We start from the raw sequence: 72,089 nt of genomic DNA, 5'->3' as shown, positions 1-72,089 counted from the left end.
AGAGAAGCAATGTATGCCAGTGTGAGCTCCTTGCAAGCAAGATGACGTGATGGCTTTAGTTTATGGCAGCGCCAAGTTATTTGGACCAGCCAATTTTTAGTAAATCAAATGGGGCAGAGTTAGGGTTGTCTAGATGTTCAGTGGAGTCACTCTCCACTTAAAAATAACAGTATGATATTCAGTCCACTTGGGCTGGATAGGAATGAAGGGAATAGCCTTGCAGTGGGGGCTTGTTATATTTGCTCTCTGGCTTTGTAATAAAAACTAAAAAAGAAAGGGTGAGTGTGCACTCCAGTGCTTGAGAACTAGTGTGGGAAATTATTTTTAAAATAAAAATACAGTAAAGTGTTCATGAAATTGTAGAGCATTGCTGTATAGGTGGGGCACAGCATTTCTGGTGCTTACATACACATACTTCCACATAAAATTAGCATTCCATTCTGGGATGATATTGCATACAATATTTAGAAATGGTTGATACTAACTGAAAAAGAAGACAACTATCCCAGACCATGGAGCTCAGGGCCAAGCTACAAGCGATGAATGACACTTGAACAGCAAGTGAACAGTATTCCTCTCTGTTCACTTGTGCTCCACTTGTGCTCCACTTGATCACTCTTTGCAAATGGAGTGCAAGTGAACAGGGAGGAATACACGAGAGTCTGTTCACTTGCCGTTCAAGTGTCATTTGTCACATAGCTTGGCTCTCAGAGTCAGTTATGTTGGTCATCACGAGTAGGGGTGTGCAAAGGCACAGTGGTTCGGCTTTCCCAATTCGGGTATACCCAAATCGAGTATAGCGATTCGGGGATCGATTCGGCTTGATTCGGGGGTTCGGGTAAGCTTTTCAATGGGAAAAAGCCTCCCGCAGGCTCCTCTGAAGCCTGGGGGAGGGATTTTCTCACCGAATCAAGCCAAAATTGGTGGGAGCCTTCCTCTAACTCCCCTCTAACAACCCCTGCCCAAGTTTCAGACCGATTGGACTTTGGGGGGCCATGTTATGGCTCCCCAAACCAGGTCCCCCTATCCTCGCCTAAAAAAGAGCAGAGCTTTAGCTTGCTGATGATGATCTCCTAGCTCCTACGGAGTGCTTGCTGCTGATCTTCATTATTTCCTACGGGGGGAAAATGAAGATGCAGCCATGCAGGCTTGTCTTGCTAGGGGTGGCATTTTGCATGCAAAACGCCCCCCAACCCCCAGGAGCCCTTCTCCCACCTTTCCTCCCACCCCCCACCAAGGCTCAGCCTGCTCCCACTTGGGGGGGGGATTTCATGGCCTCCCCAAGTCGGTGACCTTTTGTCCACTACTGACAGCTGGGGGAGGCTTGTCTTGGCAGGGGTGGCATTTTGCATCCCAAATGCCCCCCCAACCCTCAGGGGCCCTTCTCCCACCTCTACTCCCACCCCCCACCAAGGCTCAGCCTGCTCCCACTTGGGGGGGGCATTTCATGTCCTCCCCAAGTAAGTGCTCTCAGCCCCCAAAGTCCACCCCTACTGCCCCACACAAACCCAATTCCCCCCCAGCTGCCACACACAAATCCCCAAATTAGCCCCTCACAGACCCAAATCCACCCCCAGCAGCCCCACACCTGCCATAACCCCAGGAACAGGCTGGTCAGCCCTCCCCCTTTGGAAACTTCTAAACTCTCTTTCCCCGGGCAATTCCGCACAGCCCAGGGGTGCCACAATGGTGGGCAAACTTCTAAGTGCCAACTTGTCCCTGGGAAAGAGCACCTGACCTGACACACAGACAACCACCCCCTGACACCCCCACCACCTACAGAGAAGGCTGGCCAGATTCTTTGATGTGTAGTGAATTGTGTAGTCCTTTTGTGTGGGGGACAATTAGTGTGATTTGATGTGATTTGTTGACCTGTTGTACTTTAAAAGTGAGAAAATAAAGTTTTTTTAAACTTGAGTCATTGTGTGTGTCCTTCCTTCTTTGATGTGAGGTTGGTTCAGCTCAGCATTGGGAACAATGGGGCAGGCTGGCCAGCCTTCTCTGTAGGTGGTGGGGGGTGTCAGGGGGTGGTTGTCTGGAAACCCGAATCAAGCCGAATCAGGGTTGATTTGGGTTTTATTCGGGTTTCATTAACCCGAACTGCACATCCCTAATCACGAGTCATGCTATGGGTAGCATCTAATAGCTGCCTATGATGTTCATCCATCCATTATTCACTTGCCAGGTGTATTAAGGTTATGAGCTACGAGGTGGGGCCTGGAGGTTTCCTGGAATTACCATTTTTCTCCAGACTACAGACAGCAGTTCCTCTGGAGGACATGGAAGCATTTAAGGATGGCCTGTATGGCATCACATCACTGCTGAGCTCCCTCCCCTCTGCAAAATTCACCCTCCCCAGACACTGCCTTCAAGTCTCCATGAATTTCCCAAGCTGGAGCTGGCAGCTCTAAAGTGCAATAGTAATTAATACTCGAGCTGCAGAAAAAAATTGTATGTCCTCTCATACAAAATACTGAGCATCATCGTCTCAACCCCTCCCTGCCCTCCCAGTACCTCATACGCTGGCCTATTACATTGGCTGACAGGACTTTATATCTTATCCAAGATTAGGGTTGCCCACATCCAAGTGGGGCCTGGAGATATTCCATGATTACAACTGAGTTCCAGGCAGCAGAGATCAATTCCTCTGAAGTAAACTGCAGCTTTGGTGGATAGACTCCTTGGGATTATACCCTGCTGGGGTCCCTCTAGGGTTGCCAACCTCCGGATGCGGACTGGAGATCTCCTGGAACAAAAATTAATCTCAGGAGTACAGAGATCAGCTCCCCTGGAGAAAATGGCTGCCTTGGAGAGTAGACTCTATGGCATTATACCCCACAGAGGTCCCTCACCCCCCCAATCCCCAACCCTTTCCAGGTTCCACCCCAGGGTTAGCAGGTTCCCTTACCCTCCTGGTGGGAGGGGGGAAACCAGTGCTTACCTTTTTGTCACTCCTATTATGCTCTTTGAGTTTGTGCAAAGCACACATGCGCCCTGTGCCTGTGCGATGACATCACTTCCATGACATCACCTCCAGGTGACATCATCATGAAGGTGCAGGAGCATGCCTGCGCTTCCCAGTGGGCTGATTTGGGCCCCAAATGGGCGCAAATCGACTTGCTGTGAAGCACAGGAGCACTCTCGGGATAGTGCGATGACATCACTCCTGGGAAGTGATGTCGTTGTGCCACCCTGGGAGCAACCCCTGGGAACCCTATTCCACCCTCAAATCTCCAGGAATTTCCAAACTCAGCAATACTGTAAATATGGAGAAAATGTATAGGTCTGAAGCCCCTTACATTTATATGTCATTTCCACTATAATTCAGGAATTACAATCAAGGAACTTCGCTCCAAGTATGTTTCTTTCTTTTTTTGTTTAAAAGACAGAATGGTAACAAGGGAACAGTTTAATGATTTATTGAGCTGTCTGGACATTCTGTCTTATGTTTTATACAATTTTATCTCTCCCCTCCCCCTCACTCAAACACATATTTTGTTTTCATTTGCTTTCTTTAAGATCGCAGATTATTTTCCCCACAACTGTTTTCCAATCACTGCTGTTACTATTTACTTTAGCAGGCAGCCAAATGGTTAGAATTGCTTCTAAGTTTTTTGGAGCTGAATACGAGAGTTAGCTGGTGCCTGCAGAAAATAGCTGGCTATTTTAACTACTGGAACTGTATATTCCATTGAAGAAAGCTACGGGCCATGGAATGTGATAAGACTACCTAACAGATGTATATAATATTCACACACATCGTGTTTTGCAGGCAAGACCAAATTCCTTTCTTGGTATCCAGAGAAATGATTTTTCACATTTAGGTCAGGCACATGTGTCAAACAGCTTATTTAAAGTGGGCCATGAAAATTGATCAGTGATCTGAGAATCAGCACTTGGCATTTTTCTTCCATATATGACAAAACATTCACAGTCCATTCAGGAACATAGCCATTCCTCAGCCTCATTTTCTGATCTATACATTAAAACAATTATGCATTTAAAAGCCAATGTTCTGAACAGACTTCCTTGAATAAATTGCATTGTAAAGCGCAGTCCTACAAGAACTAAGGAAAGTTGCTTTTCTGATGCTTATCTGAGTCCTGGTAAAATTTCTGGATGTATCCTTAAGTATTCCTGGAGATCTGCATCCCACTGAGGCCACTAGTTGTTATGTGCAATGCTTGACCACAATTAGACTACAGCCCTATGCGTATTTAACTAGGAGTAAGCCCTCTTGCTAGGGATGCCAACTGTCTGGCTTTGAACTGGACAGCCTGATATTTGTGCTTGCTGTCCAGGAAATAAATTGAAAAGAAAGCAGACATATGAATGTCTGGTGTGTTCCAATTAAGGGTTCCAAGAAAGAGGCAGTTCCAAAGGGACAGAGCTGGGGTGTGGGGAGCACAAGGGTTAAAAAAGAAATAAAATGGAAAAATAAAAGAGCAAAACAAAATATTAACGGAATGGAAAAAAGGAGCTGAATGTACACATAGAAATTGCTGGTTCAGCTTGTTAAATCAGCTTCGCGAATGCTGAGCCAAATCTAGGAAACAAAATTGTAAGGATTTCCTCCTGCTCAAAAGTGTATTTGTTTCATTTTGTTTCGTACCTTCCAGCAGCAGGCAAGCAACTTTCTTTCCTGAACAGTGCCAATCAGATCCCAAGGGGAGAAAGACTGTAGGTTATTAATTAACAGTGTTGGCAGGAAGAGGGAATGAGACCAATGCGCATGAGTGCATCTCTCCATCCCCCACTTCTACCCTGGAAATAGATCCAGAGGAGTTAGCCATGTTAGTCTGCAGTAGCAAAATAGCAAAGAGTCCAGTTGCACCTTTAAGACTAACCAACTTTATTGTAGCATAAGCTTTCAAGAGCCACAGCTGAGTTGCATCTGACAAAGAGGGCTGTGGCTCTCGAAAGCTTATGCTACAACAAAGTTGGTTAGTCTTAAAGGTGCTACTGGACTCATTGCTATTTTACCCTGGAAATGGCATTCTCTCCCTCCCTCCCAATCCAGTCCTCGCAAGAGGAGACCCCTCCCCTGCTATCAGCTTTGGAAACTTTTGGAAGGGAGACTTCAATCATGGGCTGCAATTCTAAAGACACTTCCCTGGGAGTTAGCACTACTGAATAACATGGGACTTACATCTGAATAGACCTGTTTAGGATTGCTTCCATAGTCTTTCAGGGCTGTCTCTTTTTCTGAGTCATATGCCAAATGTGTACCAACTGCCCCCTTCAAAAAACAATCTTGCCTGCCCCCACAGTAGAACATCTGTTGGGACAGGGGACAGGATTCAGCCAATCATTCTGCCCGCCTGCCTGCCTACCCGCTCTTGGGCAATGGAGATGATTGGCAGCAAGAATGCATCATTTTGCAGTGGAATGTTGAGCATGAAAAGAAAGGGCTGGAATTCACCCTCATTGTAGGAAGCAGAAGGAAACATGAAACCAATAGGCAACAGCAGAATACAAAGATAATAAGGTATTGACACTACAGAAAAAGGAAAAAGTGAACATGAAGCAGGCTTGTTTTTAATGTTGCTGGACTGCATTTGTTGGAGCACTATCCTACTTGGGGACACCCCACTACTCCACCTGCCAGCAGATGCCTTCTACAGATCTGTTGCTATGTGTGCGTGTTATTGTGCTTAAGGAGAAACTCAGAGGATCAATGGTTTAGACTAGGAGGGGGACTAATAGTTGGCACTGGTTTTTGTAAAGCATGAAAACAGCTAGCCCAGAGCTTCATTTCACCACCCCCTTGAAAAAAACAGTGTGCATCTGTGCATGTGTGGCCAATGTGAATGCAAGAGACTGAAAACAAAAGGATCCGTTCTGATGTGGCACCGGCTGACTCGAAACAAACTAGTAATGGAACAAAACTGAAATGGAAACTTTCTTGGTGCACACTCCTACAAGAAATTAGACCCTGAGGCTTGGCTGTGGGAAGTGGGCTGGTGGAAGGCAAACTGTAGCTGGTGCTAGCAGCTGGTACTAAGACAGACAGGCATGCACGCCTCCACGCCCCTCCACAATGACAGGAGTGCACTCACACTTTGCACCAGGGACAACTCCTTAAGAATTGGCCCAAAATATAGCTTCTCTGGTGCAAAGTGTGCACATGCTCCCACCCACACACATGATGATGTCACTTCTTGAAGTGATGTCATTGTGGTGGGGCATGGAGATGTGCACATGTGAAAGTAGACCTGCCATGTCCTCCACCCTCCCGCTTTCCTGACAGTTGCCAAGGCAAGCTAGCAGCCCTACTGGCTGAACAGATGGGGGGCATTTTCCCCGAGAGAACTAGTCTTGATTTTCCCATTGTGCCTTTGCCTTCCCCCTTTCCTTGGCAATCAGCGGCAGCAGCTTTTCTCTTGAAGCCACCAATGCCCTGACTCCAGAGGTAAGAGGGTGAGATAGAGGTGGGGTTGCTTTGGCTTTGATGGTGTAAATATTTATTTACTTCATTTACACTCCAGCATTCTCACTAATGAGGACTTAAAGTTGCTTACAAAATCAATTTTATCTTCACAATAACTTTATGGGGTAGGTTAAAATCAGCGATTTCAGAGGGAGTAAAAGGATTGTTGCAGACCCATCCTTGACTTTTGTCCAGGGCCCCAGAATCACTAGACTCCCTCTGCCTGCTGAGGGATCTGCCTACTAGCACTGGTGTGACATGAAGTGCCCACAGCACTGCCTCTGTCTCTGCTTCCAGCTTCGCAGACTGCCTTGACAATTCCTGCCGTCCCCACAAGATCGACAAATTTTTATCAAGCACTTCCAGTATTTTTGTTGAGCCCATCTGGCAACTCTTTTGACGCAGTTGAACTCGTATCTGTGTAGATATGCTCTGAACTGGGCTGCTAGAATTGAACTGGGACTCTTGTTACTATTTACTTAGTCTCGTTGTTGATGGAACATTTCTAATTTTAGTTCTTAGTGATATTTACATTTTTATGTTCTACCATATCCAGCATAATTTTTTTAAATTTTTTTTTATTTTTAATTTCTAACATAAAAACTACAAAAAACTACAGAAATATAAAGGGAAAAAAGGGGCCTGGGGAAAAGGGGAGAGCAGCATATAAACAGAAAACACACACTACGTCTACATGTCTTGTATTCCCTTCATGTTGCAATTTTTCTTTAAAGTTAACTTTCTAACATGCTATCAGATTGGTAGATCTTATAAAATACAGACTACGTTCAGGATCAGGTCTCCCCCCCCCCCCCCCGTGTCTCGGTCTCAGTTCTCTCTGCGCAGCTACAATAGCTGCGCTCGTTCCCTCCTCCCCCCCACTCTCGCCTTCAGACTTTGGACTTTCTTCTTGCTGAAACTCCTGATGGTTAAACAAAAAGTCTCTCAGCTGTACTTCCGATATTATCTTGTAGGTTTGTTCCTTGTATCTGAACCAGATGCCTTCCGGAAACAACCATTTGTATTTTACATCACATTTCCTCAGGAAAGCCGCAAGTCTTTTATACTTAAATCTTCTTTTACGAGCCAAAAATGGAACATCCTTCAATATCTTAACCTTATTGCCCAGATAGTCCAAGTCCACATTATACGAATTATATAAGATGGTGTCCCGAGTCTTCTTAGATGAAAAGTCAATAATAATCTCGCAAGGCAGCTGACGCTTCATTGCATATTTTGAAGATGTCCGACGGACTTCCAAAATATCGCTTTTTAACTCTTCTTTAGTTGCCTTTGCGAATGACGCCAAAAGTTCCGACACCAAATCTTTTAGATTTTCACTTTGCTCCTCTTTTACATTCTGGAGACGCAGTACCGTTTGGGCACGGTCCACTTGTAATCCTATTATTTGATTCTCCAAGAGCTTCACTTCTTTACTTGTTGCTTTCATGAGTACTGCGTTTTCGCGTGCAGACTGCTCTGCTCCAGACACTGTTTCTTTAATGGTTTTCACTTCACTTTCCACTGATCAACCTTTTGCCCCATTTCCTTTAGCTTCGCTACAAAAGGCTGCATAGCTTCAAAGACCGTTCATCTGACCATCTCTTCCAGGGTTTCCCCCTTCCCCTGTAACATCGCCATCACCGATTTACTCATCGCAAGGCTCTGCTTTTTCGTCGCCATCTTAGGGGGGGGCAGCTAAGTTCCGAAACTCCGTGAAGGGGAAGAAATCCGCGCCTTCTTAGCTTCAACTCCCACCAATCCTTCGCATACACTTAGAAATCAGAAGGGATTCGCTTACTTACAGGTTTTCACCTTAAATCTGCTTATTGCTGTTCTCCATGGCCCGGCAGCACGCAAAGTGCTGCGCAAGTCTGCCGGCCTCCGTTGGAGCAAACGGGCAATTTACCCCCTGCATTGCTTTCAGGGAGTTCTTCCCGCCGCGCTCCGGACCCTGCCTCCCTCACTGGGAGTCCTGGGGGTTAACCCTCGCAGGTCAACTGCCCGGTCAGGCTGCTCGGATGTTTCCTCCCAGACCTGCAGAGAGGAGCGTCCGACATGGCTGGGAAAACGAAACCGAATCTCCATATCCAGCATAATTTAAAGTGGCTAAAAGAAATTAAAAGTCTAATAAACACAACTGAAAATCAACACAGATGCAGAGACACATGCACAAAAATGTTACACAGCAGCAGGAAGATTAACTAATATATCTGTCCCCCCCAAATCCCACAAACTTTAACACCCATTAAAGTCTGCTAAAAGAGGTGATACTTTTCTTTTCCTAAACCTGGGTGTGTTTGTGTGTGGAAATAATTTATGAACACTTATGCTGGAATGAATTTTGGGCTCCTGTTTTATTTTGCTGCTACCAACACAACTGCCCATCTGGAATTTTCAGTTCACCAGGAATCAAACTCCAGATCCTTCAGAGAACTTTGTAGGGGGAAAAAACTTTTTTGTTCAGATCATAATCCTTATTTCTCTTCCAATGGGACTTGAAAGTAAACCTTTCCTCTACCCCTCCCCTAATTCTTTCTCCCCAACATTTCTCTCACAACAAACCATGTGAAGTAGGCTACATGAGAGGGAGGGTTTTTTTGGTGACTGGCTTAAGATTAGGGATGCCCACTCCCGTCTGCCAGCTGATAGTTTAAAGGGACCTGCCACTTGCAAGGCAGGAAAGGGCCCTTTAAACTGTCTAATGCCCCATTCCCTGCCTCTGCTAAGCGGCAAGAAAGGGGCATTTAAACTCCATGAACCACGAACTGGTTCATAAACTTGCCCCAGTTTGTGCCAGTTCATGGTTCCTGGTTCATGAAAACCCATGAACCATGAACCTCATGGTTCGGGTTTTTTGTGGTTCATGCCCATTTCTACTCCAAATCATCCAGTGAACTTCCACAGCAGAGTGGGGAATCAAACCTGAGTCACCCAGATCCTAGTCCTTCACTCTAGACACTACTCAACATTGATTCTCCAATCTTAATGAGCAGAGCAATAGTCTGGCACTTTCAGCCAGCTGAGGATGCTCCCCAAACCCCATTAGAATGGGTTTAGGAGCTGCAGATGCCCTAATTAACTTAATAAAACTCTCAAACTGTCTTCAAGAACAGGCCCCTCTAAAGAGCAGTGCAAGGACATGGAGGACAGGGGCAATATCCCAGGCTTTTGCAAGGAAGGGTGCAGCTGGTAGATCAAGGGTAAGTAACCAAAGGCTCTCCTCCTGACAGTAACTGTCACCTGTGAAAGTAAGACAAAAGTGGTAAAGTACATGGCAAACCGAGGTGGCCATCCAGAGATTCTCTTCACCATGTTGTGATGCACTTTTTTTTTGCTTAAAAATCTCGCACAAGAAACAATATGCATCTGTTCCATGCGTAAGAGACCATTCTATGCTACGAATGGCTTGTGCGCCCACATGCAGAAGTACACAAGCAGTATTCTTTCCCCTTGTGCTTGTAACCCTCTGGGTTAATTGCTAAACACCTGCTAATAATAATTTATTTAAAAATTGCAGTACTATTTATTTTTTGCTGGAATCCATATTCTGTATCAGATTTGATCCTGTGTTTTATTTCAGTCTGAAACTAGTTTTTATTATGAGTCTCTTTCTTGAAGAATTCAGTACAACCTTGCCAGGAGGCAGAAATACTAGCATTACCACTTTATTTCTTGGCCGTCACAGTTATGAAGTGAAAATATTTTTTGTTTATATATTTTTCCAAAACATGCATACCTGTTGTCAGTGTATTTTATATCTTTTGTCCTTCAAATGCATTTATGAACTTCTGTTTCCAAGCACCTCTGGGTTCTCTAAAAAAACTGGAACTGATATAAGAAATCATATGGTGTATATGATTGTAACAACAATGTGCTGAATTCCTGAATAAAAAATCTTTTATGAGGCATTATTTGTCCCCATGCTAGTAACATGACCTCATGCAGCTCAATCCATCTATTAACCAGACCATGTGAAGACGATTCCTATGCACATATCCTTAACTGAATAGTTTTCTGATCTCGCAGTTGGAATTGTGCAAGTGTTCTCCCAATTAAGTATTCTCAGTACTGCTAGACAGAAATAAGGAGCGAGAGGTGGTTGTAGTCTCCCCCTTTTCTCCTTTCAACTGAACTGGCACTATTACAAATTTAAAACTGCTACCATGCTTGGATCAGTGGACTATTTGACTCACCAAATGATACCTTACTTAGCAGAATCCCTAGTTATTCCTAACCATTTGACAAATCTATTATACATCACTTGTCAGAGATAAAAGAAGGATCTATTTCATGAATATATATCCAAGATGGAAGAAAAATGTGAAACTGGAATTTGGTTTTGAATAAGCATTTCTTTTAAGAATCTGAGTAATCAGTTGCACTCAGTCTTTCCTATGTTTAGAAAAACGAAACATCTACATGATATCACTTTATTAGTTTTGGGCAAGAATCACACTAACCCAAAATTAAAATTAGAAAATGTTTGAAAAACACTTCAAAATATCATCTACATTTCAAAGCATGTGGCCTTGGTGTTCAATCCTGATATTTGAGGTTCCTCTAACTGAAAGTCTAATATGTAGTGTTCATTTAAGTACTAATCTCTCTCTCTCTCTCTCTCTCTCTCTCTCTCTCTCTCACACACACACACACACACACACACACACACACATACAGTCTTTCTCACACGTCTCTCACACATACACACATATATAGTATATTATAGAATAATATATTGTCTAAATGGATGCTTACAGTAATGGTGGCATTTTAGCCTTTCATTCCAAACTAATCAGGGATGCCTCCATGTGCTTATTTTAAATTATGATACCTGCAGTGCAATCTTGAGACCTTCTGTGCTGCCAATGACCACGCACTAGCATATCTGTGGTGACACTCATCTGCTCCCTGAGGACTTTCATGGAAGAGCTATGCTGGTGTCCGAGCCCAGCAAAGTGTGGCGAGGCTGCAGCTAGGAGAGTACACCCTGCTGTTCCCCTTACAACATGGCAGCACCCACCAATGGCTGCACCGCACTCATAACAAGCATGTGAGCAGCAAGCAATGGAGCAGCCGATGTGCGGGCCATGATCCCCACTGCCCATTGACACCTCTTCCCTCCATCAGAGAGCAGGCAGTGGGAAACCACATGCCCCCGAGGTCATGGCACCTGCATGGAGACACAAGATAGAGTGGAAGCAGTCCATGAGAAGGGCCCAACTCTAGGGTGGTGAGCCCTGCAACTGTCCAGTTAGGTCACAGCCCTGCAGCCCTCCAGCTCTGCCAGGGCCACCTAGCTGCCCCATGCTGGGAGACCATGTTCTAGTCACATCACCTGCTGTGCCCCCCCCCCGCACTGGTGAGCATCAACCATAGAGGCCAGTGTTGGGGGGCATGGGTGAGGGGAGAGGGGAGGCCAGTGTGAACAGGCAAGGTGGAGCAGCCACTTCCCAAGCTCCCTCTTAGCTGTTGGTGCACCCTTGCCCCTCCCTGAGTCAGGAGGCCTGACTCAGGAGGCAGGCACCTGCAAGGGAACTTGGGTGGTAGTTGTTGGTTAGACATTCTGGACATGGGTCTCCTGCCACATGTGCGTGTGAAGTGCACCCCAAATCCTGTTATGTTTCTCCTGCTAAGTCTTGCTCCACAGTGGCAGCACAGTGTGGAGGCGGGGGATGCCCTGCCCTCAGTGGGGGGGGGGGCTGGCAACCGTAGATGAGGACTGTGATTTATACCATTGGCTTCATAGAAGTGGTTTTTGAGAAACTGTTGGAAAGAAGATTTTTGCTGATAAAGATTAGGCCAACTCTGTTCTGCCTCCCCTTCCTGGAATCCCACTATTCTAGCCTTTTTATATGATAAATCTATTGCTAAAGCAGAGAAGCTCGTCATCTATAGTATTCTCTGTATTATCTGAAAAGTAAAGGGATTGTTTTGAAGTTTGCTTGGAGCATCATTCAAATAACTTCAATAGTCTATATTGATTTCATTGGATTAAAATGGCTCCAACTAGGCTATTTTGTGGATTAGATTGTAAAGATTAGTTTGAGTATTTCTTTTCAGTGCACCAAATACTTGTGATAGGGTCAGAAACTAGTCAGAATTCCTGAATGCCAATTAGGGTCTCAGCTAGAAGGTGTTGTTTCCTTTGCTAAACCATGTTTCCAAACACCTGAGCAATATATATGAGAAACATGGTGAAGCGCCCAAGATTATATACAAATTATTCCAGTTATGGATGTTATCATAGTTTTTAAGCTTTATTTTAAAAAATACATTCTGTCTTTCTCTTGTGGATCAAGAAAGCTTACAATTCTGACAATTAAAAACATACAAAATATGGTAACCCCCCCCCCATTTACTACCCTCCCCAAGAAAATACATGCAGTTTAAACAAAGTGCTTTTACAGAGCCTTCTAAAAACAGTGCCACTCACCTCCACAGGGAGCCCACTCCAAACAGGAGAACCACTTTAGAAAAGGAACAGGTTCTTCTAGCTGACCAAGTGGGTCCACTCCTTAGGCAGTGTAACAACTAGAATGTGGCAACCAAAAGCACATGGGAACAAATGCTGGGTTATGTTCTACACCTGTCTTAAAGGAATGTGTCCAGTCTAGCACAGAACAAAAGTGGCAATCAAGAAATCTAAACTGACAAGGCATGAATTCGTAAGAAATATTGGACCTTCTGTATAGCGAAAAATGGGCAGCTGGACACACTATTCACAGAAACAAGCAGACACAAAATGGATATATTTGATCATTCCTAATTCTGTAATATATATATAAAGAAAAGGAAATGATGTATTTTCATTGATCAAGAATATGTTTTATATCATTTTCTGCCAATGGAAGTATATGTCTAGTGGTTTGGAGGAGGGAACTCTTTTGGCCAATCATCCCCCTCCCCTTACAGACTCCCAAACTTTGCCCAGCACAGCATTTCAGGGGTATGGAGAACTATACTGGGAGGGGTGAGAGATGGGAAAGTCTTCTTCCATCATCTTCTCTCTGCTCATAGTTCTCAATCAATATAATCCTATGAAAAGAAAAGGGAAGCCAAAATAAACTAAATTTCCAGGGTTGCAGTACTCGGGTTATAGAAGCTCCAATGTCCACACAACTTAATATGGAGCAGTTCCCATGATTCAAATGATACTCGTATTTCAAGCTTAATTCTCTATTCTTTCTCTTCTTTAAAACTCTGCTCTAATAAAACTGAGTTATTTGTATTCAATTGAAGTTCTTCTAAATGTAGCACTGTGTTAATCATTTTCTACAGGTACACATGTAGAAAATGAAGCTCTGGACACAAAGGCTTAGCATACTCCTACAAAGCATGAAAACTCATTTCCTTGTAGCTGAAAAACTGAGTGACAGATCCTTGGATAGGCTGCATAAAAAGATTATACTAATGGATGTTCTTTGGTACATAAATCTTGTTTATATCTAAGCTTTCTTACTAAATCTTCAATATCCTAACAGATTTTTTTACATGGACGTAGAGAAGCGGGAAAGCTATATGACAGGCAGAAACAAAAAAAAAACCCCATAAACTGATCGTGTGGTCATATTCAAAGATCTGGTCACAAAGTTAGGCGAGTATTTGAATTAAGAAAGGTACAGCTGCAGATGATTCCGATTTTAGTGGCATAAAATTTCAAAACTAACAGTACTTCACCTCATAGAGTTCAGTTCCAAGTCTGAAAGTCAAGCAGTGTTCAAACTAATCAGCCTTGTTTGGCAAATGAATGTTGGGAAAGATACATTTTCCTGTTAATGTTTCCCATGATTTGGAGTATATATTGAACTTTCATGGCATAGATTGGTCCTTCCTCTCCTGCAGTCCTGGAGGCAGCCAAAAGGGCTTGCACCACATCATTCAAGCTACCCTAGATAAAACAGTTTCTAGACTGTAGACATGAGATATGGGTGAGTTGGAGGGATTAAAAAAATATTATTTTTCATCTCAAGGTGGCTTCAATTCCATCCAGATATGGAATTTGGTAAGTAAGTTTAACAGCATTAGATATGTTCACCTATATTTTTCAGTGCAGGAGACTAGTCCTGGAGTCAGGGAAGTATAGGGATGCTAGCTAGTTCCTGATAGAAATGTAATGCATTTAAAAGTTTAATGGAGATGAAATTCTGATCTGGGAAAAACATGCCTTTGGCTTATGATTTTGGCAATGAAATTTTATGAGGACAGTGTGTTTTTTCAGGATTCTGATCTGGCTTAGAATATAGTGAAAATTGGCTCTCCTGAGACATTAGATCTTCTGGTTTTCAGTTATATTTTCCATTACATTTGGTAAACAGCAGGCCTAAAAGCCTTCATGGATCCATTGGTGTGGTAAACTGAGAGACTAACACAGAGTTAGGGGAAATCTGTACATAAAACTTATTCATCAGAACTGGTCCATCTCCGCTGTTACACTCAGACATGGAAGGACATGATTGGTTCCTTGATATGCTTCCTCCACTATTACGCTCTTGCTTCATTTTCCTTCCTCTTCAGGAATCAGCTAGAAGCTAATCCTGTGGCCTTTGGGGACCCAGGATGAATACAGCAGCAAGCAGAGAGGGGAGGGTATGCATTGTGGCTGCCATTCGATTTTGAAGACAAATTTTCAAAGCAAATTTTGACTAAAGGGAACTTTGGAGGATTCTGCTCAAGTGAAATATATAAGGAATAGCAAAGGAGAGTTTCAGTCAGACTACAGATGCTGTGTATTTCAGCTTTGGACTGGTAGAACGCATCAGTGTAGATTGTTACTGTGCATTGTCTGAAGAGCTGAGTATCCTGCCTTTGTTATTTTTGAAAAGAGCCCAGTAGCACCTTTAAGACTAACCAACTTTACTGTAGCATAAGCTTTTGAGAATCACAGTGCTCTTTGTCAGATGCTGCATCTGACGAAGAGAACTGTGATTCTCAAAAGCTTATGCTACAGTGAAGTTGGTTAGTCTTAAAAGGTGCTACTGGACTCTTTTCTATTTTGCTACTACAGACTAACATGGCTAACTCCTCTGGATCTTTGTCATTTTTGTATGTCTGTATACTCTTACACACTCTGTACCACTGAAAATCATATAATCTAAATAGATCAATACTTTCTAGGATTGACTGTTTATGAGATATTCTAAGACAATTTTTTGTTTCCCTGTGTTTTGTAAATTATGAGTGCAATCTTAGCAGGACTACTCAGAATTTGAAATAAGTCTCATTTTGTTCCTGACTGAGCTTACTCCCACATAAGTGTTTTGGGGATTCCAGCCTGTATCTTGGTTAACTTTTCTTTTTAAATGAAGCAGTAATTGGTATTTATTTTAGTAAAACTATTGGATTTATATCCACATTTATTTAGCATATACCCCATAGTACTTGGATACCCCCCTCATTTCTGGTCTCTGGAAGTGTGTTCAATATTTTTTTCACATATTCTACAATTTATTCAGCATTTGGCTTATGATGTGACATGAAATAGAGTTAGTTCCACTTATAATGATGGGTTTTTGGCATGTGGACTTCTGCTTGCAAGGAACTGAACTTGCAACTCAGTTCACTATGACAACCAAACATCTGTAAAAGGCAATAACATCTTTCAATCATCAGCAAGACAAGCCAGACTTGCATTCGTGATCATGAGCTGAAATGCTCTGACTCCATTACCAATTTTCTGGAATTCTTCTGTGTCCTGATCCATTTGGAACTAAAAGGTTCTTAATATTTTCTCCCTGGCAAAGAATTTTAGAATGGAATTAATTAATACATTCCAATAAATGTTGCTTTTGTGTGATCCAGTGTGAATGTGTCACCTCTGGACTTTTGAGAAATTAATTGAAACCTGATGATGCAGAAGGATTTTTGGACTGGAACCTAGTGATCCCAGCAGAATCTATAGCAGAATTTCTCATCAAAGTCAATGAGTTCTGACTGTCTAATAGTAAGACAGAAAATGGCTTCTTCCTATTTCAGGCCAGTTTTCTAGTTTTGGAGATCCTGGTCTTGGCTGCTTGGTAGTCACAGAAACCCCTCCTCTGAACATTCCATGGTATTTTAAAATTTTGAGTGATTTTCAGCTGTGCCACCTAATCACAGCTTCATGTAGGTGCTTCTTGGTTTTCACTTTTTAAAAAAAAATCCCCAGGCAGCAAGCTGCATTTATTCCTTCCAATGTGATGATAGAAAAAAAAGTTGGTCCCTCCTTGAAATGTTTTTACACATAGAAAGTACCTCCTCAGCAAAGGATCATGTTATGCACATGACTATAAATTAGACCTCAACAACAAAATAGTAAACATAAAACAGGATTCTGAATGTCACTGGCTAGCACAAGGCAGTGATGCTGCTCTTCTGCTTTGGCACCAGCCTGCTGCTAACAGTCAGTGAAGCCTGCACTAATGCCAATACTTGCCTACTTTGAGGTACTTTGAGGTACTTTTTGTTTGTGTGCACTGGAAACTTGGTGAGTTGATGATTCAGAGGGAGGACTGTATTCTGTGCAATTCTGATGCTGTTGAGTGCAAAAAAAGATGCCCCAGAGCCTCCAGTTGGTTCCCCTTTCCCCTTCCCCATTGAAAAGAACAGTCACAAAAACCATGAGAATAAAAGAAAACTAATGAATTTGGAGCCCAACCCAGCAGCACCCCAGTGGAAAACTACTCAACCACCATTAACATTTAATTTGACAGCCACTGATACAAAAATGGAATGGTAATTTTCAGAATACACACCCATAATAATAATAATAATAATAATAATAATAATAATAATAATAATAATAATAATAATAATAATAATAATAATATGAATGGCGTATAAAAAATAAAGCACAGGGTTCTAAAATATTAGAAAAATTGCTGAAGAAATGCAGCCTGGAGTCTTTGAAAGCTCTCGAGCTATTTACTGCAACAGCTATGATTTTGCTGAATTTAAGAAAGCCTCTCCTAGCCATTGGCTCAGCTGCCATGGTGTTCTGAAATGTTCACAGATGAAATGTGCAAAAAAGTGGTCCATAAGTTAGTAGGATGAAGCTGCAACCAGAAGCCAGTTCTACTAATAAAGGCCACTATGTATATCTAGCTGTCTAGATATGTCTGCCACATTTTTATCCTGCTCTTCCTTCAAAGACTCCACTTTAGATGGTTTTCCTACCCTTCATTTTATGACAGCCCTGGAAGGGAAGTTAGACTGAGGGCGTATGACTGCTCCAGGGTCACCCAGTGAGCTTTATGGCAAAGTCATAAAGGGTGTCTCAGGTCAGCAAAACTAGACATTATAGCATCCACAGATCCAACCCATGGATACTGTAATCATTTTACTACTGAACTTGGGCCATTTAAAAATGCCACAGAGGGCTGTTTTGGCACTTGAAAGGGTGTAGGGGGAAACAAGAGCACCTGGTCCCACCATGCTGTGAGTGCTGTCCACAAGTCAGACTCATGGATGCTGTAATGTCTGGTTGCGCCCTTAGACTACATTATCCTATCTCTCCTCAAGAAGAATGGATTTTCCAGACTCAAGCAGTTACACATGGTGCCACTCTGAAGGCAAGGATCTGCCAGCCTGCTAAATTGCTAAAAATCTTTCTATTCCCCTCAGATAGTTTTAAAATGGCATACAAATATAGAATATCTAGGAACATATTGCATGGCACCCTTTCAAATCTAGAATGTTGCCAGGCAGTATGTTTTAGAATTACCAACCTCCAGGGGATGGCTAGAAATTTCCCAGAATTACAACAGTCTTCCAGGTCATAGCGATCAATCATCCTGGAGGGTGGACTCCATGGAATTATACCCTATTGAGGTCCCTTTCCCCCCAAACCCTACCTTCTCCAGGCTCCACCCCCCAAATCTCCAAGAATTTCCTAACCCTAGCTATGTTCCCATATGTATTGTTCTGGGCAAACTTTGGCAATTTTATAGAGAAATTATCTGAAATCCATCCAATTTAAAATGCCATCTCCCTGCTCTCCCTGCAGCTGCCACAGAACCCCCACTTTCCACTATTTTTCACCTTGTGCACAATATACATATTGAAAATCACAAATAATAACAACTACAAATCCTTGGGTGAATGAAGTAAATAGTTTCCTATGAGTCACCACCAGTTATCTAACAGAAGTACTATTAAATGATAACAATGCACTCTTAAGAGTCTTGTTCAACTGCAGCAAAAATATTTACCAAACACACCTCTGAAATACTTAATTTCCTTTTCAGGATGGCTGTGGCAAGCACATTTGATTCTTCTAAGTCCTTAGTGTAGGATCTTCACTGAGAATAGAGATTTGTTCTTGGGGAGAGATGCCCACAAGCGTATCTGCCTTAGCATGGCTCTAGATTTCCATCATCCCTTTCTCTTCATTTTCCTCCTTGTAAGAAGTTCCTTTTCTATCATTTGCTTGCATGGCTTTTGTGAAACAAAAAAGAAAGCCTTAGAAGATCATGACATGGTATAAAATATATGCAGCGCTGAATTTACAGGAATCTAGAAACGCAGAGCCAGATTGAGGGGGGGGCAGGGGGGTAGTCTGCCCCCGGCACTGCCAGGGAGGGGGCACCGGGAGCAGCTGCCAGCTGCTGGGAGTGTGCGGGCAGCCTCCCAGCCCCCTGCACTCCCCTGTCCTGTGGGGAGGCGAATGGCGCGGGCAGCTTCCCAACCCCGCATGCTGCCTCCACCGGTGCACTGCGTGGGCAGCACGCTCCGCCCTGCATGATGATGTCACAGAAGTGACGTCATCACGCAGCGCCAGGAGCACGCACACTGCACGCGTGAGGTGTCAGACTAGGGTTGCCCTGGGCGCTGGCAACCCTAGATCCGGCCCTGTAGAAATGTAATTGTTTCCTACAAAGGTTAATTTCTGAATTGTAGTCAACTCCCCAATTTGTCTTCAAGTGAAAGATTTGAAAAGCCTTCCCCAGCATGACACTTTCTAAAAGTTTGGATCTTATCCATCTTTTGAAACTTAGCATTGTCTATTTTCTCACTGCTGACATCCCATTTTCTATTGGATCTCTCTCAGCAGCAGAAATTCATCAGTTGATTAACAATCTTCACACGGAAAGAGATGGGGAATGTAACACTGTTGATTGTCCTGGACTTCTCAGTGGCTTTAAATATTATTAATCATTGATTAAAAGTGAATTCTCACCTTACCTACCTACCTATCTCATTGATTAGAAGTGTGTAATTTTATTGGGTTTTAAATCTGTTGTTGTTTTGTTATTGTTTTCTTTCATTTTCATTCCCATTGGAAATCATGTCTCCTCCTCCTCCCTGGCTGGGGACTGGGCTGCTGCTGCTGAGGTGCTATGATAAGATGCCACGTAAGCATGGGGCCAGAAAGCTGGTTAGAAGCCAAGTGGGTATGAGAAGCTCTCCTCCCTCTGCCTTATCTGGTTACTTGGGTATTTTTTCCAACTTGTACGGCCTTTTGTGTTTTGAGGCACCCTGGGAAATATAGTATTTGCCTGACACCAGCAGACTCTTTCTGCAGTACATGAGAGGAGGAGAGGTACAAGTGCAGGAGATGAGAAGGAGAGCAGAGTGGAGCAGAAGAGAGACAGGAATAGCTGAAGGCTGAAAGGAGGAGAAGAAGTGGAAGAGGGAGGAGTCAGGGCAAGGCAATGTGAATAAATGGCATTAATCCATGTTGGCATTAATCCACGTAATGAATTGTTCATTTTATTTTTCATATATTGAAAATGCATATCCCTTTCATGATATACTTCTGTACTATCTCCCATGTTGAGAGTTGGGAGCACCATTTCTGATGGTTCTGGTCTTTACTGGAAGAATGTTTCCAGAAGATGATGTGGGGGGCTACTGTTTCTCCACATGGGAATTCTCCTGAGGATTTATCAGGGTTAAATTTTATCCCCCTTATAGATGTTCAATCTACATGAAACCAGACTTATTCACAGCAGTTACTCTTTTTCTGCAGACACAACGTATGTTCAAGGCTACAAGGTAGCAACGTATGTTCAAGGCTACAAGGTAACATTCTATACAGAGCAGTCACAATAAAATCACAGTAAGGTTGCCCATGTTAACCATAAACAAACCCAAGAAATGAGTCCTTTCAAATGCATACATTAGAGAGTCTAATTAGATGATGCATTGGATTGGGAAAACCCCATTCTGTTCCTTGTATCTCCCCAGGAGACATGTGGAACAGGCAATAAGACAAATGGCCCTTTTCTGCTTTGAAAGAACGCTGGGTGGAAAGGAGGGAATGACAATACCAGCAGATAAAAAGCATAGAATATTACAATGTTCTAAATGTGATAAAAAGCCTGGAGGAGAATATATGCTTCAGTCAACTTTGAAATGCACAACAGAGGGGGCTAAATGAACTTCCCTGGGCAAGGCTTTCCACAACCTGTAGCATAGTAGTCAAGTGGTTGGGCTGCAAATCAGCATTCTGCAAGGTCAAATCCCACTACTACCATGGCCTCGGCAGGGGACCTTGGGTAAGCCACTACCCTCAGCCTCAGCTCCCCAGCTGTATTATGGGGATAATTTGTTCATTGCTATCAGTGGGGCACTGATCTATCCAGTAGAGCAGTATGTAAACGCAGTTATTATAATCTGGAGGCTGCCGATGCAAGCCATGTGCTGTCATCTGACAAAAGGGGGGGGGGGTCACATAAAACAGGGTCTCATTAGCTGATCTCAATGTCTGGGTAGTTTCATACTGAAGAATCTTATGTGAAACAAAATTATATTAGTAAACCTAAGTACATTTTTACTTTGGAATAAAAATAAACTATGTCATCTGAAAATAAGGTGTTTGGGTCAGTCTTATATATGTAAAGGATTTTCTGTGGTACAAGTAATTTAAGCTCCCCCACTGAAACATTATACTTTTTTCATTGCTGAAATAGATATATCTATTGTTGTCCAATTTAATAAACAACAATGTCTAGAAGTCACTTATTGGTGTTTTGCCTGCATTTTGAATAGCCCTGTTCATGAGAATTCATCTTGTCAAGGCTGATGTCAAAAACTTATTTTAAAAATATTATTTTTGGCATAAACATAATGCATTTTTTAAAAAGCAGATTTCTGAAAGAAGATTGCAGGCTGAATACCAAATATGCTCTCCAGAGCATTGTATCAATTATGCCATAGCGTATGGCAAACTGCCCTGCTCAGTGTTGCCATGTGATTAACATTGAAATGAAAACACTACTGTGTACTTCTGTTTCAGGGTCACTTTTGGAATTAACTTGGAAAGAAACTGAAGCAGAATATTACCATGAAAACACTGTTCAAACACATTTAACCAAAACTTGGTCAAATGGATTACTACCAAAGTTGTGTGTAATGAAAGAAATAATCGTTTTTTAAAAATAGAAGGGAAACTATCTGATACCGGTTTGCTTGCAGCATTTTACTAAGTACCCATCACAGGTACCAATCACAGTAAGCAAATATTCAGTGGGCTGTTCATCTGCATCTGTACAACTTGAACATGTCTGACTGCAGAAAAAAAACAACTGTGCACAGATGATTATATGGCTGCTTTCTCTCAGCTTCCACACCCCCTCCCCTAATACAATGGCTGGCACCATCTCCAGCTTTAAAAGCACATTGGTAAAAGGGAAAAAATAACATTCCACATATTCTGTTGAGTCTCTATATTCGTTGGTGTTTTGAACTGATTGGTTGGTTGCTCAGGAAAATTCCACCAGAGGTACATGGCCCACCCATGAACTGTTACCCAAACTGCTATACACACGTATACACGTATACACACATATACACGTAAGCAGCAAAGGCATCCCTTTCTTGGCACAGAACAAGCATGTGTATGGCAGGGTGTTTCCAAACAATATTTTAGAATTTTGAACTGGTGTATATCAAGTTCCAGATTCAACACAGCATCCAAAAGAATGAGGGGAATAAGACATTAAAAACAGCAATTAAAACATTTAAAACAATTACAATTTTAAAGTTATTTAAAAATGCCGCAGGGGCCTGATCTTGATGGAACTCAAAGAATAATGGGTTGAGGTACTCTTTGTTTCCCCCCATGCTCCTTTTCAAGTGTCAAAATGACCATGCCCACCCTCCACAGCTGTTTCAGTACTTGAAAAAGGCATGGGGAAAACAAGAGCAAACAAGAGCAGCTACTGTCCAGGAGCAATGCTGCTTGGCATAACATTTGAGTCAAATGTTGACCAGCAATATCAAGATTATCTGGTGAGGGGACTCGAGTTGTGTGTAAGTGAGGAAGTTACTCAAGATTAGTTCAGCCGGTATTTGTGACGAATAGAGGTGGGCACGATCCAAAAAAAAATACCGATCAAGCTATTCATGGATCTGCACTGGCGATGACCCCAGATCACCGATCCACACCGAACAAGTCCCATTTCCGATTGGGGATCGGGGATTGGGGAGGCCCAAAGGGGGAACAAAGTTTTTAACCCAGCGACGAGCCACCTCCCCTCAGGGAGGGGACGTTTTCACACACACACACACACACACACACACACACACACACACACACACACACACACACACTTAGAGCAGAGGGGGGGAGTTTTTAACCCGTCCCTGCCTCTCCAAATAGAGAGACACCCCATCAACATGTTTCAGCCAGCTTTTTAAAAAAAGCAGGGACAGAATCCTCCATTCCTTCCCACCCAGTTTTAAAAGCAAGCAGCCAGTCTTCCAAAAGCATATTTTAAACATACACACAGAGTCGTGAATGAGGTTTTCCCACAAAATACAGTGTTTTAAAAGCAGGTTAAAAACAGAGAGTGACAGACAGAAAAACAGCCATTCCACCTACAAAGCCCGTTTTTTAAAAAAAGCAAAAAGCATTTGGAGTGCCTGTGGTGGCTACAGAACACCCCCTTCCCCCTCCCTCCCCTCTCTTCTCCCAAATGGTGATGCGTTGCTGTCTGCTCCGTGGTTGGAAGGAAGCCTTGCTGATCAAGAAAAGCTGGGCTTCCATTCACGTTTCCAGGGCAACAGAAGGAGGGCAAACACAGCTCCGGCATTCCCCTGGCTCCGTTGCCCTGGGAATAGATTACTGGCGCCTGAGTGTCTGCAATCCCGAACAGAAACCGATCGATCCATCAAGCCCTGAACAAGCAAACCTCCGACCGCTGGATCGGTTGCCGTGGACAGCACCGATTAGCTGAGTCCCGATGGCGCGAATGCCATTATCGGGGTTTTTTTCAAATCGTAATGCTGATCGTGCCCATCTCTAGTGATGAACTTCTTACCATCACTGACTCTTAGAGCGTGGTATGACTTATTCAGGTGGTCTCATAGTTCTACAGCAAGTCAGGATCGCTAAGGCTTAACTTATCTAGCTAGCTAGCTTTTATACTACAGGAGCATGTGTGTGTGTGTTATCAAGTTGCAGCTGACTTATGGCAATTCCATAAGATTTTCAAGGCAAGAGACGTTCAGAAGTGGTTTGCCATTGCCTTCCTCTGTGTAGCAACCCTAGCATTCCTTGGTGGTCTCCCATCCAAATACTGACCAGGGCAGACTCAGCTTAGCTTAGTTAAGATCTTATTTAAAAAATATTCAGATACTCACTTTTTTGTTTAATTGAGGCCAAGGAAGAATTGAGGGAAACAAAAAACCTAGTTCGTTGCTTTGTGATTATTAGTTCTAATGAAGGTATTATTTTGCTGTCCATGTCTGGTTCTTTTTTCTAATGGAGCAACACAATGGCCTGATTTTTGTTCAGATTTTTATTATTCATCTTGATCTAAATATTTTATGACACATCTGTACTTGATGCCTGGCAAAATTCTCCCTGTGTCTTAGTAGGATGATGATGATACAGCTAACCAAGCTGCCCCACAGGAGGGTGTGTGTGAAACAGCCAAACATACAAGCTCATTCTTCCTGGCAACAATCACTGAAACCCTATCAATTCCATTTATCGCACTCTAAACAAGAATTTCCCTGGTTTCTGCCAGCTATAGAGTTCATGGGCTTGAGCCAGAAATAGCAATCCAGATTTCTTGAAATCACCTAGGAAGTGTTTCATTCTATGCATCTTACAAATATGCATGGACTATAGTTTGCTTAGCAACAATTAAAATACATTGTTAATTTAATTTAATTTAATTTATTATATTTATATTCCGCCCTCCCTGCTTTCGCAGGCTCAGGGCGGATAACAAATACAAACATGTTTAAAAACATTTAAAAACATTAAATAATACATTTAAAAACATTTAAAAACATTAAATATAACAATTCATGCTGCCCAGTGGTTCATACATGCCTCTGTGTTTGCATAGGGGTGATGGTTTAACCCCCCCTTCACGGGGGGGGCGGGCACTGCCCGGCGTTAGCCATATGCCTGGCGGAATAGCTCTGTCTTACAGGCCCGGCGAAATGCAAGCAAATCTTGCCGGGCCCTTGTCTCGCAAGACAGAGCATTCCACCAGGTCGGGGCCAGGACTGAAAAGGCCCTGGCCCTGGTCGACGCCAGGCGGGCCTCCCTAGGGCCAGGGACACTTAAAAGATGTTTTCCGCCAGAGCGGAGAGTCCTCCGGGGCTCATATGGTGAGAGACGGTCCCTCAGATACGTCGGTCCCAGTCCGCGTAGGGCTTTGTAGGTTAACACCAAAACCTTGAACCTGATTCAGTACTCCACTGGCAGCCAATGCAGCTGGCGTAGCACCGGTGTAATATGCTCCCACACCGGTGCTCCAGCAATGACCCGCGCTGCTGCATTCTGTACCAGCTGTAACCGCTGGATCAGGCCCATGGGAAGCCCAGCGTAGAGCGCGTTACAGTAATCCAACCTAGAGGTGACCATTGCTTGGACCACTGTAGTCATGTCACGGGGAGACAAATAAGGGGCAAGCTGCCTGGCCTGCCGAAGATAATAAAAGGAAGACCTGGCAACTGCAGTGATCTGGTCCTCCATCTTCAAGGAGGAATCCAGAATCACCCCCAGGCTCCTAACCCTCGGGGCCAGTGTAAGTGCTGCCCCATCAAGTGTAGGAAGCTGGGGTCCCAAAGCCATCTCCCCACGACCCACATACAGGACCTCCGTCTTCGTGGGATTCAATTTCAGCCGACTTTGTCTCAACCAACCAGCCACAGCCTCAAAAGCACGCTCCAGGGCATCAGGGGCCGATCCAGGCTGCCCGTCCAACAACAGATAAAGCTGGGTGTCATCCGCGTATTGGTGACACCCAAGCCCGAAACTCCGCACCAGCTGGGCGAGGGGGCGCATATAGATATTAAATAATAATGGAGAGAGTATCGCTCCCTGTGGCACACCACAAACCAGTGGCCTACGAGATGACACCCTCTCCCCGAGTGCCACCCTCTGTCCCCGATCGTGGAGAAAGGAGACCAGCCACTGCAGTGCTGTCCCCTGAATCCCCACATCGGCAAGGCGGTGGGTCAAAAGCTCATGATCAACCGTATCAAACGCTGCTGACAGATCCAGCAAAATCAGCAGTGCTGATCCGCCCTGATCCAGATGTCTGCGGAGATCGTCTGTGAGGGCGACCAACAATGTCTCGACCCCATGTCCCGGGCGGAAACCAGACTGGAAGGGGTCTAGGGCTGAGGTCTCTTTCAGGAAATTCTGCAGTTGCTTCTCTGCCGCCCGCTCAATCACCTTCCCCAAAAACGGAAGGTTGGAAACTGGTCGGTAATTGAGCAGGTCAGCAGGATCTAATGATGATTTCTTCAGAAGAGGCCGTACCACAGCTTCCTTCAGCGCCTTGGGAAAAACCCCAGAGCTCAAGGACAGGTTTATAATCGCCTCCAAGGAATTCCGAAGCCCGTCAACACTGGCTTTCACCAGCCATGACGGGCACGGGTCCAAGGGGCACGTGGTAGGCCGTACCACCTGCAGAATCCTGTCCACCTCTTCCCCGAAAAGAGGGCTGAAATGATCTAATATGGGTCCCGAAGACGGCCAAGGGGCCTCTAGTTCATTTACTGTATCAACTGTGGCTGGTAAGTCGCGGCGGAGAAGCAAGATCTTATCAGTAAAAAAGCTCGCAAAAGCCTCACAGCTTATCTCCAAATTCAACTTTTGATGGTCTCCACCTGATTGGGAGACCAATGAACGGACCACATTAAATAATTTAGCTGGGCGAGAGCTAGCTGATGCGATGGAAGCTGCATAATACTCTTTCTTCACAGCGTTCACCGCCATCTCATAGGACTTCATAAACAGCCTATAAGATGTTCTTGCTTCCTCGTCCCGAGATCGCCGCCACACGCGTTCAAGTCGTCTTAGCTCCCGTTTCTGTTGCCGCAGCTCCTCCGTATACCAAGGAGCCCGGCGATTCCGGCAGCGAAGAGGACGACGGGGGGCGATTTCATCGATGGCCTCAGAGAGCCGGACTTGCCAGCCCTCCACTAGCTCATCTAATGAACCACCGTGGAGCATTGGTTCCTGCAGAGCATTCTGGAACCCAATTGGGTCCATCAGTCTCCGTGGGCGAGCATAAATTTGCTCACCGCCCTTGCAGGAGGGGGGTGGCACGCCCAGCCGGGCCTTCACAACCGCGTGGTCTGACCATGGCACCAACTCTACTTTATCCAGAACCACATCCAATCCCATCCCGAAGATCAGATCTAGCGTGTGGCCTGCTTCATGTGTGGGTGCCGATACAAATTGGGAGAGTCCCAGTGTTGCCATGGCTGACACCAGGTCCGTGGCCTGTATCGAGGTGGCATCATCTACATGGGCATTGAAATCCCCCAGCACCATCAACCTGGGGCACTCCAAGGCCCACCCAGCAACCACCTCTAGCAGGCGCGGTAAGGCGTCTGCTGGTGCGCTGGGCGGTCGGTACACCAAGCAGACAGCCAAACTCTCCTCGGCATTCCACACCAGGCCCACACAATCAATGCCAGAGATCTTCGGGGCAGGAAGCGGCTTGAAGGAGAAACCCTCCCGGACAAGGATTGCCACCCCTCCCCCCCGACCCTCAGTTCGTGACTGATGAAGGACCGCATAACCTGGGGGGGTTTCTGTTTCTCCTTCCCTCACCCAAGTCTCGGTCACGCATACCAGGTCCATATTAGCTGCCATAAAAGTATCATGCAGCATACTGGTCTTATTATTTATGGACCTGGCATTGCACAACATCAGTGTCGAAGGAGGATTTTTCCTAGCTCCAACACCGGCGTGCCTCGGGATGGGGCGTAGGTGAGAAGGGCACCGAGCCTTTCCACATCTCCGTGACCTTCTCCCTTTAAACCAGGCCCCACCGCCATACCTCCCCCGTCCCCAGAGGAAGACCATTCAAAACATGTCTACGCTTCACAATTCATCCCATAATTTCAGCTACATAACATTTTGCTTGAATACAAAAACTGTAAGTATGTATTCACTTCTTGCCAACCGGGGGTGGGGGTGGGGGTTAAATTATTTTTAACTCTTACATCTTTATCACTGTACAGCTCAGTTCAGACATAATATGAAACCTTTGTTTATTTTAACTATGACTAATTTGTGAAAACAGAATTTGGTTTACAGATGATCTCTCAAATCGTGGTTGATTTTCTGATCCAGTGATTCTGTACCTAAAGAGTGTACAGATACAGCAATTTTTACTTAGGATCAATTGATAGGCTATGATGACAAGTTTTTATCATTTTCTCAGCTGAAGTCTAGATATGACTTGTTACTTTTTGCTGAATGGCAATATTTACAACTATATCTGTCAGTATCCAAATGTGTCCCTGCAGCATTGAGTGTTTTAGAGTCTTCCCCCACTTTGGAAAGTTCTAATTGAATCTATGCAAAAAACAAAACATACAATATTTGTTTTTATTTTGGATACTGGTTAACAAATATCACATGCAGAGCCTCAGAAATGAATAGAATAAGGCCTTAAATGCTATACCTGCTATATTACAGATGCTATGCTGAGACTTATTCAGCAAAAAAAATTATGTTTAGGATATATTGGACAGCACGCTGCCTTTTAAATAAAGGAATAAGTACAGTTTCTAATAACTGGTGCTGTAGCTTACAGGATGTGTCTTTTTAGCATCTGCTTTGGACATGTCTAGTTATTTGAACTGTTAGGGAGGAGGTTTTTACTCCTATTAATTTTGTATTAGAACACTCGTTGTTTTTTGTGGATGTTTAAGTACTTTTAAACTACCTGCCTGTAACCTATAACACAACCTACAGTCAACAAAAATGCACCCTCAGTGTCCTTACTTTAGCCAAAAGACTTATATTACAACACAGAAGAGACAAATCCCCCCTCCTATAGTTCAGTGAATGGAGGACCTTACAACTTATCAATATTTAAATGTATTTGTCGCAAACCCTCGTCCCACCCTTAGAGACCATTGCACGAGGAGTGGTTCTGCAAGCCTCTCTGATGCAATGTGGTGAGCCATGCATGAAAGAAAAGTCATTAAAGGTTAAACAGAGTTAACACTTATATAGATTAAAACTTTCATGCACTATAACCAAATTTAGCCCTTATCACATACGTATATACACACACACATTTACAAAATTTAGTTCATCATAACCTTAGATGTTCCGGTTTTTTTTTCTTCTTAAAGAGCACATCTGCTATCATCAACATGTAAAAGACACTGTTCGAACCAGTAGGAGAGAAGAGACCAGCTAACAAAGGCCCTAGCGTAGCTTCTACTGAACCTGTTCCATAGATGATGGCTGTTACTGTGGAAAGTGCTCTTGCATTTCCATGGAAACTTTTATGGGTATCCAAATCAGCTGTTGTGATCAGTGTATAAGAACTATTTATAAGAACTCCACAGATGAGAAACATGACTACATATAGTGTGGGTGCTGCAATCCATTATGCCACACGTTGAGGCCTACTTCTGGTAATTCTGTTTACATTTCTTACTTATGCTGCCAGGTCTATGCCTAATAGAATAGGTATGTTTAAGTCCTTTTTATACTCCCATAACCCAGTTCCCTTGTAAATCTTGATATTGGATTGGGATTTCTGCTAAAGCCACTTTGAATTCAGGGCCTCTTATCCCCTTGATACTGCATGTCTGCCCAGGCAAATACTGTTCCTGCTTCACCAACTCTGGTTTAATTAATGTAATTTCAGCTCCAGTATCTCTCAAGCCTATTATCTTCTCCTCATTGACTTCCACAGCTTCCAAGTAATCCTTATTTAAATCATTTTGGGCTTTCCATACTTACATTATCCTTGCAGGCTGTTCTTTTTGGGCAGTTTCTGGATGTGGATCTGAAAGCTTTTCAGCAGCCTCCTCTGCCCTCTTAAGAAAGTTAATAATTTTAGCTTGGCTGGGGTAGGGTATTCCCCTATCTAGTTGAGGACACCGGGATTTTATGTGGCCTTCCTCCTGGCAGTGATATCAAGTAATCACTCGCCTCCTGAATGTTGTTGGAGTGTCCCACCTTGCTGGGTCGATTTCTGGTGGTTCAACTTTCCCTAGGGGAACCCAGACTTTATTCTTTTTGACGGGGGGGGTGGTGTAGTAAATTTCCTCCCATGTCCTATCAATTTCATCTAGCTCAGTGGCAGCCTCTTCCACTGTCTGGAGTTTTTTATCCCTCAGGAACCATCTTAACTGGGAAGGGACTTGCCTGTAAAACTGCTCTAGTCCTATCATGTTCTTCAGTTCCTGGAAAGTGTTCACTTTGCTCCCCTCAATCCATCTATTGAGAGCTCTGTCTAACCGACATCCCAATGGGGAATAAGTCTCTCTTGGTTTCCTCCTGATCTTTCTAAAAGCCTTTCTGCTTTGCTCTACTGTCAGGCCCAAATGAATTCTGATCCTTTCTTTAAACAACTGGTAATCTGAGGTTTCTTCATCTCTCATCTCTACATAGATTTTATTTAGCCTCCACAGATCTGTGGGTGTAAATACAGCATTCTAGTGTCACCAGGAATTTGTAAATCTTTGCATATTCCTTCCAAAACTAAATAAAAATGCGTCCACATCATCTGATAACGGGGAAATTTCTTTGGTTCTACTGAGGAGATTCCCTCACTTTTTGGTGGAATTGGTAGTTCTGCCCATAACTGTATTTCTTGCATCTTTAAAGCAAACATATCTTGTTCATGTTTTCTGTCAGCCTCTCTCTGTGCTATTTTAGCCTCTCTCTCTCTCTCTCTCTCTCTCTCTCTCTCTCTCAGCCATTCTCTCTTGTTGTGCCCTCTCAGCCATTCTCTCTTCTGCCTGAATTTTGGCTAACTGTATTTGTTGTTCTTTTTCTGCCTCAATTCTAGCTTTTTCTGCTTCCATCTTGGCTTTTTCTTTTTCTGACTCTATTCTTGCCAGTTCAACCTTAACTTTCATTATTTCCAACTCCTGACTAGGATTCTTCTGACTAGCCACTTCTGGTGCCTGAGAGCCTCACTACAAGTGACATTTTACATGCGAACGGCACTTGATCATTTTTGCAAGTCTTTCTGGGAACTGAAGTCCCTCTCCCCCACCCCTTTTCCTTCTGTTCCTTCCCCTCTCTGTTAGAATAGTTGCCTGAAGAGATGGAGAAAGCCTACGGCGGCAGCAGCTTTTGCAAATTGTCTTGCTGGGGGGTGGGGGATGCTCTGGAGAAAGCTGACATGTCGGTGAAGTCCTTCCCCTCTCTGTTAGAACTGTTAGAATCGCTGCCTGAAAAGTCAGAGAAAGCCTGCTTTTGCAAATCGTTCCTCCAGTCACAAGCCTGCTCTCAATGATCTTTGGGGGTGGGCAGCTGCAACTTTCTCAGCTTTCTCCAGCGCATCCCCCCCCCTCCCTGAGCAAGACGATTTGCAAAGTTGCAGCTGTCTTTTCCACTTTAGTCCAAGGGGTTAAAGTGCTTCATGAACGTATTAATTTCTCTTTTAAGGGTATATGTCCGAGGGGCGGCGGCCCCGTACCCTTGGACTGGGCCACCCCCGCCCCCACCGTCGCCCCCAACCCGGCTGACACCCACCTGCAGCCCCGGGTGCCGGCCAGGAGCCTCGCCAGGAGGGACGCTGGCAGCGCCGAGGGCTCGCCGCCCGGCCTGGGAAGAGGGCACGCCAGCCAGCCGGAGCTGACAGCTGCGGCCACCAGCAGGTCACGGCCGGAGACCCGGCACTGGGCGGCTCGCAGCCAGAGGAGGAGGAGGCTAGCGGCCGGGGCGGGCTCTCGGCCCTGGTGGCAAGGGCGCCAGCAGGGAGAGCGCCGAAGCTGTGAGGGGGGCAGGGAGCGACTGCCCGGAAGGCCGGGCCACGGCAGGACGCCCGCGCCGGTGCAGAGGGCTGGCTGGGCCTACAGTTCCCAGGAGGACAAGGGAGGAGGTGGGCGCAGTGAGCCTGCGGGCAGTCCACACGGCCACCTCCCGGGGCAGGCCATTGGCGGGGAGAGGGGCAAGGAGGGAGAGGGGCGGAAACAGGAACAGGAAGGCCAATGGGGCAAGGGCAGGTGGGGCCAACAGATGTGGCCACGCCTGGCCCAGGTGGTGGGAATGACATTGGGGGCGGGCACCAGCAAGGAGGGGTGGGGATGACCCTGATGAGGGAGAGTATTTAGGAGAGCTCAGCCCTGGCTGATGAGGAGTGTTGTTTGCGAAGGTGCCAGCCGCCCCTGACGTTGAAGGGACGGCTGGCCTGGTGGAGCTAATTGCTGGCTGGCCTCACCAGATCAGACGGTGGCTGCCTTTCTGAGGCCTTAAGGGGGAGCGCCCTTTGCCGGCTGGCTCGGCACCCGCCCGCCAGGTCATCCACCCGCCCACCGGGAGCCCAGCATGGACCCGCCGGGGGCATCCCGTTCCAACCTGCCGCCATCGCTGCCACCAGGGGGCGCCCTCCTGCATGACAGTATACCTTCCCCTTCCTTCCTTACACAGAGGACTCTCTGGCTGACCCTCTCTGGTCAGAAGCCAGACTCCAACTCCCTTCACTCTTCAGTTTATTCCAACTTATTCCCTCCCACTGGTAGCATCAAATGTCATCTCAATATTCCAACACTAACTGCCATTTCAAGCTAGTCACAGAAGTGGGGGGGGGCATATCAATCTTCCTCCCCTCTTTTCTGCTGTTTCAATGCCCAGCAATCTCAGTATTTTAAGCTGAGTCCGTCACAGTATTACATACAGACCACAACTGAAGATGGACTTAATTTTTAGATATTTGGAAATCTTTTATAAATGTTTATGTGTTGATTTCTCTCTATCGTCATATTTTTTGTGTATGAAGATTATTTTATTTTTATTTTTCTCTTTTCAAATGTATTTATTTATTTACATTATTTACAGTCCACTTTTCACATTGAGATGCAAGGCAGATTAGACAGTGTGACTCAGTATGGTTAATTTCAAAGACATTTCAATAAATAATGTAATTGGATATATAAATGCAAATTTGCAAAGCTTTAAAACGTGCAGGAATCTAATACAGAACTGAAGAAATGCTAAACAGAGCATAAGCAATTCTAAGACTGCTATATTAAACAACATATAAACTATCCAGTAGGATCATACAGCAACAGATAGTCCATAGAAGTAAAGTCTACAGACCCTGTCCCTTTACTTATGCATCTCTTTGGGACCACTTCCCTACAGTACTGTCCTCCCAGCTGAGTAAAAAATTCTCTTGAAAATTCAGTTTTGCATCATTTGTGGAAAGCCAGGAGAGTAGAAGCTTTCCTGACCTCTTCAGGTAAGCCATTCCATACGGTAGAGACCACCACAGAGAATGCACATGTATGGGCAACTGTTGATTTTGCCCATGAGTAAGGTAGTACCTTCAGAAGACCCTGTTCAGATTAACAAAGCTGCCATGGTGGGAGAGAAGCTGCCCCATAGATATGCTGGGCCAAGGCCATGAAGAGCTTTTTATGTGATAGACAATACCTTGAACTGAGCCCACCATCCAATCAGGAAGGCAGGAACTAAATTTTTCCCTCTTCCTGTTTGGCATGTGGGACACCCTCTCTCCAGTTCAGGTGCCTTCACTAAGCAGTAATGTTCAACTCAGCAACATTAACTAGTACAGAATTGTAAGAAAAAACATCAGACACATTAATAGGAACTTTAAGTATAGAACATTTTGGAGGAGGTAGAAGAGTAAGGTAGTAAGATAGGAGGACGAAGACAAGGTTGGGCAAGATGTCATCCTTCCCTCAAAGGAGAAGTACCTTTCACGGTAACTATCCAATGGTCCATTCTCCCTCTCAGGTGGAGGACATCATGGGAATTCCCACAGCAGTAATCAATTTCTGGGTGTGGGTTGTCATCTTCATCTGGAATTACATGTTGTAATACTCTTCTACTGAAGGCGGCATCCGCCGAATCATATGTTTATTTTGTCATGTCTCACGAGACTGATGACCATGTTGCCACCTTAAAACTTCTACTATAGAGGCATTCCTGTGGAGTGCTGCATTGGTATCAGCAGCACTCCCCGCACTATTATTCCTATAGGAACCTCAACGTTGAGAGATCTATAGGTTTCAGTGACGCATGTTTTGATGGTTGCAGAAGACATTTTCTTCCCCAACTTGAGAGGAGAGATATAGATGAATGAGTCCAACTTGCTGATTTGTTCAGTGGAGTGACTGCAGAATGGGAATGATATTTGTGCTCCTCTTAGCTCCTGATAATAAATGAGCTGTTGCATTCTGCACCAACTGAAATTTCTAGGTTAACTTAGAGGGGAGACCTATGTACCGTGCATTACAGTAGTCAAGTCTCGATGTTACCATGGCATAGATTCAGGTAGCCAGATTGGCCATGTCATGGTAGTGGGCCATCTTCAGGGCTAGCCTGAGTTAGAAGAAGGCTTTTATTGCCGCTGCATTAACTTGCTTTTCTAGCACTAGTATTGGATCCAGTATAAAATAAAAATTAATTTAAAAAAACAGATCACCCTGTTCCTTCTAGCCCACCCACCTGCCCTGGACACCTGCATGAGAGTCATGACCTACTTTGGGATCCGACTCACAGATTGAGAACAACTATTTCCAAATTATTTATTATTGTCTATTTATTTAATGCATTTGTATGCAACTTTTCTACCCAATTAGAGTAGAAAACATTCTACCCTAACTGGGCAGCAAACATTCAAACATTTAAAAAATTAAAACAACATTTTAAGCAATTTAAATTTAAACTGACATTTAGGATAGTATAAAAATAATTAAATAAACACACAAACTCAGAACAAAAAGAACAGGCAGAAGGGGCAATAACAGTTACTTGGGGTATTCCAAACAAAACAAAAAAAGCTTTACCTCCTAGCAGAAGTCAGTGATAGAGGGAGGACAGACAAATCTTCCTGTAGAGAGTTTTGGCACCACGACTGAGGGCCAAACTACACAAGATGCTCTAAATATGTCGAGTTCTCACAAGTTTACCTGGGTAGTGTAGTCAGCAGCAGGATGGGAGGAAAAGAGTTAAGAAGGACACTCCTTCCCCTCTCTGTGAGAAGAGATGGTTGAATCTAGCAGTGGCGGTGGCGGCAGCTGCTTCTGCCACTGCTAGCCACCTGGCAGCTTCGGGCTCCCCTTGCTTACTTTTTCCCTCCTGTTCTGCTGTTAACTACACTACCCAAGTAAACTTGCAAGAACCCAACATGTGTTGGGTGTATCATGTAGTTTAGCTCTGAGAAGGTCCTTTCTCTGGTTGCCAACCATCTTGGGCCAGGTGAACTAACAGGTGTACTCCCTGACTGGCTGAAGGTGCAGAGGAATTTTTCAAGGCAGCACATATGACAATACTTGATATTTCCAGTGACTGAACAACTTGTCAAGGATTGAATATCACTTGAACCTTTCGTTTCAACTGTTATTAAAAACAATCCTAGCTTTTAAAAAAGAGAGAAGTGAAATCTGAAATCCCACAGAAGCTGAATCCTGTCCCATGTACTCAAATTCTGGGCTTCCGTTCCAACCTGCAGAATTATACGTACCCTGTTCTTCCTCAACCTATGTGCAATTATAATTGGTCAGTCACTTCCTGTCCAAAAGCTGCTGCAGTCCTAATGTGCTGAGCATGAATGTGTGAGCCAGCCAGCAAGAATAAGAAGAGAAATAAAACACAGGTAATGCAGTAGCAGATTGAGAGCTATTGATAGCAGTGTTATTTACAGTGCAAACATAAAGCAGTCCGTACAATGTTATGGGGGGCGAGTAGGTGGTTATATAGGTTCAACTTGGAATACAAATTCAAAATTCTTTTCAGTTTAGTCACAAGTATGAAAATCATAATATGGTATGTAGCCTAATAGGTCTTCAAAACAGAGACCCTTATAAGTATTCTTTATTAGCACAAGGGGAATTCCCTCAGCGGTGGATGCAGATGGTATAGATTTCTCTGAGAGTGCACAGAAGAGGGGAAATGTGTTTCAGTGCTATGTGAACGTTCTGAGTATGTGTTTACAATAAACCTGTGCCAAGGGCTTTATTAGGAGTGAAATGGAAGATTAATAAACTCTTGAAACAGTAGCAGAAAGTTGATCTCTCTGTTATGCAAGTGCTCCCAGGTACTCAGGTTTAAGCTGGAGTTATTCGCCTTTTGTAGCTCCATTTATCATTTCTATGTGTTGTGTGACAGCTACATAAAATGCATTTTAAGGGTGGGGAAATAAGCTCATACATCCTTTGAAATAACACTGCTACAACTTAATGTAATTACAATGCACATATAGCTGGTCGATCTGGTCATCAACTAAAAGAAAATCACTTATCATAGTTTATTTGCAGTGGAAACTTTCTATTCATTGTGCACACCTCTTCAAATCACTGTTTTAAGGACTTGGAGGGGGGAATGCTGTTAAAATGTGCACTGATCTTAACAATTTGATTTTGGCAGCTGTTTCAGCAGCTGAAAAGGCATGGGGGTTGGGGGGGAAGTGCCTCAGCTCTCCACTTTACAAGATCAGACAGGATTGGGCCCTTGCAACATTTTAAAATTACTTTACAATGGCAGCTGTGTCCATGAGTCACACTAGACGATATCATCTAGTTTGGCCCAAAGTAATTGCAGAGTAAGCAGCAGCTGCCCATTAATATCTTTTAAACCATGCAATTTGAGTCACAACTTTTTGGTAGAGAATGTGGGGGTGGAGGTGGGTGGGAATCATTTGATGCTATACATTAAGACAGCATTTTATTTATTATTTATTTCCTTATGTTATTTATAGTCTACCTTTCTCACTGAGATTCAAGGCGGGTTACACAGTGTAATTCAATATAATTAATACCTGGGGCATTCAATAAACCACACGATAGAGTATAGACTGTAGAAACTTGAAAACAAGCAGAAATCTCATATTCAGCTGAAACAAAGTTGAACAAACATAAGCTATTTGATATGGCATACTTAATGACAGTAACAGGCAGTATAGTAGTAATATAGTCTCTATCTCTTTATCAAAGCATTCCTTTGAACCAGTTCCTTTCAGCACAGCCTTATGACTTGTGTAAGAAAGCCTTCCTGAATAATTCAGTTTTTATACAGTTTGTGGAAAGCCAGGAGATCAGGGGCCCTCTTAACCTCATTAGACAGGCCGTTCCATAAGTTGAGGGCCACTACAGAGCATGTGCATGTGTGGGCAGCTGTTGATTTTACCTGTTACTTAGTTGGTTGGATTGAACAGGTTATTTGTCTCCATCTAGCCTGGTATTCTGTTTCCAGTAATGGGCAGTTACATGATGCCTCTGATGAGCAGGACACAAAAGCCATAGGCTTCACCTGTGGTTTCCCCCAGCATCTATTACGTGGAACAAGGATGAAAAGCCCAAACTGAAAATGCCTATTTGTTAACATAGTAAAACTGCATCTAATCCAAATTGGGGAAAAGTGCATGATATTCAGAACTCTTCACATCTGGATATTATTCGGGCATCTGACAGTCTGATTTAGAGCTACTGAGTTCACACCACTCACATGATTGGCTGTGATGCTATTTAAGCAGTAGCTCCTGACATTCTGCCCTCTGGGGATTTGCCTCGTATGTTTTGTTAGCAAGTGCTGCAGTCTGAAGAGGGGAATAATGGCAAATACTATACTTGACCTACCCAAGACTAGTCAACAACTTGGCTTAGTAATATGTACTGGGATAACTGCAAATCTCAATTGGATTGGATTTTGCGTTTGAAACAAGATTGATTTCCCCCTCCATGGTTGCTCCTTGAATCAAATCCAGATTTGCAGGACTGCCCACAGAGGCCAACTAAGCCTTGAGGTTTTTTTTCCCCTAAATGCCAAGGCTGTGCACTTTCACAATCTCATAATTTAGAGAGTAGGACAAACGTGCTTCCATAACCCCAAAATATTCGGAAACTCATAGAAGTATATTTTCCAAGATCCCTCAGGTGTCCTCCTATCACACTTAGATTTTTGTGTGTGTGCGTGTGTGGACACTATGGGAAAGCTATGTTTTATAAATGAGGGCATGGAAAGAGAAGGATATAATGAAAAGGACCATGCCAGGTAACCCTAATGTTCTGCTCTATCAAAGGTTGTGCACTCTGGTGGAAGATCTTTGAATTGAACACCCCAGGAGTAGAGATGGGCACGAACAGCAATATGAACAAAAAAAGCCACGGAGCCCATTCTGCTGTTCATGCGCAAGCTGTTTGTGAGGCCCTGTTCCAAACAAAAATCTGTTCATTCCAAGCCTCATTCATTGTGTTCATCTGCAGTTCGTCAAGCCAGACCGTCTGGCACCATCAGTCAATTCCCTTGGCAACGTAGGCAGGGATTGTCTGAACTCTGTCTGAACTCCTTCTGTTGCCCTGAAAACCCCTATCTAAGCCCAACTTACCAAGTGTGGAGCTCCCATATTTTTACATGGGAGCAAAGAGCAGGGGGGGAAGGAGGTGTTCTGTAGCCATGGGAATACCAATCTCATCCCTCCAAACCTTGTTAGGCAGTTCTGACTGCCAACCACAGACCTCCTGTATTGCTCTATGGGACCTCTGGAAAAGGAACAGTGCTCCCAGCTCTGGCTTTCAGTTTCAGCAGAGAATTGTTGCGGGCATTTGAGAGAGCGAGAGAGGGAGAGTGCATTGGAGCTTGAATTTTTTCTGGGAGTGGTTGGTGGGGATCTACCCACCCTTAGGTTCCAGGGCTGCTGCCAGGCTCTTAGGCCAAGCTATTATTTATTATTGTTACTTTTCCTGGTGTCTGCTCAGGTCAGGTTTCTGGGAGTGGTGCATTAGGTATCTACCCACCCTTCGGTTCCAGGGCTGCTGCCAGGCTCTGGGGCCAGGCTATTATTTATTATTGGTATCTTTCCTGGTGCCGGCTCCTATTGTATTGAGTGGGAGTTTCCGGAGGACGCTGGCTTTGGAAATGTATAGCTCTGATATCCGTATTATAACCTTGACCAAACTTGTTGATGGCTTGAGGAGAGGCTGCTGAACACTCCCTGAGGATATGGGTTCTCTAAGTACCAAGGGGGCCATTCTAGCCCCCACAAACATCCAAACACAAACATGTTCGTGAACAGGTCATATTTGTAAATGTTTGTGAGTCCCTGTTCATGGGTGGCAACGAACAACAAACATCATGTTCGGGTTTTTTTCCCCTGTTCATGCCCATCTCTACCCAGGAGTAAAGAAGGATCAATTCCTGAATAGGATAGAGCTGCTTCAGGAATTTGTTCATCCCTAATGTGCACAGACAGACAGACAGACAGAGCCCACCAAATGAGATACAAGAGATTCATAAAGATGCTTCAGCCTCTCTTAAAGTCTTTAATTTTCCTGAAAATCAGCTACTGGCATGGTTGGATCAAGGCCACAGTTCTGGGGCAGGAAGGTTAACTCCACCCCCCCACACACGTGCCATTTCATTTCTTATATAGAAATATTTTCCCTCTATTATTAATCTCCCGGGCAACTAGACGTGTCTGCTAGATTCACAAGTATTCATTTCTTTGCTTATTATTCATGTCTAAAGTAGGGGTAGGGGTAGATTTTTAAACAACAATGGAGCCAAACTCTGCCTCCTTCCACATTTTACCTTGCAGCATTGGGAGACAAATGTAATAATGAGATCACCAATGCACAGTGAAGTAAAGTGCAATGGATTCAGGAGCTTGTCTTCTCTGGTGTATTAGGAATTAGTTGTATTTCGTTTTTGGTCACAGAGTTACTTAGTCAGAAGCGTTTACCCCAACATGCATTAATTAATCTTCAAATTGTAGAAAGATAGAACTTACAGTTTTATTGAGATAGATTCCATCCATAGCAATATCTTGGAGTAGAGAGAAAGGATCATAATCTAAAGAGTCACTTTTCCCCTGTTAATAAACCACGGCCTGAGTCTGGCAGTGATGCTGCATGCAGGCCGCGGATGAGGCCCTCAAAGCAGGAGCTCTAAGAAACACATGCTTCTCCTTTGGAAGACCAAGAGGCAAGAAAAGATAAAATCTCCCAAGAGATACGGAGACAGAGGAGGAGTCAGGAGGCGTTCCCACCTTAGAAAAGAGAAGCAGCTTACTACTATCAAAAGAGTTATGCGTACACACAGAGAGACATGCAGTAGCCCCCCAATGTCCAAGGCATGCTGAGTTGTCAATTCCATCCTGGTGCACGTTCCATTTTTGTAAACAAAAAAGAGTAGACTCTGGGACTTCCTGTTTGGGATCCATGGAGGTCTAACGCAGCTCCACTTGCGGAGCTGACCGGACTGCCGTTTTAACCGGCCGGCGGGGTGAAAATAGCCCGCGGCCGACTGCTCTCAGGCGGGGAGCAGGCAAAGAATGCTCAAGACCCTAGGGTGAGCTAGATCTCGGACGAGGGGGGGCTTTACACAACGAGTCTCCCCCCGATCCTTGAGGTCCCACCTTGCGACGGGTCGGCTATAATCTCTGTGGCAGTTTTGGGGCCAATTCGGCTGGCATAAGACCTACATACCCAAGCATCGATTGGGGGAAGAAGCTGAGAGGAGAACTTAAAATCGAAACAGCGATTACAACCCGAGAAAAGTGAAGAGAAGGTAAAGATCATTATCTTCTGAGACGGGACAGATTGATAAAAACAGAGAGGAAAAAAAGTAGATTTTTAAACTGCAACAGACTAGTGAAAAGGAGGGGAAGACTCGGCAGGAATCGAATTTAAAAAGAGACTAAGTTTAAAGAAGTTATTAAAGAAATGGGACTATTGTTTTGAATACCTGTGGCTTTGGAGCTGTGAGAAAAAGACACCATCGCGAGATCTGCTGTGGGAAGACGGGAGACAGGAAGTGCGTAATAACAATAGAGTGGCTGGAGAGAAGCGGCCCTTGCTGGAGGGCAGGAAGTAGGGAATCGCCATTTTTGGAAGGGGAAGGGTCGCGGCTTCAGCGGAAGAGGAAGTAGGCCATCTTGGATTACAAAATCATAGAGAAACCATAGAGAAAAGACGCCCGACATTTTGGACTCTTTAAAACTTAATTTCTATAAGAAGACCGGGACATTTAAAATAGAAAAACGTTAAATTTTATGCCACGGAGTTAAGGAAGAGAGCGGATTCGTGGGAGCGAGCTAAAGCAAGCCCCACGATGTCAAAAAAAGAGTGGCAATTGGCAATAGAAAACCTGGATAAAAACCTGGACAAAAAACTTTTAGATATGATTAAAGAACTTAAGGACACGAAATTGGAGCTGATAAAAGAGGTTAAAGAGGTTACACAGACAGTAAAATCGGAGCTGTCAGAAGTGAAAAAAGGTATGGAAACAATACGAAATGAATTACAAGGAACGCAGCAGAGAGTTAAAACAGTAGAAGACGCGATGGAGAATTTAGCAGACACGCAACAAACAGAGATGAGATTGGTGAAGGGGAGAATGTCAGTTGCAGAAACTAAACATATGGAGAAGCAGCTACGTTTTCGTGGCTTGCCAGAAGTGGAAGGAAAGTCAGCGCAAGAACAGATGACTGAGGTGTTGGCTGAGTACCTGGGGAAGGAGGAGGAGGAAGTTGTGGCTATCCTAGATGTGGCATACCGTGTGAATTCGAGAATAGCAACCCAGAGGAAACTACCAAGAGATGTGATTGTGCAGTTCACAACACGAAATATGAAAGAGAGGATTGTGACAAAACAGTTTCAAGATCCATTGGAGATTGATGGCAAGACGATTATTATAATGAAGGAACTGCCCAGATCAGTGTTACTGGACCGGAAAAAATATAAAGTGCTAATTCAGATTTTGAAGGACATGAAAATCAGGTACAGATGGGAGTTACCGGAAGGAGTGTCCTTTGAGTTTGGAGGGGCCAAAAAACGCATCAGATCTGAGCGAGAGATGGAGCGATTTATTAAGGACAATGAAAAAGACTTACCAACAAGATCATTACTATGGAGTGTAAAGTATTATCTTGGAATGTAAATGGACTAAACTCACCGAATAAGAGGAAAAATACTTTTCACTGGCTACTAAAACAAAAATGTGACATTGTTTGTTTGCAAGAGACCCATATCAGAAAGCAGGATGTAAAATATTTAAAATCTGGAAAATTGGGCAAAGAATATGTAGCGGCCTCCAACAAGAAAAAAAGAGGAGTGGTGTTGTACATAAAAGAGGAGCTACAGCCAAAATTTGTTATGAGAGATGTGGAAGCTAGATTTGTAGCAGTGGAATGTATTTGGAATTTAAAGAGAGTGTTGGTAGTCGGACTTTATGCACCTAACGGTGCAAAAGAAAGCTTCTTTGAGGATTTAAGGAAGCATTTAGACGATCTTGCATACGACCAGATAATTCTTGCTGGAGACTTCAATGGAGTGACAGACTTGGAACTAGACAAAAAGACTACAACGGCACAAAAGAAAAGAGGACTATTACCAAAGCTTTTTTTTGAGTTGATTCAACAAGAGACTCTTGAAGATGTATGGAGGAGAGAATATCCTAAAAGCAGACAGTTTACCTTTTATTCTGCAAGGCATTCTACATTATCAAGAATTGATATGATCTGGGCCTCAAAAGACTTAGCATTATGGACTAAGGAGGTAGAAATAATGCCTATGGTAGGCTCAGATCACAACCCAATTATGTGGAAATTTGGAAAAAAGAGAAAAAGGAAAGCATGGAGAATAAATGAGGACTTGTTACAGGAAAGAGAGAATATGGAAATACTGAGAAGAGAGACAAAGTTTTTTATACAATACAACGTGAATAAAGAAGTACCAACCAATAAAGTTTGGGATGCTTACAAGGCGGTTGTAAGGGGCATACTAATGGACTTAAATGGTAGAGCAAGAAAGAAGAAAGAGGAGAAAAGACAAGAGATTGAGGAGAAAATAAAAGCCAAAGAAATACAGCTAAAAAAGAGACCAGGGAAAAAGAAGGTATACCAGGAAATTAAAATACTTCAAGAACAGCTAACAGCAATGAGCAATAAAGAATTGGAGTGGAATCTCAAAAGACTGAATCAAAAAGCGTTTGAGGGTGCTAATAAACCTGGGAAATATTTGGCATGGCAATTGAAGAAGAAAAGGGAAAAGAAGATAATAAATAAAATTTGCGAAGATAACAAAACGTATTTGGAGCAGGCTACCATTAGTAGAGCCTTTTATAAATTTTACGCTAAGCTGTATAATAAAAAAGAAGTAAACAAAGAATCAATAGCGTCATATTTGGAGAAAACCAAACTTCCAGAAATCTCGGAAGCTTGGAGAAATAAGTTGAATAGTGAAGTAACTGACGAGGAAATAAGTAAGGCAATACAATCTGCAAATCTAGGAAAGGCGCCAGGGCCAGATGGACTTACGGCTAAATTCTATAAGACAATGGCTAATGAACTGGCACCATTCCTAAAAGAGGTGATGAATGGGGTTTTAAGGGATCAAAGGATTCCAGAAACTTGGAGTGAAGCGAATATATCATTGATCCCAAAAGAGGGCCAAGACCTGACTAATGTGAAAAATTATAGACCTATATCGCTACTCAACAATGACTACAAAATTTTTGCAAAGATATTGGCGGAGAGATTGAAGGGGTGGCTCTCGGAAGTCATAGAGGAGGAACAAGCAGGCTTTTTGCCAGACAGACAAATAAGAGACAACTTAAGGACAGTGATCAATGCTATTGAATATTATGACAAGCGTTGTGATAAAGAGGTTGGTTTCTTCTTTGTTGACGCTGAAAAAGCGTTTGACAATTTAAACTGGGACTTTATGTTTGCCACTATGGAAAAGCTACAATTGGGAGAAAGATTCATCAGAGCAATTAAGGAAATTTATAGAGACCAGACTGCAGCAATTGTGGTGAATGATGAATTGACCAAGAAATTGACGATAAGTAAAGGAACAAGACAAGGTTGCCCGTTATCTCCATTGTTGTTCATTTTAGTATTGGAGATTCTGATGATACAAATACGTCAAGAAGATGAAATTCGTGGAATAAAAATAAAGGACTATTCATACAAGGTCAGAGCATTTGCGGATGACATAATGTTAATTGTAGAGGACCCATTGGAGAACATGCCAAGAGTGATAGATAAGATCAAGGAGTTTGGAGACTTGGCAGGTTTCTTCATTAACAAAAAGAAGTCAAAGATATTATGCAAAAATATGACTAAGCAGAAACAACAATTGTTAATGGAAACAACGGATTGTGAAGTAACAAGTAAAGTGAAATATTTGGGAGTCGAATTAACTGCAAAGAACATAGATCTATTCAAAAACAATTATGAAAAACTATGGACTCAGATAGAGAGAGACTTGATTAAATGGAATAGATTGAATTTGTCATGGTTGGGCAGGATTGCAGCAGTTAAGATGAATGTGTTACCAAGAGTAATGTTTTTTCTACAGACAATACCAATCATCAGAGACTCCAAACAATTTGAAAAATGGCAGAGGAAAATATCAGATTTTGTTTGGGCAGGCAAGAAGCCTCGAGTGAAAGTGAAAGTTTTACAAGATGCAAAGGAAAGAGGCGGAATGCAACTGCCCAATCTGAGACTTTATCATGATGCAATCTGCCTAGTTTGGTTGAAAGAATGGATGACATTAAAGAACAAGAAACTATTAGCCCTAGAGGGATATAAAAAAATATTTGGATGGCACGCATATTTATGGCATGACAAAGTAAAGGTCAACTCGATGTTCCTGCATCACTTTGTTCGGAGAAGTCTATACATAATCTGGAAGAAGTACAGAATTTATCTACAAGAAGGAACCCCTTTGTGGGTGGTTCCATATGAGGTGATAGACCCGAGAGCTGTTGATAATGAACAACAATGTTTAACGTATAAAGAAATAACTAAAACTGAAGCATCCAAACTTAGAATAAAGACACAAGAGGAACTATCACCTAACTACGATTGGTTCCAGTATAGACAGATCAGAGACTTATATAATTCGAACTCTGTAAAGGGAGGTATACGAATAGAGAATTCGGAACTAGAGCAGACCCTTCTTAAAGAAGATAAGAAAAGAATATCCAAGGTATACCAAGTACTGTTGAAGTGGTATACCGAGGATGAGATAGTTAAAACACAAATGGTGAAATGGGCTATAAACTTTAATAAAGAAATAACAATGGAGGCATGGGAATACTTGTGGAAAACTACAATGAAGACAACGACATGTATTAATATCAAAGAGAACATTTATAAAATGATCTATCGTTGGTACATGACACCAAAGAAGATTGCGCTAGGGAATTCGAATACTTCTAATAAATGCTGGAAATGTAAGAAGCATGAGGGCTCCCTCTATCATATGTGGTGGTCGTGTGAGGTAGCCAGGCAGTACTGGGGGGAAATAATAAGAGAAATGAGTGAAATTTTACAATTTCAAATTAATAAGAACCCAGAACTCCTGCTACTGAACTTGGGAATGGAGGGAATTCCAGCCCAACACAGGACGTTGATATTTTATATGACAGCAGCAGCTAGACTTTTGTATGCGCAAAAATGGAAAGTACAAGAAGTGCCAACTATTGAAGATTGGACTTACAAATTGCTGTATATGGCTGAAATGGACAAGATGACAAGAAAATTGAGAGATCTAGACTCAGGGCAGTTCAACACAGACTGGGAGAAGCTGAAACAATACCTGGAGAAGAAATGGGAGGTGGGAGGAAAACTGTGGCAGTTTGAGAACTACTGAAGTATTGAAGTAGAGGGGGGAGACTTTACCGGGGGGAGAAGAGATAAATGTGAATTAATAAGCAGTCAGATTAATAGATTGACATATATATAGATATATATAGGTTAACAAACAGAACATAGAGAAAATAATTAATTATAAGGACTAAATATAAGGAGCGATTAACTAACAATATTTTCTTTTTTTTTCTGACAAGTTTTGTACCAAACTGAATGTCTGAAGATATAGATGGGTCAAATTGATTGACTACGTGAGGAGAGATATATAGAACTATTATAAAAAGATAGAATGAGTAATATATATAGAGAATAAGTCAAATTGTTTGATATAAACGAATGTATGATCTATATGGTTTATGATATATAGAAATACCTGAAATTGAAAAATTGGGATAAATTGTTTATCTAAGATGGAAACAAAGGCTTACAGTTTGGGCATATAATGTTAAAAATAGTTAAGGATGTACTGCTTAGAATAATGGAGAATATATATTTGTTTTAGATAGAGGAAGCTAATAAAAGTAAGGGAAAGGGGACAAAGGGTTGGAAAGCTGTTGGAAGTCAACAAAAAGGGGGGGGGAAAGGGAGGGGGTTAGAGATGAAAAAATTGGGGAAAATTGAATGTAAATGTGGAAATAATGGATTCTAACCCAATAAAAATTTTTCAAAAAAAAAAAAAGAGTAGACTCTGTGCCCCTGAAGACATTTCTACTGCCATTGCCAAAGGAAGTGGGTGCTCAGCCATTTGCTGTCACTCCTCTACAATGATTCATAGCGGTCCAGGAAGATGATGCATTTATTTATTTATAACTTACTTTTCTCCCCAATGGGGACCCAAAGTGGTTTAGAACATTGTTTTTCCTTCCTGATCCTGTGAGGTAGGTTAGGCTGAGAGAACATGACTGGCCCAGTGAGCTTCCACTACCCCACACCTGCTCACAAAGTGGAATAAGTACAGCAGAGATTGCTACCTCCAAGGAGAGGGCCACAAGTGTGTTGCCTGCAAGCATGACCTGGTATGAGGAACTGAGGGAGCAGACCAAAAAAGCGCATGCGAGAGCCACTAGAAAACCAAGGATCCGTCACCTTCTAGTAACAGTTCTGTAACCCTGTTTTTTATTACTATGCTATCCGCACACTCTCTGCCATCTATTATTTTTTTTTCTTTTTAACTACTGTGTTCCTTTCACTAAATTCTACTTCTCACGTTTTCACTTTGAGGAAGATATTAATGATTAAACCAGTTGGTTTTGTGGTATAAACGAGCTATTACACATTTTAAAACATATTACTAATAATGGTGAACACTCAATAGATTTTTAATATGAGATATTCTTTTCTATTAGCCTTTGTTCTCAAATTGGTATCCTCTTGGCTACACCTTTGGAAATAATAATGAAATGTTCATCACACGGAGCCCTTGCAGAAATTTAGCCATTTAAGTATTCAGGCTGCAACAGCATAACTGATGAACTGAATTATTCTAATTAAAAACATAAGCAGCAATTATTAGTTTCTCCTACATAAGAGTCTAAATTAACAGCAAGAAAATATTCACTGAAAATCTCTAAACCTCAGTATATGTTTAATTTTAATTAAGGGTTTGCAGACAGCTGGCTGTTATTTATTTAAATCAGCACAATGGGCCCTTTATATGGAAGAAGTACACCAAAGAAAAATAGAAGACTGGCAAGGAATTAGATTATTTTTATCACAGTAATGAGCAGATCATTTCTATGGGATATACATAGAATACAGATCTGAATTGAAACTCTGTTATTATAGGTCTGCAGGTGACATAAAGTATGTTGACGTCAATGAATATGCATAATTGTCAAAATCTGCATCCTCCACTTTGGCCACATTTGTATTTTATACTATCCCAAACAAGCTGAACACCCAGTCAAAGATCTACAAGAAATATGCTGTCATTTACAAACTTGCAAAAATCAGCTGTGATTGTCTTGTCTGGGTTACGGCCACACTATATGGGATGCTGCAGTTGAACACACATGAAGTTGCCTTAAACTGGCTGAGATCCGTATAAAGTCAACATTGGTCAATATTGTCTGAAATGATTGGCAGAGACTCTCAGTCTTTCACTTCACCTAATCCTTTAAGATGGTGGTGATGGGGGTTGAACCTAGAACCTTCAGCATGCAAAGCAGATGCTTTACCGTTGAGCCCCTGCCCTGCTTTCAGCACTTTGAACTCCAGATATATAATTCACCTCTACAAATCAGCTATGGAAGTGGCAGGCAGACACTGTAGTCAGGCTAGCCTTGCTGAGGTTCCTGCCAATGGCAGGCAATCCCCAGCATTTGTAGCCTCTTTCCACTGATAGCTGGTGATCAGCAGGAGGCAGGCCACCCAGAGATGACCCACCACTGGTAGAGGCCAAGAGGCAGGCTGGGGAAACGGGCATGAAAATGCCTTCATCCCTAGCTGATGAAGTCACTTCTGATGTGACCTGGAAGTGACAGCATCACCCTGGGGCCAATTCTTTAGGATTTCTGCTGCTCCCATCCCCTCACCAGCCCTCTCCCACCTGGCAACCCTGTGTCAGGCTGTGGTTCCTGGGGAAAAAAAGGCAGGGTGATTCCCCATTCTCTGACTGGAATTGCCCAAGAACAGGTTGCTTTTTTCACCTTCCCCCCGTCCCCGACTAGCATTCAAAACAAACAGCAAGATCATTTCCAACTAGGAAGATGTAGGAGGAAAGATGAATTTCCTTTCCTCTGCACTGTGGCCCCAATCTAGATTGCTGTCACTCCATGCAGCTGCTTTTTAGGGGCAAGTTCCATATCAAGAGACCTGGAACTCCAACCTCCTTTGTTCTTTAACCTCCAAAATGCTTTGCGTTGTATATCACTCTGAATGTAAGCATCTAAAAGTTAGAGGTTCTAATCCTCAACATGTTTAGCTTTGCTTCTAAAATGTTTATGGTATCAATCTCCAGTTCTAAAATACAACATGAGTTGGAACTGTGAATGTCTGATTCATCCCAATGTGTTTCTCCCCATAGAGGATCATATTTGGGCTTATTAATCATTTAAATTCTTTGCCCTACAATCTAGCAGCAGGGTTTTAAAAAGGAGTTTGTAGTGTTAACTCCCTTCCCCTTCTGGTTGGTCTCAGTTAAAGAGAGATTTAATAATGTGGTTAGCATGATGCACTCAATTCCACAGAAATCCCCCAAAAGGTTTGCACTGTATTGTTTGGCAAGTCTACACGGAACAACATCAATCAAGTCATTTTTGCTATAACATTGTGAATTATAGTCATATCTCTGGGCAAAGTGTAGTTAATTCTATAGAAAAAAGTAGCAATTTCCAAGAGATGTAACAGGGCTTAAACAATATGTTTTAAAGCTTTCTATCACAACTTAGGAAAGCTCAATACCAACTACAGTCTCTTGTATACAAAATGCTACATTTTCATTCTCTTCCTAGGGCAAAGTTCTCAATTATTTAAGCTCCGGATGGAAGGAGACATGAAATAAAGCAAGCCAGCCATAATACAGAATTTTACCTCTTATGGAGGTTATGAGAGAAATAAATCATCAGAAACAATGGAAAGTCAAGCCTGAGAGCGGATAAGACCCCCAAGCATTGATCTTTCAGCACCTGAGATGACTGTCAACACTGAGTCAGTTTAAGACCAGCAGTGTCAACTGCCTTAAGAGCTTATAGAAAACTGAGATATGCTTCTGCAAAGCCTATAGTGAAAACTAATAACATCCATAAGGACTTCCTAGAAAAGCTTTTGATAACTATTTCTGTTCACCTACAGCCAACATAAGGCAGCAGGTTAGAACCAGTAGCTGAGAAGCAGTACTGAGTTCTTAAAAGGACCTTTTTAATGCAATATCTCCATTTGGACCGCTGCAAACTATGTGACATCCAAAGAAATAATTTGGGGGCAGGGGAGTCTTTTAATGATACCTATGGTTATTGATGCTTGGATTGTCTCATCATAGGGTCTTTCATTCATAGGGTCACCATAGGTCAGAAGCGACTTGATGGCACATAACACACATGGTTATTGATCAGTCTGTAGTCTTTACAGCATTTGGGATTCCAGGGGGAATCCCAAATGCCCTTCCTTGTTCTCCTCATGGACACCCATGCAGCAGTTCTAAGCAGTTCTGCTCAGAAGTTAGTCCCATTCAGTGGGACTTACTTCTATAAAAATTTCCTTAGGATTGTAGCCTAAGATCAGCATAGATACACAACTTTCTGTCTTCCGAGACCTGCTTCAGGTACCCCTGCCATCTGAGGCAAGATACTTGGGTTTGGTTTTTTTAGCCAATTTGCTTTAATCTTAGTCAAACAGTTGAAGGGAAGATGGTTGTTGGGGGTTTTCCGGGCTGTATTGCCGTGGTCTTGGCATTGTAGTTCCTGACGTTTCGCCAGCAGCTGCGGCTGGCATCTTCAGAGGTGTAGCACCAAAAGACAGAGATCTCTCAGTGTCACAGTGTGGAAAAGATGTAGATCATTTGTATCTACTCAGGAGGGGTGGGGTTGAGCTGAGTCATTCTGTAAGAGTTTCCCAGGGTGTGGAATGCTAATGGCGGGAGGCTTCACTGAGTCATTCTGTAAGAGTTTCCCAGGGTGTGGAATGCTAATGGCGGGAGGCCTCACTGTATCCTGAGGAGGTTCTTTTGCATATGGATTGGTGCTTGATGTGCTAATCTTCTCTGCAGGGCTATTGTCGGGTGTGGAGTGTTTTGTTGGCCTGGTGTTTTTCAGAACTGGAGCCCATGCTCTGTTCATTCTTAAAGTTTCTTCTTTCCTGTTGAAGTTTTGCTTATGCTTGTGAATTTCAATGGCTTCCCTGTGCAGTCTGACAAAGTAGTTGGAAGTGTTGTCCAGTATTTCGGTGTCCTGGAATAAGATACTGTGCCCTGTTTGAGTTAGGCTATGTTCAGCCACTGCTGATTTTTCAGGCTGTCCAAGTCTGCAGTGTCTTTCATGTTCTTTTATTCTTGTCTGGATGCTACGCTTTGTGGTCCCGATGTAAACTTGTCCACAGCTGCAGGGTATACGGTATACTCCTGCAGAGGTGAGGGGGTCTCTACTGTCTTTTGCTGATCGTGGCATCTGTTGTATTTTTCGGGTGGGTCTGAATACTGCTTGAAGGTTATGCTTTTTCATAAGCTTTCCCATCTGATCAGTAATTCCTTTGATATATGGCAAAAACACTTTTCCTGTAGGTGACTGTTTTTCCTTGGTTGTTTGATTCATCCTGGGTTTGATTGCTCTTCGGATTTCATTTCTGGAGTAGCCATTTGCCTGAAGTGCGTGGTTTAGATGATTAATTTCCTCATTGAGAAAGCGCGGCTCACATATCCGTCTTGCACGATCCACTAATGTTTTCATTATGCCTCTTTTCTGTCGGGGGTGGTGATTGGAGTTTTTGTGTAAGTACCGATCAGAGTGAGTTGGTTTCCTGTAGACCTTGTGACCTAACTGAGAGTTTGCTTTGCGGATGACCAAGGTATCCAGGAATGAGAGTTTTCCCTCACTTTCTTTCTCCATTGTGAATTGTATGTTCAGGTGGATGTTGTTGAGATGATTCAAAAACTCCATCAATTCTTCCTCCCCATGGCTCCAAATGATGAATGTATCATCCACAAACCGGAACCATACACTGGGTTTGTGGGGTGCTGATTCTAGAGCTGTTTTTTCAAAATGTTCCATGTAGAAGTTTGCTATAACTGGGCTGAGTGGGCTCCCCATGGCCACCCCATCCATCTGTTCATAGAATTCGTTGTCCCATTGGAAGTAACTGGTTGTCAGACAATGATGGAATAAGGCTGTTACATCCTCTGGGAAAATCTGATTAATCAGTGCAATAGTGTCTTTTACTGGAACCTTGGTAAACAGGGATACAACATCAAAACTGACAAGTATGTCTTGTGGATTGAGTTTCAGAGAACTGATTTTGTTGATGAAATCTGCTGAATCTTTGATGTAAGACGGGGTTTTCCCGATGTGGTCCTGCAGGAGATCTGCCAGATGTCTAGCTAATTCATATGTCGGTGAACCAATGGCACTCACAATGGGTCGGAGTGGGACTGAATCTTTATGTATTTTGGGGAGTCCATATAGTCTAGGTGGCTGTGCTTCAGTCTTGCATAGTTTGCTGTGCGTGTCGGGATGTAGTGAGGAATTCTTGATCAGCGCATTTGTTAGCCTGGTGATTTTGCAAGTGGGATCTCGTTTTAGTTTTTTGTAGGTGGTGGGGTCCAGGAGTTCCTTAATCTTCTTTTTGTATTCCTCCGTTTTCATGATCACTGTAGCATTGCCTTTATCAGCTGGTAGAATGATGATGTCTGGATCTGCATTGAGAGTCTTGATGGCATTTCTCTCCTTGCGTGTTATATTGCTGGTGGGAAGCTTTGCCTTTCGTAGAATCCTGGCTGTCTCTCCTCTTATTTCCTCAGCTTCCTCTTCAGGTAGATGACGAATGGCAGCTTCTACATTTGCAATGATGTCTTCCACAGGAATTCTGGTGGGGGTGACTGCAAAGTTTCCTCCCTTTGCCAAGATGGAGGTTTCTTCTGGTGAGAGTTGACGGTCTGTCAGATTGATGACAATGCGTGCATTGTCGAGCATTGGGCTTGTCTGTCTTTTTTCCTGTAGTTTGTTAAACTTCTGCTTCTGTCTGGGTGTGTGGTTGATAAACACTTGTTCCATCTTCCTGTAGGTGAGATTATCGACCTTGTCCCAATCCTGACTTCTCATTTTATGGCTGGTGTTGATATGCAAGCAAAATAGCTCCTTGTCTGTGGCAGCAAGTTCTCTGCGGGTAGTGTGGATTCTCTCACGTAAGAGGGCCTGTTCTAGACGGTCATAAATGCGGTTCGCCTGTGTGGTTTTGAAGATTCTTTTAGTTGTGAGAAAAGATGGAATGGTTCTTGTGTCCCTGCAGGGTAGAAGAAAGGTCAAAGAACAGAGTAGATGTGCTTTCTTGTTCCGAAGTATTTCCAATCTTCGGGTCTGTTGGAATGTTTCCTCCCCGTAGAGGTGTTTGATGTATTGTCGAAGGCTTTCACGGCCGGAGAACGATGGTTGTTGGGGGTTTTCCGGGCTGTATTGCTGTGGTCTTGGCATTGTAGTTCCTGACGTTTCGCCAGCAGCTGTGGCTGGCATCTTCAGAGGTGTAGCACCAAAAGACAGAGATCTCTCAGTGTCACAGTGTGGAAAAGATGTAGGTCATTTGTATCTACTCAGGAGGGGTGGGGTTGAGCTGAGTCATTCTGTAAGAGTTTCCCAGGGTGTGGAATGCTAATGGCGGGAGGCTTCACTGAGTCATTCTGTAAGAGTTTCCCAGGGTGTGGAATGCTAATGGCGGGAGGCCTCACTGTATCCTGAGGAGGTTCTTTTGCATATGGATTGGTGCTTGATGTGCTAATCTTCTCTGCAGGGCTATTGTCGGGTGTAGAGTGTTTTGTTGGCCTGGTGTTTTTCAGAACTGGAGCCCATGCTCTGTTCATTCTTAAAGTTTCTTCTTTCCTGTTGAAGTTTTGCTTATGCTTGTGAATTTCAATGGCTTCCCTGTGCAGTCTGACAAAGTAGTTGGAAGTGTTGTCCAGTATTTCGGTGTCCTGGAATAAGATACTGTGCCCTGTTTGAGTTAGGGCACAGTAGGGCACATATGCAAAAGAACCTCCTCAGGATACAGTGAGGCCTCCCGCCATTAGCATTCCACACCCTGGGAAACTCTTATTCGACAATACAGTTGAAGGGAACATCACTTTTAAAGCATGCAGGAAATTGACTCAAGACAGCTGCATGAGGGGAGGAGTGGGCTCCTGTTCTCCCCATGACTTTTTTTGAGCCTAAACAGCATGCAGCTCCAAAGTTATATAACTTTTAGTTCCCCAGCATAGCCTTTTGGCTGAAGAAAAAGGTAAGTAAAGGTAAAGCATCAAGTCATTACTGACCCACAGGGGGACGGCACATCACGACGTTTTCTTGGCAGACTTGTTATGGGATGGTTTGCCATTGCCTTCTCCAGTCATCTACACTTTACCCTCAGGAAACTGGGTACTCATTTTACCAACCTTGGAAGGATGGAAGGCTGAGTCAACCCTGAGCCAGCTACCTGAACCCAGCTTCCACCAGAATCGAACTCAGGTTGTGAGCAGAGCTTGGACTGCAGTATGGCAGCTTACCACTCTGCGCTACGGGGCTCTTGAGCTCATGTCATGGTCCTGATTCAAATTGACTCCTGCAAGCTTTAAAAGCAACATTCCCTGCAACTGTTGTGTTAAAGAAGTAAAAACTAGTTGAGTTAAAGGAACCCAACAACAAATCATTTTTAAAAATATTATGTAGTCTTGAGACTAGAATGGGCTATGAAGTTTCCATAACCAGCACGACAGTGCCTCCAGATGGCATAGAAACATAGAATCATAGACCTGGAAAGGGTCCCAAGGGACATCTAATCAAATCCCCTGCATAATGCAGGAAATTTCAACTACCCCCACCAGTGATCCCCTGCTAAATGCCAAGAGGAAAACGAAAAGCCTCCAGGATCTCTGGCCATTTTGGCATGGAGGACATTATGGCATGACCCCAAAGTGGCAATCAACATTATGCTAGGCATGTAAGAAAGAGCTATAAAAGCACCAGCTCATCCCTTCATGCCCTGTCTCCCAATCTGCGTACACTCATAGAATCATCTTTGTTGTCAGGTGGCCATCTGGCCTCTTCTTAAATACCTCCAAGGAAGGAGAAATGCTTGGGTATTTTTTGCTGTTTTCTATAAAGTCTATTTCATATCAGTCTGGGTATGTTTTCATCACCTCTCTGTGCAATGTTTCATTTCTTTGTACATCTGAAGCTTCTGTGAACCAATACTGAGTGTGAAATGCAACCTACAGGATGTGTTAGATTCGCTGTTCATCTCAATGTTGCTTTTGCATGTTTTCATGGAGCTTTGGCCCCAACTGATTCTGCTCTCTGTTTGAACTTTCAGACTAGGCACTCTTTGTGTCCTAACATTAGTGCAGGTTACAGAGCTTCCAAACATTTCACCAAAAAATAAAGTATGCTTGATTAACATTAAGTGAAGAAAAAGTTTTGGTAAAGGACTAGGATACAAGCTAGCAATCCATTTCTAAGACATGTCTCTACAGGGAATTTGGTTCCACAGACAGGAACAGATTTCCCCCTTCAAATCATTGCAATGATGGGATAACTCAGTCTTGCCAGATGGAGAAGCCCAGATCTATTTGATCATGTTGTAGTGGTTAGAGTGTCAGGTTAGAATCTGGGAGAACTAGATTTGAATTCCTACTCTGTCATGGAAGCTTGCTGGATAACCTTGAGCCAGTCACATACTCTCAGCCTAATCTAACTCACAGGGTTGTTTATTTATTTATTTATTTATTTATTGGATTTTTAGCCTGCCCTCCCCACAAGCAGGCTCAGGGTGGGTCACAATCATAAATAGGATACAATCAGTAAAACCAATAAAAACAGCATCTCAGTGCAAACATGAATATCCACATTCCAGATGGGGCAGCCTTCCCCCTTTCCCTGCCCACCGTACACAAGGGAAGAAAAGGGTGGAGGTGTGGGTTGGTGAACCTCTAACTCCTCAAGCATGGGGAGGCAGATGGACCATATACTCCCCCCCTCCCACTGACAGGAGACCGGCAGGGAGACTAATTAGATGGATCCAGTGCTGGCCTCAAACATATGTTCCGAGGATTAAATAGAGGCAAGGAGAATGATGTAAGCTGCTTTGGGTCCCCTCTGGAGAGAAAGGTGGAGTATAAATGAAGTAAATAAACACACAGTTACCCTTTCTGATGGTCTGCACAACCAAAATACTAACTTTAAAATACAGGGAGATGAGTATTTCTTCTCAAGCCTGGAGATAAAATGAGCTGTCCTGGTTATGAGAAATGGCTCCCATTATTACCATTTAGGATCAACACTACATGGCTGTTTCATTTTGATTCCAGAGGTTGTCTTTGTCATTGGTTTTAGCTCACCTTACTTTTGATACTGTCATTGGGTTGGATCCAGTGGAAAAGCTCACAGAATGAGTTGATGTAGCCTTTGTCCGCCTCCCCCTTCCCCAAGCAGCCCAATTTTGTTCTGAAAATTCTCTCTAGGTATTGGGACAAACCGACAAACAAAATACAGCACAGTAAAGGGACTTACAGCATTGAGGAAGAAGCAAGTAAAACTGCTGCATTCTCCCTCTTCTACTGATGACTTATGTCAGTGGGAGAATCTCCCTCATCACTACATCTCCCCATACAGTGCTGATTATTTTTCAAGGTTTCAAATATTACGCCAGGGATGTGTGACCTTTTTAGAAGGTCTCCAGGGGTTCCTCAATATGATCAATAATGGTAGACAAGGTTCCCTCAAAGTTAACCTATCCTCCACTACTTATCTCCCAGGAGACTGTATTTCCTCCACTGGAGGGTTGCACATGGACTTAAGGGCTACATGTGCACACAAACACACATACATTGTGGGACAACTAGCAGCTGTGGTGCCATTTTGTATTGAGAAAACAATGAATCCCTTCCCCACCCGGTATCATTCTTCCAGTCCAATCTGGGGCCTCATTGCTTGAAAAATAAGTTCTTCTCCTGTCATTTGACTGTCAGAGTCAACCCAGAACCTACATATTACAAATTGTAATATTTAGTTTGGGCCCAAAGATGCCACAATCTATCAGGGAATCTTAATTTGTTTTTTACTACAGATAGTAATAATGACTAGACATGGGCATGAATAGCATTACAAATGGGAAAAACCCACAAACAACCCATTCATCTGTTCGCAAACAAGCCGTTTGTGAGGCTCCATTCTTAACAAACAAGTGGTTGTTGCAAGCCTCGTTCATTGCCTTCGTCAGCCATTCATCAAGCCAGACAGTCTGGGGCCTTTCAATCAATTCCCCTGGCATTGGAGGCAGGGACTGAGCTCTGTATGAACTCCTTCTGGCTTTCCTTCTGGCTTTAACCCTTCAAAGTACTTCCAGCAGAGAGTCCCATTTTTGCCACCATGAAGAGAAAATGACAACAAAGGGAAGGACCCATGGATCATGCCTTTCCTGGGGTGCAATCTCTCTGAAACTTGGGGGGGGGGGTTTCTTCGGAGGACAGTGAGGACTGTGTCCCCTGCAAATTTGGTGGGTATTTGACATTGGCAAGATCAATTTGTAACCCCCCAAAGTAGCTTCCACCAGATCTCCTTTTTGCCACTGTGAAGAGAAAATGACAGCAAAGGGAAAGACCCATGGATCATGCCTTTTCTGGGGTGAAATCTCTCTGAAACTTGGGGGGCCTTCGGAGGACAGTGAGGACCATGTCCCCTGCAAATTTGGTGGGGATTGGACATTGGGAAGGTCAGTTTGTGGGGTGTTTAAAGGGCCCTGCCCCTTGCACATGGCAGGAAAGGGCCCTTTAAACTATCAGCTGGCAGGCGGCAGGGGGGAATTCCCCCTGCCACCTGCCAGCTGATAGTTTAAAGGGATCTTTAAGGGGCCACCAACAAGGAACAAGGAACATGTTTGTGAACGGGTTCATGTTCATTACTGTTCGTTGTTCGTGGATGGCAACAAACAACGAACAGCTTGTTCCGTTTTTTTCCCCCATTGGTGCCCATGTTTAATAATGACAAATTTTAAACATGTTTTATGAGGTAAGTCCCAATGAAGTCATCTTTCTACCAGGTCTAGGATCTGGCTATGTATTTTTAATTTCATATTAGTTTTGCCATGGGGATCAATTATTCAAGAACTGAAGGAGCTCAAGATGCATTTCTGTATTTTTTCCCCCAACAGAAAGTTGGTTTGGTAACTCTTTTCAGAGTGCAGTTCCACATAGCAGAGTCTTATCCTTTAAGTGGCTTGCACATGGATCCCCATAGGTTCAGAATGCAGCATGCATAAATGACTGACTCTGTAACAGGATGCAAATGATCAGAGCTGAACAAGTAGGGATGATTCATTATTTTCCAAACAGCAATTCACAAATCAAACACACCTTGTTCTGAATGCCCATTTGCTGTTGAATTGAGCATCTTGACAATTTACTTGTAGCTTAAATGAATAGCATGTTGAGTAGTTTTGTATTTCCTTAGTGGCAGATTTCAGCATGGAAGCTGGCTGGGTAGCCATTGTTCTCTCTCTCTCTCTCTCTCTCTGTCTTTCTCTCTCTCACACACACACAGGCTATTTCCTCCACAAGAGGGGGGCACTAAGAGCGGTATATAATCAGACTGTTGTTGTTATAATTGTTATTACAATTGTTATTATATATATTATAAATTTTCTGTGAAAATACATGCATGTATGAAGTGTAGTAGAGTGCCAGTGCTACCTTTGTGCCTGTGCACTTGGCAATATTCCTCAGTCAGTGGCTTCCATCATATTGTAAATGCTCAGAATTTGCAGGGTTGAACTACAAGTTCCTGTGTGGCAATGTGAGAACGTGTAAATATGTTGAGACTGATCTGAGTCAGTGATAGTCATACAAGGAAAGGCTGAAATGTGAAATGAACCACACCACTTTTGCGCCTACCCCATTTAGCAAGACTGAGATAACCAGGGAAAGCACCTTTGATCTAAATTCATATTTTTGTTTTCTATTAGATGCTCTGGGCAGATGGAAGCCAAATGGGGACATCCATAGCAAAGAAGTACAATAATGTCCACAAGTTATGTATGTATTTATCCCTGCTTTTCTCCCTAGTGAAGAGGACCTGCAGCAGCATACAAAATACAAAAAAAATGCATTAAACAGAATAAAGCAAAGAGTATTATATGCTGCACCCTTTGGCCCTTGTCCTTCAGCTCATACCAAAAGACCCATGTATCTGGCCCTACCCAGTCTAAAATACATATAACAGAAAAAGGATCCAGACCCCAATACTATCATGAAGCAACCTTGTGAAATCTAAAGCTGCAGTCATATGCATGTTTATGAGGGAGCAAGGTTCATTTGAATTGATGGGAATAATTTTAATAGGATTGGGCTGCAAACCTATAAATTACATTAAATTGAAAGTACTCCATATGATTCATTCTGTTAGAACAGTTGTCTTAATACCACACTCACGCTTCCAAATTTTTAAATAAACAAGGACATCTTTTATTCACTTACTAAAAACAATGCCTATTGTGTGAAAAAATACAATGGGCTCTAGAAAACTGATTCCCCCCTCCCCCGACAGCAAGCAGGTGCTTCACAGCGTCCTGAAAGCCAGAGTGAGAAAGCACTGAGGGGAGGCATGGGGAGGAGTGCTTAGGCTGTCAATTCGGCGGGCCCCCTCCCAGCAGCAAGCAGGCACTTTGCAGCAGCCTCAAGGCCACAGTCATTGGCAATGCACCTGTGCAAGGATAAAAAGTGAGTCATCACCAATACAGCTTGCCTTTTATATAGTAGGATGCTTGTCTTCAGGAAAAAGTTTCTGGAAGAACTACTCACATTTTTAAAATGCTTATTATGGCTGTATTTTTAATTATGTTTTTATCCTATCTCTTCTTAGTTTCATTTTTTTCCACAATAACTTATGATCATGGCCATTTTCACACTGCTTACTGGCCACAGAACATCATGACGAGCTCCCGGAGCGACAGTGTCTTTCTAGCACTATTTCTTGCGAGAACAGCCGTTCTCACGTGAAATCGTGCCAGGAAGACGCTATTGTTCCGGAAGCTCGGCACGATGTTTCATGGCCGGTAAGCTGTGTGAAAACAGCCCTGATTGTTTTAATTTTCAACTATATTGCTACTATAGCCTCTTTTGAGGGGGGGGGGTCTGACAGGGCTAATTTAGGAACCAAACTTGCAACACATATTTAAGCTAAGAAAATTTATTTAAATCAATTTTTTCAACAAGAAAATTTATTTAAATCAATTTTTTCAACAATCAGAACAATACTACTATTTTTTAACCAAACTCATAGGTGCAACAAGTAAAGAAACGGAGGTAAATAATGTCTTTAAATGCAGCAATTAAATGGCTGTCTATGGGCCAAGCTACACATGATGAATGACACTTGAATGGCAAGTGTATTTCTCCCTGTTCACTTGCACTCCACTCAATCCACTTGCCGTTCAAGTGTCATCCGTCATGTGTAGCTTGGCCCTATGAAACCACCCAGAGTAAACAAGGTCTAACTTTTTGGATCCCAACAAGTGCTAGAGTCCTCTGCTACAGTTCTCTTGATAAGGAAACAACTGGAATCTAGGCTTCTGTCTTCTGCTTGGCAATTACAGCCCTGCAATAATAATATGATTCCAGTAATAATACTGAACTAAATATAACACACATACTCCACTTTTAGTCATTATTGTTCACATACAACGTGTTTTTGATTACCTTATTCAAGGTGATAAGAGCACATAAAATGTTATCAAGCTCTCCAGCAATCAGCCTTTTTCTCAGCTGAGTGGGTCCAAATACTGACTCTGCCCTACTGAGCTAAACCAATTAGCTTATGGGGGTTACACTACTCTGAGCTTTTTGTGTGTGTTCTGTTTGTATTACAGTGAAATCCTAAACAGAGTTATTCCAGTCTAAGCCCATTGAAATCAATGGGTTTAGACTAGAGTAAGTCATCTGTAAGTCATCTGAAAAAACACACACAAAACTATGCTTTTTACTTTTCTGTTTCCTGCCTTTTGCAACACAATGAAATATGTCAGTTCTCACACAGTTTCAGTATACTGTTGATTTGGGAGTGAGTTTAAAAAAGAGATAAGTGTCTTGCCTCAGGTAAAGTAATACTTCCTTGTTTTAAAATACATCAAGAAGATTTCAAGGCACTGGCTTGGATCCCATGGAGAATTTTCATGAGTGGAAGAAGGGAGATTTCTGCCTCTCCTTCCACTCCGTCTGCTGCAGACCAATCCCCCTCCACAAGCATGTTGTTCCTGGGGGTCCCTTGTGCCCAGAGGCAGCATTTTAGCAAGAATTTATGGCAGCAGCAGGAAAGGTTTGTTCCATTAATGAAAATCCTCCATCAGAGATAATGTTCTGTGGGGTCCAAGCCACAATTTTTCCTTTCCCATACTCCTGCCAGGAGGACTATATAGTGCCTGATACCCTACAGAATATTCAATTATTAGGTACAATAGGTGGCCTGTGAGTGTTTTCTGTCTGCTCATTTGGAGGATCCATGCCCATCCATGCACCTCCTATTAAGTCTACTACATACCTAGTGTTGTTGGAGATGGATAGTTAAAGGATCCATTGAGTCCTATGGCAATCCAGTCCCTCATATGCTGCTGGGTGTGTAGAAGGGTAAAGTGTGTTCAATGGTCATTGAAGCTTTTTCATTGATTGCTATGTAATGTACATAAAATATTTGAACTGGCAGATTGGTAGTATTTATGTTCACCGTATGAAGACATGACCCTTCTTGCCTTACAAAAAGCAGGAAATATATACCTCTCTTGGTTTCATATTAAATGTAAATATGTTTTTAAAGTTAACAACCTCTTAATTAAGTTTGTTAAAGGCTTATTCTAAAGGTTACTTCCTTCTTCAAAGTAATTCTTCAAACTATTCCGGAAGCTGGGAAACTCCCATCTTCTCTCTTTCCTTCAGTTTGCATAGGGTGTTTTTTTTAAAAGTCTAATTCAGTTCACCTGTTCTCAACTGCAGTAAATATGTCATTCTGGCTGATCTGCTAAAACTTAATGCATACAAATGTTTAGAAAGCCATGATAACAACCCAAGTTTCTGTTATAAATGAGTTAAACCAATGATCTAACTGTGTCACTGTTGTTAGTTGCAGACCAACAACACTTCTCCAAGATTGGAGGTCTTCTGCCATTCTGTGATCTTGTGTTATTAAAGGCAAGACTTAGAAACTGGGCAGCACATGCTCTCTGCTACTACAAAGTGCCAGAGAACTTCACAGAAAAAAGATTTCACATGTTTATTTAGTTATGAGACTGTGCTTACCAAACATATTTTTCACAATTGCTCCCAAACAACAAATATGCTCTGATTTGCCTATTTGCACTGGTGAAGAAACCAAATAATCTCCTAGTGCTCAGCTCCTGATCATTTGCATGGCTATGTCTGTTGGAAATGTCACTGTAAACATCTGTATAGTTCTGATGTAACAGGTTAGATCTTATAAACTGCAAGGGATTCAAAGAAGCAGGCCGTCCCCTTCCCACAAGAGTGCCCTGAAAGCTCTACAAAAGCATTGCCAGGGGTCAAATGACCACTGTGTACAAAATCCAGTTGTCACAACTCACGAGCAGTTGCAGTGAACATCTTCTCCTTCCTCCTCCTTGTGTGCCAGTAGAAGCTCCTTTCACAGGAGAAGGAAGAGTGGTAATTTTCCCAGGTCGTCCTCCTCAATGCAGCCTTCATACCTGGTGCTTTTTTGTTCTCTGGGGTCCACTGATAATTCCTTTTTTGAGTTTATAGAGGGTTGCCCTGGGATGTGGAAGGCAGTGTAAGGTGTTCACAGGGTTCCCCAACACGTAGGATTGCCAGGTCTTACGGGTTCATCAGTTCCCCCTAACTGATGAACCCGTAAGACCTGGCTGTTACTCACGTTACTGGAGTCTCTTGTATGTGCACAAAGAACATGTGCACTCCCAGAAGGTGTGACAATGACACTTTTGGAAGTGCCAGTCCATAGTGCTAGTCACAGGAATGCTGGGGCCAAAATCAGCCCCAGGAGCACTCCTGCAGCTGGTGCAATGACATCATTTCCAGAAGTGACATTGTTGTGCACCAGGAGTATGCGCGACTTACTCCTCAGGGTGCCTGCCAGTGGTGAGCAATCACTGGGTGGCTTGCAACTTCCTGCCAGTTGCCACTGACCAGCAGGCAAGGGAGCAAACTGCCAGGAGTTTGTCCGCCACCAGCAGACACCTTGGAAACCTACCAACATAGTGCTCGTGAGTGCCATGGCATGCACCAATACTTCCCCTGGCACCACTGGCACCATCTGTGCTTTTCAGAAAGTAGGTGGGACCATTGTAATGCAGGGCTTGTTACTGGCTGCCAAATGAAAAGGTTTTCCATGGCTCAAAAAGCTGGTGACCCTTGGGTTATTATTATATCAGCAGTAGGCATGCTCAAACAGCTCATGTTCAGCCTGAGGATTACAAACTGGGAGCTGAGTGTTCAATGAGCTGTTTGCATGTGTCTAAACAAATTCAGATTTGTATGTTATAATGTTTTCTTGTCTCCATTGTTTGGCTGCTTTCTTGTCCATTTTTTTAAAAAAATGGAATGTATTTAAATGAAAAAAAATTAAGATTTTTGAGTTAAGACTTACTACTTGATGTCTGATCATAAACTCACCTAAACTTTTGATCAGCTCTTGCTATCATTCCTTGAATACATGCCACTGACTATGCAGGTGCAAAAAGCAATGTGTGGTGGGGGGGGAATCAAGTGGTCCACCCACGACTAGGAGATTGAAGTTGCTGCAGAGCAAGCCAAGTCACTGCCCATACTGGAAGTGGCTGTGGGCACAAAACCTTCCACTCCTTTGGTAAGATTCAGATACAGAGATGGGGAGAAGGTTTAAGCCACTCAGATTCTCTGCCTCTTCATTCTCTTTGATCTCCCTGCACTCTGACAGAGAGAGTAGTCCAACTAGGGTTGCCAGGTCCCTTTAGTCTCCAGGCAGGGGACTGGGAACACGGCACTCACCCTCCACAGCAATTGGTGTCCCTTGTCGCGCCCACACATATCACCCATGCACTCCCAGTGTGCGTGATGACATCATGTCTGGGAAGTGACATCATCATATGGGTCAAAGGGTGGCCCAGCATGCACTCCCATGCTTGCCAAAGGGCTGAATCCCCCCCCGTGGGCCCAATTTGGCCCAAAATGGGCCCATTGCAGCAAACAGGGGGGGGGCGCCATGCCACCCAGGGGCACCCAACATCGCTGGAAGGGTGCCTCAGGGGCATGCTTCCTGCTGGCCAGGTAAGTGGGGTCGGGGGGAGGAGGTGGGAGCAGGGGATCCTCTGCCCCGGGTGGGGGATTGGCAGCCTTAAGTCCAACTGTCTCCTCCTTGGCCCATGGTTTCTCAACCTTATATATGTATGTTGCCAACAGATGGCAGATTGGCAACCCAAGCAAGGGGCTTTCTAGGCCAGTGAGAAACAAAAGTGGTTTGCAAAATCTTCCTTGGTGGCCCCCATCCAAGTACTAACTCAGCTTAGTTTACAAGATATGACGAGATCAAGCTCTATTATACCATAGGATTTATAAATCCAGAAACTGGAGCCATAAACAAGACAGATCTTTCCCCAAACCTGAAAAACATCATAGGTTTGCAGAACAGTCTGAAATGTTTTTTAAAAATTGAAGCAACAGTAGAAGCAACACCTGTACCTTTAAGAAATGAATGCCCTCACAAGCCATTGCTAGGAATTCACATAGTATAGCCAGCCTTCAGTGTTTGGTTTCTGTCAGTAAAAGATATTAAGTATAGACATTGCCCTGTCCTGGGCTGTTTTGGCTTTTGGAGGACTCATCAGGGCCAATCCTGTCAGCAACCACCTGATGAATTGCCACCACACAACTTGCATGACTTACTGAGGACTGGCTGCTGTTCAATAGCAGCTACCCCATGAAAGCCAGTTTGGTGCAGAAGATAAGAGTTTCAGACTGAGACCTGGAACACCCAAGTTCAAATCCCCACTCTTCTGTGGGAGTTCACTGGTTGACTTGAAGCCTAACATACCTCACAGGGTTTTGGTGTTGATAAAATGGAGACAAAAATAATGTAAGTTGCTTTTGGTCCTATTGTGCAGGATGGCAAGATACTAAGGTAGTAAATCAGTAATAAATATAGCCGAAGATGGGCAAGGGCAGAAAAAGTAGGTGGCTGGGTGGGAAGAAAAGATAGAAGCAGGGAAAGGTGAGGATATAGGAGCTGCCAGAAGGCTGGAAAGGGGAAAGCCAGGTAATAGGCTGCTAGGAAGGGACTGGAGATCACCTGGAATTCAACTGATCTCCAAATTACAGAGGTAAGTTTCCCTGGAGAAAATTACTGCCTTGGAGGGTGAACTCTATGGCATTATAATCCACTGAGGTCCCTCTCATGCTGTATCCCCAAATCTCCAGGAATTTCTCAACCAGGAGTTGGCAATGCAACCTTTGGTTCTCTACCATGCAACTGGGCCCTGCTCCTCTGGCACCATGTATCTTGGACACCATGCAACTCTCCTCTCTCAGGGAGAGGTTGCAAGGGGGAGCAAAGAAAGAAAAACTGACAATGGGGGTGTAGATAAGGTAGGTTGATTGGTAAGGAGAGAAGAAACCAGGGAAATGGGGAGTGCTGTGGGGACTGCCAGGGAAGGGAAAGAGGAAATAGTTGGAAGGAGAAAATGAGATCTCCCCCCTCCCTTCAAGTCCCTGCAGGTTTCCCGCTTGCCATTATCTAATGCTGTGTATTTTTCTTGCATAATATCTTCATGGTATACATTTTTGAGATGAATAAAACCTTCCTTTTAGAGAGAAGATACTTCTCAGGAATTTGTTTCAGTGCTTCCCCAAATTTCCCAGTTTTTCTATAAGAAGCATGGGGGGTAGTCCTTGGGGAGAAAAAAACAGGAACAAACTAGCTGTTTCCATTTTTTTACTGGTCTTTCACATCTCTAATGCCACAGTGAGATAGACCCTCCTCCCCAAATGAGCCTTCTTTGAAAACTGTTGAAGCATTTCATTCTATCTATGGTGCTCTTCCACTCCAGTAAGTTGCTCCCCCTCTGTTGTCTTTTGTGAAGTGGTAGCAAACAGTAGAAGATGCCCCAGTGAACCCTGTGCCATGCTCAGAAGATGGCAAAACACCTCCAGGATCCCTAGCCAAACTGGCCTGTGGAAAATTGCCAACAGATCCTAAGGTGGCGATCGGCATTACTCTGGGCATGTAAGAAGGACCACAAGAACTAAGCATTGATGTAACCCATTCTGCCCTCTCCCTCATGAACTGTCCAAGTTCTCAGAATCAGCATTGCTGTCAGATGGCCTTCTAGACACTATGCTTCTGTTGATACAGCCCAAAACCACATTTGCCTTTTTAGCTACCATATCACACTGCTGACTCATGTTCAATGTATGGTCTACTAAGACCCCTTGTGTAATTTGTTTTCCTGTTTACGCATTGTATGTTGTTTTTAAAGTTAATAAAAAGTTTATTTTTTTAAAAAAAAGACCCCTAGATCCTTTTCGCACATACTACTGCCAAGACAAATCTCCCCCATCCTATAATTATGCATTTGATTTTTCCTACCTAAATGCAGAACTTTGCATTTATCTATGTTGAAATTCATTTTATTTGTTTTAGCCCAGTTTTTCAATCTGTCAAGATCATCCTGTATCCTTACTCTGTCTTCGACCATAGTTGCTACCCTTCCCAATTTAGTGTCATCTGCAAATTTAATAAGCATTGCCTCTATTCCTTCATCCATTTATAAAAATGTTGAACAAAACAGGTCCCAGGACTGATCTCTGATTATTTTTTACCTATGATTATTTTTTACCTATGATATTAATAATATTTTGAAATGCGATAATAGTTGAATGACAATATGTTGCTCCTGTCTCAGACAAACAATCCCCCCTTCTGTTCTGTTATAGCAGTTTAGAGGATCTCTCCTAGGGCTAAGACTTAAGGTTAAGTATGTGTGTAAATATTTGCAAGGCCATTGTGGAAAGCATAGCTGTTTCTATTTCTTAAGACTCAGTTCATGGACTTGGGTTATAGCCATACATGCACAATGGAGACATTACTCAGCTGGCAGAAATGACCTTTGTTCATAGTGTGTGTACTTTTATAATCGTTTCCTTATCACATAATTTGGACCTAATTTAATGCTTTTACAGCAATATTAATAAGTGATGGAACATCAGCCTTCAGTTTAAAGTTGCATTATTTGCTTATGCTTTGCCAAATACAGTACACAAAGGTGAAGGTAATTTGCTGATGTTTTTCAATGGGAAAACACTGCTCTTCACAGACAGAGTAGTACTCATTAGTCATTAGAAGGAAATAAACTACGTTCAGAATAAGTTAAATTTATGACTTCCGGTTTGGGATTCATGGAAGTCTAACGCAGCTCCATTTGCGGAGCTGACCGGACTGCCGTTTTAAGCGGCCGGCGGGGTGAAAATAGCCCGCGGCCGACTGCTCTCAGGCGGAGAGCAGGCAAAGAACGCTCGAGACCCTAGGGCGCGTTGATCTTGGACGAGGGGGGGCTCTACACAACGGGTCCCCTCCCGATCCTTGAGGTCCCACCCTGAGACGGGTCGGCTACAATCTCTGCGGCAGTTTTGGGGCCAATTCGGCTGGCATAAGACCTACATACCCAAGCTTCGATTGGGGGAAGAAGTGGAAAGGAGAATTTGAAATCGAAACAGCGATTACAACCCGAGAAAAGTGAAGGGAAGGTAAAGATCACTATCTTCCGATACGGGACAGATTGATAAAAACAGAGAGGAAAAAAAGTAGACTTTTAAACTGCAACAGACTAGTGAAAAGGAGGGGAAGCTTCGGCAGGAGTTGTATTAGAAAAGAGACTAAGTTTAAAGAAGTTATTAAAGAAATCGGACTATTGTTTTGAATACCTGTGGCTTTGGAGCTGTGAGAAAAAGACACCATCGCGAGATCTGCTGTGGGAAGACGGGAGACAGGAAGTGCGTAACAACAATAGAGCGGCTGGAGAGAAGCGGCCCTGGCTGGAGGGCAGGAAGAAGGGAATCGCCATCTTTGAGAGGGGAAGGGCCGCGGCCTCAGCGGAAAAGGAAGTAGGCCATATTGGATTATAAAATCATAGAGAGACCATAGAGAAAAGACGCCCGACATTTTGGACCCTTTAAAATTAATTTATGCAAGAAGACCGGGACATTTGAAATAAAAAAGGTACTAAATTTAATGCCACGGAGTTAAGGAAGAGAGCGGACTCGTGGGAGCGAGCTAAAGCAAGCCCCACGATGTCGAAGAAAGAGTGGCAATCGGCAATAGAAAACCTGGATAAAAAACTTTTGGAGGTGATTAAAGAATTTAAAGACATGAAATTGGAGCTGATTAAAGAGGTTAAACAGACAGTAAAATCGGAGCTGTCAGAAGTAAAATCAGAGCTGTCAGAAGTGAAGAAAGGTATGGAAACAATACAAAGTGAATTACAAGGGACGCAGCAGAGAGTTAAAACAGTAGAAGGAGCGATGGAGAACTTAGCAGATACGCAACAAACAGAGATGAGGCTGATGAGGGGAAGGATGGCGGTTGCGGAAAGCAGACATATGGAGAAGCAGCTGAGATTTCGTGGCCTGCCGGAAGTGGAAGGAAAGACAGCGCAAGAACAGATGACGGAGGTGTTAGCTGAATACCTGGGGAAGGAGGAGGAGGATGTTGTGGCTATCCTAGATGTGGCATATCATGTGAATTCGAGAATTGCAACCCAGAGGAAACTACCAAGAGACGTGATTGTACAATTTACAACAAGAAACATGAAAGAGAAGATTGTGACTAAACAGTTTCAAGATCCATTGGAGATTGATGGCAAGACAATTATCATAATGAAGGAACTACCCAGATCAGTGTTATTAGATCGGAAAAAATATAAAGTGCTAATCCAGATGCTGAAGGACATGAAAATCAGGTACAGGTGGGAGCTCCCAGAGGGTTTGTCCTTCGAATTTGGAGGCGCTAAAAAGCGTATCAGATCTGAGCGGGAGATGGAGCGATTTATAAGGGACAATGAAAAAGACTTACCAACAAGATTATGAATATGGAGTGTAAAGTATTATCTTGGAATGTAAATGGACTAAATTCACCGAATAAGAGAAAAAACATTTTTCACTGGCTACTAAAACAAAAATGTGATATTGTTTGTTTGCAAGAGACTCATATTCGAAAACAGGATGTAAAATATCTAAAACTGGGAAAATTGGGCAAAGACTTTGTAGCGGCCTCAAGTAAAAAAAAAAGAGGAGTGGTGTTGTATGTAAAAGAGGAGCTACAACCAAAATTTATAATGAAAGATGTGGAAGCCAGATTTGTAGCAGTGGAATGTATTTGGAATTTAAAGAGAGTGTTGGTAGTCGGAATCTATGCACCCAACGGTGCAAAAGAGAGCTTCTTTGAGGATTTGAGGAAGCATTTAGATGATCTTTCATATGACCAAATAATTCTTGCTGGAGACTTCAATGGAGTGACAGACTTGGAACTGGATAAAAAGACTACAATGGCACAAAAGAAAAGAGGACTATTACCAAAGCTCTTTTTTGAGTTGATTCAACAAGAGACTCTTGAAGATGTATGGAGGAGAGAATATCCTAAAATAGGCAGTTTACTTTTTATTCTGCAAGGCATTCCACGTTATCAAGAATTGACATGATCTGGGCCTCAAAAGATTTGGCGTTATGGACTAAAGATGTAGAAATAATGCCGATGGTAGGCTCAGATCACAACCCAATTATGTGGAAGCTGGGGAAAAGGAGGAAAAGGAAAGCATGGAGAATAAATGAGGATTTGTTACAGGAAAAAGAGAATATGGAAATATTGAGAAGAGAGACAAAGTTTTTCATTCAATACAACGTGAATAAAGAAGTACCAACTGATAAAGTTTGGGATGCTTATAAGGCGGTTATAAGGGGCATACTAATGGACTTAAATGGTAGAGCAAGAAAGAAGAAAGAGGAGAAGAGACAAGAGATTGAGGAGAAAATAAAAACTAAGGAAATACAGTTAAAAAAGAGACCAGGGAAAAAGAAATTATACCAGGAAATTAAAATATTGCAAGAACAGCTAACAGCAATGAGTAATAAAGAATTGGAGTGGAATCTCAAAAGGCTGAATCAGAAAGTGTTTGAGGGTGCAAATAAACCTGGGAAGTACCTGGCATGGCAATTGAAGAAAAGAAGGGAAAAGAAAACAATAAATAAAATTTGTGAAGATGACAAAAAGTATTTGGAACAGAATACCATTAGTAGAGCCTTTTATAAATTCTACGCTAAACTGTATAACAAGAAAGAAGTAAATAAAGATTCAATAGCGTCATATTTGGAGAAAATGACACTTCCAGAAATCTCGGACGCTTGGAGAAATAAACTATGACTATGGCCAATGAGCTGGCACCATTCCTAAAGGAGGTGATCAATGGAGTTTTAAGGGATCAAAGGATTCCAGACACTTGGTCTGAAGCGAACATATCATTGATCCCAAAAGAGGGCCAAGACTTGACTAGTGTGAAAAATTACAGTCCTATATCGTTACTCAACAATGACTATAAAATCTTTGCGAAGATACTGGCGGAGAGACTGAAGGGGTGGCTTTCGGAAGTTATAGAGGAGGAGCAAGCAGGCTTTCTGCCAGACAGACAAATAAGAGACAATTTAAGGACAGTGATTGATGCTATTGAATATTATGATAAGCGTTGTGATAAAGAGGTTGGTTTCTTCTTTGTTGACGCTGAAAAGGCATTTGACAACTTAAACTGGGACTTTATGTTTGCCACTATGGAAAAGCTACAATTAGGAGAAAGATTCATCAGAGCAATTAAGGAAATTTATAGAGACCAGACTGCAGCAATTGTGGTAAATGATGAATTGACCAAGAAATTGACTATAAGCAAAGGAACAAGACAAGGTTGCCCGTTGTCTCCACTGTTGTTCATTTTAGTATTGGAGATTCTGATGATACAAATACGACAAGACGAGGAAATTCGAGGAATAAAAATAAAGGACTATTCATACAAGGTCAGAGCATTTGCGGATGACATAATGTTAATTGTAGAGGACCCACTGGAGAACATGCCAAAAGTGATAGATAAGATCAAGGAGTTTGGAGACTTGGCAGGTTTCTTCATTAACAAAAAGAAGTCAAAGATACTATGCAAAAACATGACTAAGCAGAAACAACAATTGTTAATGGAAACAACGGATTGTGAAGTAACAAGTAAGGTGAAATATTTGGGAATTGAACTGACTGCAAAGAATATAGATTTGTTCAAGAATAATTATGAAAAATTGTGGATCCAGATTGAGAGAGACTTGATTAAATGGAATAGGCTCAATCTGTCATGGTTGGGTAGGATTGCAGCGGTTAAAATGAATGTGTTACCAAGAGTGATGTTTTTGCTACAGACAATACCAATCATCAGAGACTCTAAACAATTTGAAAAATGGCAGAGGAAAATATCAGATTTTGTATGGGCAGGCAAGAAGCCTCGAGTGAAAATGAAAGTTTTACAAGATGCAAGGGAAAGAGGCGGAATGCAACTGCCCAACCTGAGACTTTATCACGATGCAGTCTGCCTAGTTTGGCTGAAAGAGTGGATGACATTAAAGAACAAGAAACTATTAGCCCTAGAGGGATATAAAAAAATATTTGGATGGCATGCATATCTATGGCATGACAAAGTAAAGGTCAACTCGATGTTCCTGCACCATTTTGTACGGAGAAGTCTATATACAATCTGGAAGAAGTATAGAATTTACCTACAAGAAGGAACTCCCTTGTGGGTGGTTCCGTATGAGGTGATAGACCCGAGAGCGGTTTAACTTATAAAGAAATAACTAAAATAGAAGCATCTAAACTTAGAATAAAGACGCAAGAGGAACTATCACCGAACTACGATTGGTTCCAGTATAGACAGATCAGAGATTTGTACAACTCGGACTCTGTAAAGGGAGGTATACGAATAGAGAATTCGGAACTAGAGCAGACCCTTTTTAAAGAGGACAAGAAAAGAATATCCAAGGTATACCAAGTACTGTTGAAATGGTATACTGAGGATGAGATAGTTAAAACACAAATGGTGAAATGGGCTATAAATTTTAATAAAGAGATAACAATGGAGGCATGGGAATACTTGTGGAAGACTACAATGAAGACAACGACATGTACAAACATTAAAGAGAATATTTACAAAATGATCTATCGTTGGTACATGACACCAAAGAAGATTGCGCTAGGGAACTTGAACACTTCTAATAAATGCTGGAAATGTAGGAAGCATGAGGGCTCCCTCTATCATATGTGGTGGTCGTGTGAGGTAGCTAGGCAGTACTGGGGGGAAATAATAAGAGAAATGAGTGAAATTTTACAATTTCAAATAAATAAGAACCCAGAACTCCTGCTACTAAACTTGGGAATGGAGGGAATTCCAGCCCATCATAGGACGTTGATATTTTATATGACAGCAGCAGCCAGACTTTTGTATGCGCAAAAATGGAAAGTACAAGAAGTGCCAACTATTGAAGATTGGATCTACAAATTGCTGTACATGGCAGAAATGGACAAGATGACAAGAAAACTGAGAAATCTGGACTCAGGGCAGTTTAACACAGACTGGGAGAAGCTGAAACAATATCTGGAGAAGAAATGGGAGGTGGGAGGAAAACTGTGGCAGTTTGAGAACTACTGAAGTATAATAAAATGTAGAGGGGGGGTGACTTTACCGGGGGGGGGGAAGAGATAAATGTGAATTTATAAGCAGTTAGATTAACAGATTAATATATATATATAGATATATAGGTTAATAGATAGAATATTGATAGAAAATAATTAATGATAAGGTTTAAATATAAGGATTGAGTAACCAATAATATTTTCTTTCTTTGATAAGATTTGTATAATGCACCAAACTGAATGTACAGAAGAGTCAAATTGATTGAC

Source organism: Eublepharis macularius, chromosome 1 (genome assembly GCF_028583425.1).
Source record: "Eublepharis macularius isolate TG4126 chromosome 1, MPM_Emac_v1.0, whole genome shotgun sequence".
NCBI classification, from domain to species: Eukaryota; Metazoa; Chordata; class Lepidosauria; order Squamata; family Eublepharidae; genus Eublepharis; species Eublepharis macularius.
Note: the sequence above shows the minus strand (reverse complement) of the source record.